At 51.0% G+C, this 69,875-nt stretch overlaps 3 protein-coding genes across 5 annotated transcripts in view; all 3 read right to left on the reverse strand.

The window, feature by feature from the left end:
• Positions 1 to 1,062: 1,062 nt before the first annotated feature.
• NUAK2 (NUAK family kinase 2) lies at positions 1,063 to 18,905 on the reverse strand. The gene is made up of 7 exons (XM_004425121.3): positions 18,563 to 18,905; positions 9,459 to 9,579; positions 6,805 to 6,956; positions 6,594 to 6,659; positions 4,535 to 4,654; positions 3,868 to 4,000; positions 1,063 to 3,212 (listed from the first exon to the last, which is right to left on the reverse strand). Exons 1-7 carry the CDS (start codon positions 18,806 to 18,808, stop codon positions 2,149 to 2,151), a joined length of 1,902 nt encoding a protein of 633 aa, XP_004425178.1. The 5' UTR covers positions 18,809 to 18,905; the 3' UTR covers positions 1,063 to 2,148.
• Positions 18,906 to 32,416: 13,511 nt separating this feature from the next.
• Positions 32,417 to 39,515, reverse strand: KLHDC8A (kelch domain containing 8A). Of its 2 annotated transcripts, none has more exons than XM_004425120.3 (6): positions 39,218 to 39,515; positions 38,286 to 38,880; positions 35,443 to 35,607; positions 34,987 to 35,202; positions 34,272 to 34,373; positions 32,417 to 33,479 (listed from the first exon to the last, which is right to left on the reverse strand). In XM_004425120.3, the coding sequence occupies exons 2-6, from the start codon at positions 38,659 to 38,661 to the stop codon at positions 33,286 to 33,288; spliced, it is 1,053 nt and encodes a 350-aa protein (XP_004425177.1). In that variant the 5' UTR covers positions 38,662 to 38,880; positions 39,218 to 39,515; the 3' UTR covers positions 32,417 to 33,285. The 2 variants fall into 2 exon arrangements, with proteins under 2 accessions (XP_004425177.1, XP_087293270.1); XM_087437144.1 differs by having other exon boundaries at positions 35,116 to 35,202; positions 39,218 to 39,512.
• A 30,056-nt stretch (positions 39,516 to 69,571) lies between these two features.
• The window catches only part of LEMD1 (LEM domain containing 1), a 24,477-nt gene continuing 24,173 nt past the window's right edge, over positions 69,572 to 69,875 (reverse strand). For both annotated transcript variants that reach the window (XM_004425118.3, XM_087418195.1), the window contains one exon: positions 69,572 to 69,875. This exon is cut by the window's right edge and continues 803 nt beyond it. The gene's annotated coding sequence lies outside the window, so the exon portion shown is untranslated.

Below are 69,875 nucleotides of genomic sequence, written 5' to 3' on the forward strand. Positions count from 1 at the left end.
ATAAATGAGCACAGCCAGCCCCACAGCTGAACTTGATGCTTCCTGAGGGGAAAGACCCTCCCGTATATTTTCCGGTGTCTACCCGGAGTCTAGCCAGAGCTCTAGCACTCAGTAGGACCTCAAAGATATCAGGCCGAAATAGCCCAGTTGTGGCCTAAGCCATTTCTTGTCTGCCCTCACATCTTGACCTCACAGTTGCCTCGCCTCCCCGCTTCTTCCCCAAACTCAACGACTTTGCCAGCTCCCCAGATGCAGGGAGGGGGAAGGAAGGCCCAGATGCGCCAGCCCCGCAGGCACCCACGCTGAGGGAGGACAGGTGTGCTGTGGAGTGGGGAGCTGGAGCTGGCCAGGACTGGGGACGTTTGGGGGCCTGTGAACGCCAGGAGAGGGAGGGAGCCTGCTTGAAGCCGGAGCCAGCCAGCTGCCCGCCTGCACTTTGAGCCTGCACTTTGTCCTTATCCTCCCTTTCATCCTAGCCCTCCGACGTGAGTTTCTCAATGGAGCCTGGCTCGCTGGGAATGCTCTGCAGGGGGCTGAGAGGGTTGGCCTACGAGGGGGGCATTCCTAGAATTCTTTACTTCCTCTAGGAGTCAGGCAGTGGGGGCAGAGTGGGGAGCAGCTGCCCGGCACTGGAGGAAAGGCGATTTCTTTCCCGGGAGAGAATAAAGGCGGTGGGGGTGTCTCCAAACAGCAGGGGATGGAGCTGGAGTGGGGAGGAGAGGGTGGGGCGTGGGGGAGGGGTGGGAGGAAAGGAGGTCAGGGTGGGGGCGGGGCTGTGCCATCTGCCAAACCCAGTTTTTCCTTTAGTGCCAAAGGCAGGAAGAGCCTTTGGGACCCTCAGCCCAGGGCTCTCCCACCTGTTTGCTTAACAGCACAGAACTGCTGATGGAGGTACAACGGGGAGCTTTTCAGAGCTAAGAGCTGGGTTTCTGTTCTGTTTTGTTTTTATTAAGCAGGTTCTCTATTTCCCATCCATGACAGCCCAGGGGGCGTGTGTGTGTCAAGAGAAGGCTCAAAGACCTGCGTCCTACCTCCCCAAACAGAACAAAGGTTATCTTCCGATCACCGTTCTGGTTTTTAATGGAATGGTTCTTTCTGGCCACAGAGCAAGGAAGAGGGACCATCAGGCAAACAGAATCAGGGCATGGAGTGAGGGAATCAGAGACCCCCTCCAGACAGTGCAATGGAACATGGATTTAAAAAAGGTCCCCCCTTCCCCACAATCAGTAGGAAATCATTGCAAAAATCTCTCTACACACAAAGTTAAATGTCATAGTGGATTTCCCCAGAACATAGTATTCACATTACTGAAAACAGCAAGATTCACTTTTTAAAAACTCAGAGCTGAAAACATAAAAATAAATAAGGACATTCTAGAGTTCTGAAAGCCCAGAGAAATAGACACATCCATTCTCAGTAGCACGAGCATCTTGGAGGCCGGAGAATTTCAGCGTCTTTGAGGTCCAAGGTGGGGTCCAGTGGAATTTGGGCCCCTTGAGATGAAGCCCAATAGTAGCCTGAGCCTTTTCAAGTCTTTTAGATTCATAGCAGCAACTTCAGGAGGCTTGGGCCAGGTTTGGAGGATGGGAAAGGGGAGAGAACCTTTGAGGAAACAGAGGGTGTGTTCTCTTACTGCTAGGATAAATAAGGAAGGGTACACTCTAGGACACCATTCCCAGGACCCCCCAGGCACATTAGGGGGTGCCACATTCCAGGTTTAGAGCTGGGTGGGGTTGGGAATGTGTATGTGAAGAGTTTCCATCCCCACTTTGGCGGGGAGGCATCATGCACAAAACTTACTCATTGCAATAAAGCAGATGGGCACTGATAGAGTGCTCTTTCCAGATCCCTGGGGACTACCATGTGCACGAGAAACAGGAACCTGGCCTTGGCCATGGGCCTTCCCCTCTACTCTACTCTTTTCCCTTCTACTATCTTCTTGGTTTCACAGGGCTGAAGACATTGAACCCTCAATGCATTTCACTTGCCCGCTTCCCACATCCAGCCCTCCCCAGGGCTCAACTGCAAACCATCTCAGCCTTCGGGGCTGGCATGCTGGTCCTGGGAGGCAGGGGAGAAGGCAGTCTCCCTTCAGGCTGCAGCCAACTGCATCTTAGAGCCTGCCCGGGTGGGCAATGCCCCCAACCCTCAGCTGAGCTTTGAGCAGACCCCCAGTGCCTGTCGGTAGATCTCTGTCACCTCCTGGCAGTCTGTCATGGAAAAGCAGCTATCCCCCAGGGGGTCCTGCCACCAGCGCCTCAGGCCCCTGCTTCCAGGGCCCTCGGAGGGGGGCTCCTCAAGCCCCATGAGGTTGTCCACAGATACACAGCCCCGGAGCTGGGGCTCAGGGAGCCGTTCGGGCAAGTCCAGCTGGTCAAAGGACTCAGAGGACAGGATGCTGTCCTCACTCACAGCCCCCGAGGGGTGGCTGGCTCGGGCCGGGGGGCGAGGTGAGGCCAGTTCATCCCAGGAACCAAAGGTAGTGGGGGCTGTGAGCTCCGAGGCTGTGCGGGAGAACTTGCCGTTGTGTTTGAGGATGCCCTTGCGATGGAGGAGCAGTCCTGAGGCTTGCGGGGGCTTCTGCTCCACGGAGTCTCCACTTACAAACACGTCCCCTGCATCCAAGAGCTCCCCAGACTCACTGGGTTCGGGAGAGGAGTAGTAGCCGGATTCCCGCTGCCGAGACTTCTTGAGGATGCCCTTCTTGGGGAGCTGGGGGGCAGCCTGTCCTGGGCTCATGGGGACTGGGCTGAGCTCAGGGTCCTCCCTTGCCCCCTCTGAGGAGGTCGACGCCTTCTTCTTGAGAATGCCCTTTGGCAGCTTGAGGTTGCCCTTGCCAGAGTGAGGGGAAGTGTCATCAGCCGGGTCCCCCTGGAGAGACTGGGCCATGTCATTCTCTTTGCGGGACTTCTTGAGCGAATGCTGGCGCTCCAGGCTGGGGGTGATGCTCCCACCTCCAGGAGCGTGCTGCCTGAAGAAGCTGCATACCTTGGCCCCGTTCTCCAGGAGGGGGCGGGAGGACCGCCGGAGCCAGTCAGCCATGGAGGCCCGGCCAGAGTCGCTGCCGGGGTGCCCTCCCTCGTGCAGGGCCTCCTGCTCCCCGACACGGGTGGTGTAGCCCCAGTTGACCCACCAGTGACTGGCCACATCCTCCAGGGTGGCCCGGCGGGTGGGGTTCACCATTAACAGCCACCGGATCAGACCACAGGCATCTGGAAGACAAAAAGAAGCTTCAGATTGGCAGCCAAGAAGATGGCACCCCACAGCCCCCCTCACTGACTTATCCCATTCGTGCTAAGACACTGCTCACTCCTGTGTTAGATATGTCTACTCCCACCTAGGGCTCCCCACAGCCTCCAGCTTTCCTGGATTGGCTCTGCCAGTTTCCCCTTCCGTCCCACGACCTCTTAGGCCTACAGCCCCTTCCTTAGCCTTGTTTGTATGTTAGTGTGGGTCCCCCTTCTCTCCACTGAAATGCAGCCCTCTGAGGGTACGGAATGTACTCAAGGGTAAACCCAGGTCCTCACACCCTTCTTCCTGCCCTCTACATCGTATGTGAAAGGACAGAAAGATGTCTAAGGATGAGGACAAAAGCAGTAGGAACCGAGACAACTATAGCATAGAGGATCTAAGTTAGACCTCCGGAAGCACTTTCCAAATATAATAAAGCATGCTTCAGATATCCCTTCCTTCCTTGGAGGTCACAGACATTGGAGGCAGAGACAAGACAGCAGGAGATGGGGTGGAAGGTACCTTTATCTATAGCGGGCTGCCCTCTTCACTTTGTTGCCACTGTTTAACTCCTGCCTCAGGAATTAGAGAGGGACACCCAGGCCCTGGATGAGAATACCCACACCTCTCACTCACCGGAGGGTTTAGGCGGCTCCCGGTAGGCCCCATCGCTAATCTGTTTCACCAGCGTCTTATGGTCCTGCCCGTCAAAGGGCATGGTGCCATGCACCAGGATGTACAGTAGAACACCCAGGGACCAGCTGTCCACCTGAGAGAGAGAGAGAGGATCAGCGAGGATGCCCGTGTGCCACAGACGGGAGGGCTTCCAGCCTCACCTTCAACATTGGAGAAGAAGGGGGTACACATTGGAGAACTCAGAGGCCAGTGCATCTGAGGACCGCCTCCCTCCAGTGCCCAGGGGCAGAGGGGTGATGCTGCAGAAGGGACTGAGGTTCACGTGGAGAGGTGCTGTCAATTGCAGTGGCAAGGTCATCCCTTCTAGGCCAGGAGGGGGTGGTTGTGACAGCGCCTTTCCAGGGAGGTTGGCTGGGTGCCAGGAAAGGTGATGGGAACCAGGAAGGTGAGGGAGCACAGCACTAGACTGGGGGATCACCAAACTTAAGTTCTCCTTCCAGTTTTTCCACTCCTGGCTAGAAACCTGGCAAGTCACTACTTTGGGGAGGGTGGGCTGAGTTTTGTGCTCTGAGAAAGGAAATAACTAGAAAACTAGCCCATGTATCTCACAGGATCTAAAGTCGTAGCAAATGGCTGAGGCAGGGTGGAGCGGAGGGCGGACACTCACCTCTGGGCCCGTGTAGGGTTTCCCGTTGACGATCTCGGGTGAGGCGTAGAGGGGGCTCCCGCAGAACGTCTGCAGGAACTTGCCTTGGTGGTAGAGGTTGGAGAGGCCAAAGTCAGCGATCTGCAGGATTGGGTCACACACAGACAGGGGTCACGCCAAGGCCTGGGTTGTTCTGCAGCTCTCGGCCCGCCTCTCTCCAGACCCCAGGGAAACCCAGGCCCCAGCAAGAGGAAAGGGTGCCCATGACATCTACCCCACACTAGGCACTGCCAACACAGCTCAGGCCCTGGAAGAAAGAGCCCTGCGGAGGTGGTGTCAATGTGGAGTGCCTAGGCAGGGGTATGTGGGAGCTCCAGGGTCCTCACTGTTCCCGGGCCCCTTTGCTCATGCTGTATTCCACTCCAGGGATCGTCTCTCCTGCCTACACATCCTCCCGATCTAGCAGGCCCACCTCCCCTGGGAAGCCTTCCATTGCCCTGAGATCTCCTTCTCCAATGAAGCCCTACAGTTTCCAATGGATGGCTGTAGCCCTGCTCCTCAGTTCTGTCTCCTCATACTGCTATGTTCCCCGTGCTGACCTCCTTCTGCCCCCAGCCCTCCTGCAGCTCCTAGCACAGGTGTGACCCATGGAAGGGACTCAATGGACACTTAGTGACTGAAGGAAGGGTCTACCAGATGGAGGGGAGAGAGTCAACTTCTCATGCCAGTGCCACAACTCTCAGAAGCAAGCCAGCCCATCATGGGTTAACCATGCAAGGCTTGGGCTGCCCTTCCTAGCAAAGGGCTCCTCTCTGCCCACATGTGGGCAGGAACGTGGTGGCAGGAACCCCGGGGTCAGCCCAGTATAGCTGAGAAGCAACAGTGAGGGCAGAACAAAGATCAGGGTGTGGCTACAGCCCAGGAGAAGGAATCTCCCTACAGTATCCCTGAGCAGCTGACACTCAGGGCTCGAGAGGCCCCAGCCTCATCTCTCACTCCCCAGGGAGACCCTGTCCCCAGCTATCCTCAGTCAGAGGCTGAGGCCAATGCCCTGCTGCTCCTGACCTCTTCACCCCCATCAGAGGGTCATGTGTGCCCAGGGTGGGGAGGGGCTGTTTATGAAACTCTGGCTCCTTCGTTTATGGTTTTATTGGCCTCTTAGCAAACAGTTACCAGTTGAAGCCCATAATGAGGCAGATGATTGGTACAGATGGGAAAGTTCGTGCCGTCCAGGTTGTGTGGGTTTATTAGCTCTGGCTTCCCTCCCCCTGGTCAGCATCAAAGCAAGCCCCACCTGCTCCGGGAATTGGCTGGGTAAGGGGAATGAACTCAGTGCCAGGGTGCTTCAGGGCACAGGTCAGGGGCCACTGGAGAAAGGACTATGTCCTAGGTGCAGGAAGATTCCGAGAAGGGTCCAAGTGCAGAGTCAGAGCCTTCCCAGGTACCTGCACGGACCAGCCCTTGCCACCTCCCCCTTCCAGCTCTGAGATCTGAGTCTATCCCATCAACATGAACTTCTCAGACCTAAATTTAACCACTTAGGCGTGGAAATTCAGCAGCTGCAGGAAGCAGGAAACTGCTGCCGAGTGTTTGGTCTGTGAGGAAAGGTGCCACAGGGCGACCTAATTGTAGCAGATTAAAGTGCATGCGTGTGTGTTTCTGTGTGCACACGTGCGTGTGTGTGCATGCAGATGGGGAGATGAACTCAGGCCCTGGCCCTCTCCCTGCCAGGCCCAAGGTTGGGAGCAAAAGCTGACCCTAGATCTAGACTCCTGTCACCCTTGTGACATCAAGAGCACTGGTCGGGGAGTCAGAAGACCTTGGTTCTCACCCAGACTCAGCCGCCCGCTAGCGATGGACCTTCTGCAAGGTCCCCTTCTCTAGAGACCTCAGTTTTCTACCCACTAGAATGGATGACAGCTGAGGGGCCTACCAGTACCAACTTGTAAGTCTGAGCTTAGAGGCTCAACTCCTTCTGGAACCCCTAGGGGCCTAGAGGGCTTAGAGGTACGTAGTTAGGAGAGTGCAGAAAGGCTGGGCATGGGTGCGGGGGCTGCTGGAAACGAGAAGTGGGGCTCACCTTGATATTTCCATTGGCGTCTAAGAGGATGTTCTCCAGCTTGAGATCCCGGTGGACAACCCCGTTCTGAAAGAGGGAGGGAGGAGGTCAGGGGACGGTCACGGGGCAGGGAAGGACAGGAGGACCTAGTCTGGGAAGTGAGGTCATGGAATCTCTCTGGTGCAAACCAGCCCCCGAGCCCCACAGACCACCCTGGCGGAAGGGGGCTCACCTGGTGGCAGTAGTGCACGGCGGAGACGATCTGCCGGAAGAAATGCCGGGCGTCGCGCTCGCTGAGCCGCTGCCGCTCGCTGATGTAGTCATACAGGTCGCCTCGGCTGGCGTACTCCATGACTATCACGATCTTGCTGCTGTTCTCAAACACTGGGACAGAGCAAGGCGGAACGTCAGGCCCTCCAGAGTGCACTCCTCCCGGGGCCCAAACCAGACAGGACCGCCTTCCAGGGATGTCTGCTAACGGGGCAGGAGAAGGGCTGTGAAGCTCTCAACATCTTCCAGTAGCAACAAGTTAAGGCCAAGGGAACTGGCTCCCTCTCCTCTCCTTAGAAGTTCAAGCTTTTGAGGATCTTAAAACTACCCTGCAAAGTCCCCAGAAAGCCGAGACATCACTGGATGAGAATGAAAAGTCAGGCTCTTTGGTTCAGAATCCAGTACTCTCTCACCTGGTGACCTTGGGCAAATCTCTTCTAGATACATCAGTACGAATGCAGGTTTGGAGTTTGAATCCTGGCCCCGTCACTTACTAGCTGGGTGACCGTGGCAAATTATTCAACCATTGTGCCTCATTTTCCTCATTTGAAAAGTGGGATAATAATGGCAACCTCACAGGGCGGAGAAATAGATAAAAGTCAGTGATAGCTTTGGGTCTGGCTGAGCAAGCTGGCATAGGGTCTGATATATAAACAAGCACTCAATAAATGTGCCTACTGTTGTATTTATTATGCGCATCCTCACGCATAAACTTCTTAATAATGCCCATGATAATGCCTGCTTTGAGGATCAGAAGAGGGATAAAATTACATGAAAGTGATTTGTAAGCTATAAAATACCGTGGAGAGCTGCAATATCCATCCCCCTTAACATCTCTGACTTCTTGTCCAGAGCATCCAGGCCAGAGCCTTGTACACAGAAGCAATCAATAAATATTTGGTAATTAATTGACTGGCTGGGCTCCTGGCAGTCGGCCCACCCCAGCTCCTACACATCTCTATGTGTAGGAGGGGCCCTCTTGCCACCTCAGGCCTTGTCCTGGCTCCAGCCCGCTGGAAAGGTAGTGAATGTCTGGTTCACCGAACTCGCCCTTCAGGTGGGTGTGTGTCAGAACATATATGTTCATGACATTGCATCTTTGCATCAAACGGGTCCTAGGAGTTTGGCTTGCTCAGCCAGCCCCAGAGCTATTGCTGTCTAGCCTGTGAAGAGCTGAGGGAGGATGCTTTTCCCATGAGGAGTCCCAGCTCCCAGGCAATTGGCTCCATGGCCAGGAGGATCGTGCTTTTTCCCAGGGGAACATGAATGAGTGGCCCTGATATATGGGGGCCGAGCCTCCTGGGGGTGCCCAGCTGAGATGCAACCCCTGTGGTTCTCAATATCTCTGCAGGGGTGCATACAACCTTGTGCCAGGAAATTGGGGTTGAGAAGCCAGCCAGGGCACGTTCTGGAGAGCAGCTAGGTTAGAAGTCAGTGTTCCCCAGTCTACATCTCCTGAAGCCTGTGGCAGGATGGAGATGGATCTGTGGCAGCCCTGCCAGACACACAGTAACTGTGACACCCCTAGGTCTGCTGAATCTGAAGGTGCAGGAGAAGCCACATCCTGAGCTTCAAAGCTCAGTTTCCAGACCCAGCTGGAGATATGGGTGCGGGGGAGAACTCACACACACACACACACACACACACACACACACACACTCTGCCCAATCACCAGGCTCAGGCTAGCTTGACCAATACTCTGTCATCTGCCCACTCTTCCCCGGGGGAAACATAAAGATACAATTAGCCTTCTCAGCCACTTGCCTGGGCTCCTCGTGGGACAGGCTCAGGCCACGGGGCCATGGCAGTGGCTCTGCCCTTAGTCTTCCCATGAACAGCACCCAAAAGAGGACACTTCTCTTTTACTTCCCACCAGGAATATTCAGAGGGCAAAGCCACAGGCTCCCGTCCCCCCTCCAGCTGCTACTGCTATCCCTCATTTCCTGTCTAATGGACATTATATAAATGCTGAAAGCAGACAGATGTATGTGCGATGGTGCTCCCCCTCTATCCCTTTGTCACCCTCTCTTGCTCACTTTGTTGTGTGGATCACAGTGAATAGGGCAGCTGGAGTGGAAGGCCAGCACTGCTGTCAGAGCAAGAGAAGGCTGAGAGAGACGAGCAGAGGTAGCAGCCAGCCCCATGGCAGGAATGATTCAGAGTACAGGTCAGACCCTAGGAGGCCTGGTTCTTGGGATGTGTGAAGAACAACAGCACGCTCGCACCTGAGACAGGTGCAGGTCTCTGTATGTTGCAGCTTCCCCTGGATTGCTAAGGATCTCATTGGTTTGGGGAGGTAGTGTTCAAGTATGAAAAACCTAACAATAACAACAAAACTGCCTACAATCTGTGGAGTTCCTCCCAGGAGCTGAGAACTCAGTGACATTTAATTTGATCTTTGCAACTACCCTGTGATGTAAGTGGGATTATCCTGTTTTATAAATGAGGAACTGAGGCCCAGGGACTAAATTAAATTAGTTGTCCAAAGTCATACATCTGGGTTTCATATCCAGCTTTTGTCCAACTCTAAACCTTTTTTACCTTTGTGTCATCTGTTCTGACTGCTCCTACACATACACATACACACTCGCAGCTTCAGATGCCCCGCCTCTGTACCTTCATGGATGGCAATGATGTGCGGGTGGTTGAGTGATGACATGATCTCGATCTCCCGCCGAATGTGCATCAGATCTTGCTCATCTTTGATTTTGTCTTTCCGGATCGACTTGATGGCCACCTGAGGACAGAGAATGCAGGAGAGTGAGGAGAAAGTTCTGGCAGATAAAAGCAGTCTTGAAGATACTCTCTGAGTCCTGGCCCTGGTCTGCCTGCAGCTGCCACAAAGGCCACCCTGTGCACCCAGAGAAGCCACTTCATCCTTCACCAGGGTAGGTGGCAGAGAGGCTGGGGAGCGCCTTCTCTAGAGAAGGCTCTCACCTGGGTCAGGTGTAGTCTGTGTAGCAGGAAGGTATATGGGCCAATGACCTTCTTCAGTCTACAGATGAACAAGGAAGGTAACAACCTGCGTTCTAAGGCCGATGCTCTATGATTTACGAAGGAAATTTACCATACTACACCATGAAGACAAGGAGTGGGCCTGTTGCGCTCACCATTGAATGGGGGGCACAGGGCTGGCACACTGCAGACACTGAGTCAAATTTGTTACCGTAGTAAATGGCCCTCACAAAAATCTTTGGAGGTAAGTGCAGAATGTCTCATCATCCCCATCTCCAAGTGAGGAAACTGGTACCCAGAGAGGTTAAATGACCTGCTCAAATTCATACCATCAGTAGCTGCACAAACTGGGGTTCCACTATTGACCATCTGATTTCCAGTCTGGTACTTTCCCCACCACAGCCCTCTAACTTGCTGTAAACAACCAGTCTCTAGCCAAAAGGTGGACACAACCCAATATCCAGCAACAGATGAGTGGATAAACAAAATGTGGTGTATCCATACAATAGAATATTATTCAGCCATAAAAAGGAATGAAGTTCTGGTACATGTCATGATGCAGATGAACCTTGAAGATATTAAGCTAAGTGAAAGAAGTCAGACACAAGGACAAATATTGTATGATTCTACTTATATGAGGTACCTAGAATAGGCAAAAGCATAGGACAGAAGGTAGAACAGAGGTCACCGGGGGTGGGGGGGTGGAGGTGGGGGTGGGGGAATGGGGAATTAGTGTTTAATGGCTACAGAGCTTCTGTTTGGAGTGATGAAAAGGTTTTGGAAATGCATAGTGGTGTTGGCTGTACAACATTGTGAAGGTACTTAATATGTTATTGAATTGTACACTTAAAACGGTAAATTTTTTTTTTAATAATTTTATTTATTTTTTTTCCCCCAAAGCCCCAGTAGATAGTTGTATGTCATAGTTGCACATCCTTCTAGTTGCTGTATGTGGGACGCGGCCTCAGCATGGCCAGAGAAGCGGTGCGTCGGTGTGCGCCCGGGATCCAAACCCGGGCCGCCAGCAGCGGAGTGCGCGCGCTTAACCGCTAAGCCACGGGGTCGGCCCAAAACGGTAAATTTTATGTTATATATATTTTACCACACACACAAAAAAATCACCGAAAAAATTATTAAAAAAACACCAGTCTCTTCAGTTTAGGTAAGGACTGTCCCTCCCCCAACAACAAACAAACAAACAACTAGACAGTTAAACAGAGTCCTTGGGCTTTGCTCTCTTGTAGGTGAAAATACCCTATAAGGACTAACCCCTCTGCTGGTGTGTGGTGGGTTCAGGAAGGGTGGAGTGAGGCAAGAGGAAATGGAGAAAGAACTGCCAAGATGCAGCTTCAGCAAAGCTCTCAGACTGAGGAGCCTGGTCCCTCCCTCTGCTCCATCCCACTGGGCAGTGAGGTGACAGGGAGGGGAGAACGACAGCAGAGCAGGTGGTGGTGTGGAGACACCACCTGGGGAGGCAGAGACCTGGGTTCTCCCTTAGGCTCTGTGGCTGGCCCCATGGGCAAGTCCCAGCCCCTCTAGGAGCCTCAGGTTTCTTTTCTGTGAAACAAACAGGCTGAATAAGATGTCCAAGGTGCTTTCCTGCTCTGATTCTGCGAGATGAGCCGGGCACATGACATGGATGCTGACACAGGAGCTGGGCAGGGGTGGGGCGGGGTGTCACAGGGCTGGTCAGATCCTGATAAGTTCTATCCAAGGACACGAACGGTAAACACAAGACTTCCTCTTCATGGGAGATGGGCAAGTTATGAAAAATCTGAAGGCACAGACTGAGGTAAACAATTCCTCATTCAGTTTCCCAGGAAGGTATGCCTCCCTTCAAGGTTCAAAAGGAGACAGAAAAAAGGAAACCACTGCTCGAGGGGAGGGGCCTCTAATCCACCCTTTCACAGGGCTTTGGAGGCAGACAATGGCTTCCTGCTCTCCGGGACAGGCCTCTGTTCCCCATCGGACAAGAATGCGGAACAGCGTAATCCGCAAGAGGAGCCGCTCACAATGCCCTCGCCCGGTCACCCCGGCAACGGGCCAGGGATGGCGTGCCCTCCGCCCTGCTCCTCCTCTGGAGCTGCATCTGTGAAAGACGGGAGGCCCAGCTCCCGTGCCCTCCCTGAGCAGGGCAGGGAGGACAATGGCAGCAGGAGGGACGGTCACCAGGGAGCCTCCTCTCCAAGATGCTGGAGAGGCCTGCGCTGCAGCTGCAGGGGCAGGGCTGCACCTCAGGCGCTCTCTTCACGGCCCCCACCCCTTCTGCCCCAGACCACCTCAATGAGCTAAGCAGAGAAATCCCTGGCTTAGAATTGGACAGAAGGTGGGGATGTGAAGGAAGGGGCTTGAATCAACTATGAGGATTCAACCTGGATCATCATTCCTGCACATCTCTCTCTTCATGCCCCTTTTCTCTCCCTGAAGGGGAGATTTTATGGATTAGTTCTTTTCTCTCTAACATTCATTATTTTTAAAATCAGACAATAGATAAAGTACTATGAGCTTTTCAGATAAAGGGCCATAAAAGTTATATTAATAGATAGTAAAAAAAAAAAAATCATATGTAAATCACATGTCTAGATAATGAAACAGAAGTATTTGAGAGCTTAAGATGCACACATATGCAACAACTCAGCATATCTCCAATGTCCAATTGTGTACTCACAAATGTATATAATAGTGAGATAAATCATCACAGGCTTAGGGGGCAGAGCCTAAAGAAGACAAGGCCTAAAAGAAATGAGGCTCCAAAAGAAAGAAAGGAGTCTTACTGGTGCCGCATGGGCAGAGGGTACACAAGTCAAACCCCAAGATCCATTTCTTCCACCTCTGGAAGACTATGATTCTAAATCGGAATTGTTAATCCTCAACAAACAGTTCTACCCTCCTGCAAGCCTGTGATCTGGCCTCAGGGGGCTAGGTCAGGGAGCCCCCCAGTTATCTACATTAGGTCCTAGGAGAGGACAGCTTGGCTGGCATTTCCCAGGAAGGAAACAAGTTATGTCACCAGGCCTCCACCAGTCCCCAAGAAGGTGACAGACAAAAACAGTGATGTGTCACCGTCCCGGTAGTGCCGGTCCACTGTTCCACAACCTACCCAGCCCCACGGGACAGGCCCCTAGCTATCTGCTGGCTAGCTGTTAAAGTAAATTAGATATGGCAACAGCTTGGGCCAAGATAGAGCTCCGCATACAGAAAGCATTCAACAGTTGTTTACTGGTGAACACAGATCACAAATAAATACTTATTAGTTAAGTCACCGGGCTGACCCTTGACTGATGGACCAGGGCCCAGATAAGATTTTCTGCCCTTCTTCAGGCATGGGTGGAGAGTCAACCTCGGTACAAGGAGGTTGTATTTTAATTTTAATGTTGTATTTTAATGGTTGTATTTTAATGTTAATTTTGAGGGACCTTCGTTCTCATCTGCAAGAGAGTTGAGCAAGCATCTTTAGAATAAAAATATACTGACTAGAGCCAAGGAAGAGGGCAACAATTGCTGAATGGGTCAACCAGAGGGATGAGGGCCACATGCCTGAGACAATCCTGACTCTTCCCGGTAAAATGTTAATACTGTCTTTTTCACTCTCCAAAGTATCCAAGTTTAGACAATATATTACACGGCCACCCCAACAGAGGGGGCAGGAAACCCAGGCACAATTACATGATAATGTAAATGTGAATACCAGATCAGCAGAGTGGGTGTCAAGAGCACAGGTATCTAATCCTTATTCGCCCCTATCAAGCTATGCAACTCAAGACAAGTCACTTAAATGATCCAGTTAACTGGTTTGGCTAGTTTTAATGTCCTCATCTGAAAAATGAAAGGGCATTTATTCTCCAAGCATCTGCTGAATGCCTACTCTGTACCTGGCGCTACTCTTGGTGTTGGTGATTCAGACAAAAATTGGACAGTCCTTGCTCCAAGGCCCTCAGTTCAGTGGCAGCACAGGCAATGAAGTCCATTCCAGTCTAGTGTGATGGACATGACAGTCGAGGTCCCTGACTGCCCAGGGGCCCCAGGAGCTCTGCAGAGGTCTTTCCTTGCCTGGAGGAGCAGGGAAAACCACCTCTGGGAGAAAACTTTGTTTTAGATCTTGAAGGATGAGTGGGGTTTGCCAAGCCAAGGAAGGTAGGCCAGGGAGGGGCAATAAGGGCTTTCCAGGCAGAGAGAGAGGTTTGAGCAAAGACCAGAAAGAAAGGAACCATTCACAAATTTGCACATTAGGATCTCTAAGCTCCTTGCCAAACTCGAGCATCTCTGCTGAGCTTCTTCAGAAATGGGTCACCTGCCACTATGTCGGGAAGGTGCTAGCCAAGGATTGTTCTAATGGGCTTGTTCAGAGGCCCCATACTATATCTATGTTAACCCACCTGAGCAAAATTCCTAGTGACCCTGGCCCAGGGATTCTCTTGCCCCTGCGGCCCTGCACGTTGGAAAGGCGGCAGGGCTCAGGCCCTACCCCATTTTGCCAATGGCACACACTAAAGTCCACAAAGCTGCAAGGACTCTTCCGAGGATTCCCAACACATCAAGGCAGAGTCAGGATGGAAGAGGGAGGGGTGCCGCCTGGAGAAGCTGCATCTCAGAAGACAAAAGTTCCTCACAGATGCCCTGCCCTGCTTCCCTCTCCCTGCCTCCCATCCCTGGAGAAGGGAATGCCCCACACTCTGCCCTGGGCCAGGCTGTGCAGTAGCACCAGCCATCCCCATCCCACCTACAGATATACAAACATGCCGGAGACCTGGGTGCTAGGGCTCAATTGGTTAAACACTGTCCCCCACCCCAGGAACTCAAATCAGGATTAATCTGGATTCAGGAGAAGATGGCAGAAAGGTCTTAGAAAAAGATCTAGAGGTGCTGGTTCCAGATGCTGGGGGAGAGGATGCAAGCTGGGCATCTCAGGTCATAGTTATCGCCTAGAGTTGGAGCCAAGATCCTTGACTCCTCTCTGGCCTTTCATGGAGCAGCTGCTGCCTGGGAGGTGGGGCAAGGAGCTGGAGGATGACCCATTTAGATAACAGAGGAAAGGCTGGGCTTGGCACAGTAGGGTAATGGGCCCGGGGGGTGGCTCACTATCCCATCAACCTGCCAGAGAACCAGGTAAGGAGCACGAATGGGCTCTGAGGGGAGTCGGAGCCGCCTCCCCTGAGCCCCCTGCGTGCCCACCCCTCCTTGCCACTTTCCAGCCCACTCTGCCAGGTTGTCGGGCAAGGCGCTTCCCTGCCCAGCCCTCTTGTGTGGTTTGGCCAGAGCCCAAGGACACGAGTCGCCTGCAGCCGGAGCCTGCCTCCCTGCTGCTGAGCAGGCAGGTGCAGGAGGAGCTGGGAGGGCAGCCTCATGAAGAGGAGGCCTTTGGCAGCTGGCCAAGCGGGAACCCTTCTCTGGAGCAGGGGCTGAAGGAGAGACGAGGACTACAAACGAAGCAGAGACCAAAGTGGTTTGGCTTAACGAAGCTGAGCACAACCCGTTACCCCTGCTCAGGGCAGGACAGACCCAGGGCCCCCAGGAGAGGGAGGGTAGGGCCTAGTCAAAGCCAGCCTTGCTGGGATAATAACACTGTGTGTGTCAGCTACTGTGCTGAGCACTTTACATATATTATCTTATTTAATCCTATGAGAACCCCACGAGGTAGGAATTATTATAATCCCCACTTTACAGAGGAGGAAACTGAGATACAAAGAGGTCACACAGCTGGTAAGCAATAGAGCCAGGATGTGAACCCTTACAGTCTGACTCTGAGCTAAGCAGCCTTCCTGACAAGGTAAAAACCAGGAATGTAGTGTAGTTCACCCACCCAGGATCTCAACATAGTCAGCGAGTGTGGGTGGGGGTTGGTTCCCAGTGACTCCTCCAACTCTCAGCCCTGCCTGGAGCCCTGGGAAAGGCGGCCAGAGCTGGCTGCTGGAATGACAAAGCACATCGAGGCAAGCCCAGGCTTAGCACAAGGCCAGCTCCCAGTCTAAGACTCAGGATTGGTCACCCAGGGCGAGTACTGGCCCAGCAGGAGCCTATGTTGCAGGAATGCCACTAACCAGCCACAGGACAAGTCATGTCCCCTCTCTGGTCCTCAGTTTCCCCATGTGTCAATGAAGGAATCAGACCATCTCAGTCATTTTCAAACATTTTGGAATCCCACGTAGCAATCCAATATATAAAAGAGACAGAAGCACCCCTGCCCCAGATCAGTATCCACTTGGACGCCTTCATGCTCCTTACGGCACCCCTTGGAGGTAAGACTTCCGTTCAATCATCCCAAAGGCTCTGGTGGACTCCATGCTTCCAGGGACCCCAGCAAGTGTTTTTCTATTTAGAGGGAGGGGTAGTCAGGGGAGCTGGGAGAGTCACAGGAGGAAATGTCATTTGGATACCAGGAATGTAGTCGGAGTCTAGAAGATCCAGAGCAAACATTTGTTTTTCCTTTGATGCCCTCCTGGGGTAGCCATTAGTCCTGCCTACCTGCCCCTTCCTCTGGACAATCCCATCTGGCCCCTGATAATGTCATCTAGGCAGGTTGGGAATGGGAAGTATGCTAGAAAAGTGGGGAGAAAACTGGGATAGGAGTCCCCCAGCAGGCTTTCCTGTGAATCTAGCCCCCATCAACAATCTCAGTTCATTCTGAGGGAGGTCTCAGACCCCTCCCACGCCCCTCTGCCCAACTGAAGATCCTAAGGCACCAGGTGACTTTCTCCTCAGGGAGGGCAGTGAAGAAGTAGGAATGGGGGTGCGGTGGGGAAGAGGACTTCTCTCCAGAATTGAGAAATCATTAGCACAGCAGGCAGCTGCTCTCCAAGGAGGAGGGAGAACCCCGAGCAAGTTCCTACCAGAAGTGCAGGGTAGTCTACGGATAAGGCAGGCTCAGAGCAGGTCCCATCCTACTGATCTCGGCTCCCTGCATGAAACAAGAGGCATGGGGCCAGGAGGTACCTTCTGAATTCTCTCTGTTCTGATGTAATAAGAGCCGGAATCCCCGCCTACAGCCACTGAGGTTTGAAAACTGAATGCTAGTTTATCTCATCCCAGAATCAATGAGATCTCTCTCTCACACACACACACACACACACACGCGCATGCATGCATGCACACCTGCACACACCTGTGCGCAGTGACCCAGAACAAGAATCTGATGGGATCTCTGAATTTCAATCTCAGTTACCCAGTGTCTGGGCCACACCAGTCCCCCAACCCAGTATGTCCCCCAACCCAGTATGTCCCCCAACCCAGTATGTCCCCCAACAAGAGGCACGAGCCACGAGCAGCTATTTTCCAGCTGAACCCCTAACAAAGCCTGGGCCCAGCAGTCTCAAGCCTGGAGCCTCACAGGGCCCTCACACTTTATAGAAAGAGAAAGAAAAGGAAAGCCAGGAAGTACATGATTGCCCAATAGCTGTAACCTGGCAGCGGGCAACTGGGGACTGTGCCAGGCGTTAGCAGGAAAAACATACTCGGTCCTATTGATGGGGCCATAATCCACCCCCTTTCTCCAGCATCCACTCTCCTTCACCAATGAAACGACTTCTTGAATTTCAAACCAGCTACCGGCTGCAAAAGCAAACAATCTGGGGAGGTGACCGCTGCCATAACCGATAGGGCAAACCACGGCCACACACACACACACACACACACACACACACGCCTCTCACAACCAGCACCCACCTGGATTTGGCCAAATGATCCCTAGACCACCTGCCCTAAAAGGCTTGTTAAATACAGATTATTTGGTCCCATCCTGGATTTTCAGAATAAAATCCTCTGGGTGTGGAATCAGAAAATAAGTATTTTAAACAAGCACTGCTGGTGATCCTATGCACGTTAAACGCAAGTTCGAGAACCACTGTTAACTAACTTTTGGCAAACTTGACATCCTTTCAGGGCTGGCCTTTCCAGAGATAAATATCAGTTCTCACTGTGGGTTCTACGTGTCAGGAATAATTTAAATTCACGTTTGTATCTCATTCAAGCCTCATAGCAGCTTGTGAGGGAGGCTGTGTTTTCTTCATTTTTGCAGAAGGGGAAACGGTACAGAGATAAAGTAAATTGCGCCAAGTCACACAGATTACTACTACTGCCACACACACACACCCCACCAAAGTACCAGGACACATTCCGGAAAAGGCCCAAACCCAAAGGTATCTTGGGGCACAGTGAACCTTGCACCAGAGCCTGGTTTCACATTTCCCAGAATAAAAAACCCATCATAATGAAACTTGGACTCAATCTGAGAGCTGGAAAGGACCTAAGTGTCAAACTCGCTGCCACCCCACCCTCAGCAGATCTCCATAGCATGCTGGGCTGTCAGACTATAAGGACTGGGTTGAGGAACAGGGCACCTGTTCATTTACGCAGCCACACACATTTACTCAACTCCTAGGAAGATCAGGCCCCTTCTACTTCCTCTTCCCTTTCCACTCTATGGGATAGTCTGTTCCAAGCAAGATTCAACCCCAGTCCCATCTTCAGGGAGCCTTCTCATCCCAAGACAGGACACTATTCCTTTTCTATGTCCCCCACGCCACTGTCCCTCTCACTTACTTGGCTGTCTGCTGTTGTTGGGGTTCTCAGGTCCACGACCATTGTCCCTACCAGCATGAACCGACAGATCTGCAATGGACACCCCTCCCCCCCCCACACACACACCCTTAGCGTGGTAAAGACTGACTGCTGGCCACTCTACCTAGCAAGGCACTAGCCCACGGCCCACCCCCGTCACTCAGCGCCGCCGCCAAGCCCGGCCGCCCGCGCCGAGAGGAAGCCGCACTCACCAGGCGCCCCGCGCTCTCCCGCGCCTTCTTCACCTTCCCATAGGCGCCCTTGCCCAGGGTCTCCAGAAACTCGTAGCGGTGCCGCAGGTTGTGCTTGTGGTGGTGCCGCTTCACCGCCTGCTTCTTCATCGGGGGCTTGGGCGACTTGATGAGCCCGTCGGCCAGGGGCCGGGCGAGCTCTGACGCCAGGGCGGTGGCTGCCGAGGGGGCCGGGCCGAGGCGCCGGGCGAAAGCCAGCGACTCCATGGCGAGCAGGCAGCGAGCGAGGCGGAGGGGTAATCGGCCGCGGGGACAGCTGGAGGTCGGAGCACAGGGGCCTCACCCTGGCCGGGAACCCACCGCCGCACCGGAGCGCGCGGCAAGGCACCGCGTTCCAAGTTGTTATAAACTCTCCCAGCCGAGGCCTGGCCACGCCCTCCCGCGCCCATTGGCCTCCTCGCTGGCTGCGTGTGACCAGAGCCGCCCGCATTGGCTCGCCCGGGCCTCCGGCCCCGCCTCCTTCCTCCGCTTAACTGGGAAAGGAGTCAATGGAGCCCGCCCACCCGGCCCCCGGGGATAGGCACGAGGAACAGCCGACACCAGCCGAGGCTGCTCCGCGGGTTGGTACTACTAGGGTCCTGAACCTTTGAGGGGTGCTGGAACTGCTCTTGCCTCTGAGGGGTGCTTGGTCCTGGTTGGAGCCACCTGTTGTCCTTCTATTGTGCTGTGTTCTCTATTAGCAAAGGACTATCTGACATAGACAATCTGACAATCTGACTATAGAGGTCACCAAAGTATTTCTCCGTCCTGTATAATTTGCTTCTCTCAAGCCAAAATCAATCAAGTCACTTGACCACTTCTTTAAGGTCATAAGGCGGAAAAGAGGATGGAATGGAATGGAGCAGTCTCCAGCCAAGTGAGACGGCTGGTGGAGAGCTGTCCCAGGGTTCTGAGTTCACCTGTCTTCAGTTAGATCAACCTTAATTGGATCCCAGAAATGCGGTTCTGGAAAGTTCTTACCTCTTCATCAAAGAAGGCTTCTAGGGTTGAGTGGGTCCCTCAAGACGTGGTGAAATTTATGACGTGTCGGAGGGAGGTGGAGAGAGCCAAAGGGAAATATTCATTCATTAAAAAAATATGTCACACAGCTGTCATTTAACTTGTGTCCCTAAATCTGTAAAATAGCTGGCCACCCAAGGTTTTCCTCTCTGTGATTTCAGAGGCAAGAGGACTGGTGGTAGGTCACAAGGTTTGGCTTGGTTTTTTACAGCCTAGAGCGCTAGATCCAGAATCTCCATTCTGAGTGTCATTTAGAGTGAAATGAGAATTTTCATACTCTCTCCTCCTCCCTCTAAATGTGGAGCGCAATGGGGAGAAAGGAACATTTCCCCTTGAGTCTTCATGATGACCCAGTCTTGTGAAGTGGGTATTCTTCTACCGAAGGCCACACAACTGGTAAGAAACTGGCAGAGTTGGAATTCAGACCCCCCAGGAGGATGGTGCCTCCAGCTGCATATTCAGGGCATGCCGAGGACCAAGACGGACTAGATCCCCAGGGACTGAATTTTTCATTTAGTGTCTGCCCTCTTTCCTACTCCCACTGATCCTTTGATCCTTTCTAGTGTGAGTTAGGGGTGGAAAATGGGGCTGGAGAGGACCTGCTTATGCAGGAAATCAACCCCCTTCCCCATATCTGGAGGGCCATAGGAGGTGGCAGCCAGTTTGGCATTCTTCCCTCTATGTGCCTCCCCTCTTGCTCTGGGTTATCTGTGAAAACAGAGTGAGACTCAGGTAACAGTTCCCTTGACCTGCTGTTTCCTTTCTCCCCCGAGATCTGCGTCCATTCCTGGGGGCCCAGCTAGCTGGGCCATCCACATGGGTTAGGGCTCTCAGAGGAAGCATGGGTAATATAAGTGTAAGCACAGTGCCAAGCGTTGGGAGACATGTTTTCACCCTAACACCAAGCAGTCCTGAGGCCTTTTACCAATCACTTATTCATCCTATAAATACTGGTGCCCACTAGGTGCTGGGCCTGTGGATATGAGGAAGGTGAGAAGCTGGACATGGTCTCTGCCCTCAGAGAATTCTCAGTCTAGTGAGAAATGAACAACAAATCCTAGACAGAAGATGTGTCCATGAGGCGGAAGAACAGAGGCCATCAGGGTGTATAACAGGTGGGAGCCCTGGCCCAGACGGGAGGAGGTTGGTCAGGGGCAGCTGCCTACAGACAGGGCCTTTAAGCTCAGACCTGAAGAATGTGAGACAGTGAGCCAGATGAAGCAACATTTCCTCATAAGTAAGATGAAGAATTATATAGATGAGCCTAAGATTCCCTCTCAGGCTGAATCTAGACTCCAATGAGGCCTTCCAGGTATTGCCAACAACTAGTGCACTGCTAGGCACAGAACAGGTCTCAAGAGAGGCTTAGGAACCAGAGGAAGGCATGTGCGATGGAATTCAGAGACTGAAGTGACAGCATCCACAGAGGACTGATTGCCTCCATTACCAGCTGAACTGGCGATGGCAGGAGGGGTAGATCTCCCGCACCTCTGGGACCTTCCCCACCCTCACTTCAGCTTCCTTTGACCAGAACATGAATCCCCATTTAGGGGGCAAGACATGGATGACCAAAGACTTCAGAGAAAAGAAATCTCCCCTGTTCCAGCCAAGATGCAGCCTGGCAGCCCCCGAGGGACTACAGGACAGGGCTTTAGTGACCAGTAGACCTGGCTGCTGTCTGTACACAGCAGACAGGCAAGGGAGGCAGATGAACAGAGCATGTGACTCGGAAATGATCTTAGCTACTGAAACTCAACTCGCAAATTCCTTACAGAGAGACCTGGTCTGTGGCAGAGTGAGAATGCTGGACAGGGAATCTGATTACGTCAGGCGACTGGCTGCCGGCGGATCTTGGGGAATTCCTGGATCACGTGCTCCGATGTGCCCGGGAATCCGAGCTGAGCGGAGCCATCTCAATCCTGCTGGCCCCACCATCCAGTCCTGGGAGGGGGAAGCCTATCCCTGCCCCCTGCCCAATGGCTGACTGCTATCTGAAGGGCTCTGGGGATAACCATTCATTGGGCCAACTAGGTGCCACACTTAGGAACAAGCGTCTGTCCCAGTCCTTACACACTTCACAATCTGTGTGAGTGTCTGTGTGGGTCCAGCCTAGTAAAGGGAGTGTTAATGCAGCTCAGAGTAAGGACTGCTGTGAGGTGTGAAGTGCATGGTGCTGGTGGGAGGGCAGCGAGGGACCCCAAGTCCCTGCTTTGGGGGTGAACTGGGGGTGGGGGGTGAAGCAGGTCTCCTGAAAAAGAAATACATCTAAGATAAGTCTTGAGGGGTGACTAAGAATTAGTTCCCTTCTCTGAGGAAGTTTACAGTTTAGTAAGGAAAATAAGAGAAATATACAAGTTACCATATAATCCAAGGCAGAAAGTAGGAAGGCCCTCAAGATAAGTTCAAAGTGCCAGGTGGGGCTGAAAGGATGGGTCTTATTCTGGCTCAGGGGTTTGAGGGAGGGCCTCACAGGAGGCCACTTGGGCCTTGAAGGGAGGGTGGGATTTGGTACACTGTGACGGAAGGCCTTCAGGGATGGGGTGGGTGGTGGGAGTGAGGGGAGGAGCTGCTGAGAGAGTAGTGGGGCAGGAGAGTAGAGAAGGGCCAGCTGAGCACTCTCGGGATCTGATGAGCAATATGGGGGCTCCCAGGCCCTAGAGCATCTCCTCCCTTGGGATTTATCTCAGCATAGATGCCTAAGCCCCTCTTTTCTTTTCTCTGGGAAAAGGGATGCTGCAGGCTGGGGGGCTCAGCTCATCATCCACTTCCAGCCTGAGACCTCAACTGTTATATTCCCTTTCCCCAGAGCTCTGAGGATGAGTTACAGCCCTCAGTCACTGCCCAGGTGGTGGACAACATGGCCTTGAGGGTGCTGACCTTCCCCTCTCAGGGGCTGATGGAACTGCCTGGATAGGAAACTGCACATTAGACGTGACCCTCCAAGATTGGGGGATGGGAGTCCAAAGAGGGGGATGTAAATTCTGGAAGTCTCTGGCAAATTGGGATGCTTGACTCAATGCTGCCCTCTTTTGAGTGAACTAAGCCTAGCAAGTGTTATGGGATGCCCAAAGCTTGACAAGTGGGGTCTGCGTAGGCAATTGGTTCCTTCAATGAGCCAATCATTCGTTCCTTCATTCATTCATTCAACATGTACTGAGAAACTACAATAACGGGTATAATAATATCTAACGTTTATTGAGCCAGCCCTGGTTCTTAGACATAGTGTCATGTCCACGACAACCTAGCCCTAGTTGGCAGTAACAGAGCTGGGAGGCAAACTCTGTCAGTCCGACCTCACAATTTGAGTCCTTATGGATCGAATTGCCTTGTGGTGCCCAAATGGGCTTTGGAAGTACAAGATGGAACTAGTGAACTGCTTACAACCTAAATTCTAGTGAGCCTTACCAGGAGTTTGGGGAATTTTGTGTTGCACACACTGAAAACAGTCCCCAAGCTCTGGATTACAGTGGGAAATTGAATGTTAGCCACAAGCCAGGCCTGGGAGGGATGTGACCCAAGGAGAAGCTGGCTCTTCTCCAAGCCAGAGAGCTTCCCTGTCTCCTGCCTGGAGCAGCAGGGAGAGCACGCACAGAGGGACAGGAGTCAGGAGTCCTGGGTTCCAGCTTCTCCTTCACGACCAAACCACACTGTGTTCAAGGCCAAGGACTTCCTATCTTGGGGGCCATTTCCCATCTATGAAAAAGGATTGGGACAAATCCACTCTGAGTCCCATTTCGACTCTACTGTAACTTCTCTGCAGTATTTAAGTAGGGACAGATTAGAAATCTCATCACTCTCGTTCTTTCACCCACCTGGTCACTGCTTCCTTCACTACAGAACAGTCAGGGGCCCCTTTCCCTCTCCCACCCCCAGACTGGCATGATGTTTTTGGCTCGTGTCTGGCAGCCAGGGCTCCAGGCTTGGCTCTGCTCTGCCTCTAGTTGATTGTGACTCTCCCTCATCTCTCAGCAACTCTTTGAATAAGAATTACTCTCTCTTATACAGCTAAGACACTTGTTGTGTGCTAGCCCCTGCATGAATGAATTCAATCCTCGCCACAGTTCTGTGAAGTGGTGCTAATATAGATTATCTCCATTGCACAGATGAGGAGACTGAGACAGAGACAGAGAAATTAAATAACTGCCTGTGCAGGGTCACAGAGCTGGCAAGTGGTGGAGCCAGCTTGGAGCCCAGGTGATTTGGCTCCAGAAACAGTCTCTTGGCCATCACACTCTGGCTGAGAAAGAGTTCTTGATTTGCCCAAGTCTCATGTCAACTAAGCTTCTCTATGTCACGGCTTACTCAGCCTGAACTGTGCCTCATGACTGCCTCGTGGGCTTGCTGTGGGCTGGAAGGAGATGTGAGGCTGTCAGATTGATGGTTTCCTAACTGTTGGCTTGGGGTTTCGCTGGGATCTGGTCCTCCCAAGTCCCTGCCCCCAAGTTCTGGCAGAAACCCAAGTGTTTGTGTGAGGGGTACTATGACAGCAAGGGGCTTATCAGATTCCCTAAACTCCAGCTGATATGATCGGAGACAGAGGACAGTTAAGATAAGCTCAGAGCTAGGAAGTGGTCATTGAAACTGCCCAAGGCTGGAGCTCTGGGCCGGGGGAGGGAGGGAGCTGCCTGACTTGGGGGAGAAAAGGAAGGGCCTTGAATTATGCTCAGTGTGGTTTTTAAGGCCAGAACACCGGTATTCTGAGAGTCAGGAGGTAGGGTGGGTGGATATTTGTGTAGATTCAGTCTAGGGCTTCTGGTGTTTTGGGAAGGGTCTCTTTACCTTACTGTAAATGGCAAAACAGAAAGGTCTTTCTGTTTTTCTGCCCCTCACTCCTATGTCCTTTTCTCAGTCTCTGAGGTTGTGCACTTCCACTGCTGTGGGGTTGGGAAGTGGAGGGGGCGACTAGCGTAAAGTTTTTGTGGGATTCATCCCCTGGCACCCAGAGTCGCCAAGCACTTTCCACAACCCGGCTGTGTGGTGGCTGTCAGTCGTCCGAGCTCCCTGATGGACTGAGATGGGGTACGAGTAAACAAAGATAACCCCCCATCTTTACAGGGGTCAACACTTTCACACCCACTCTTTTAGTGGTCCTTCACTGACCCTGTGAAGTCAGGGCCTTGTGTTAGATCCTGGGGTACAGAGGCTGTTGATGCAGATGAAGCAGGGGTCCATGAGCCTCAGAATGACAGTCAGAGGATGGGGCTCCATTCCTAGCTCTGCCCCTTGCTGGCCACCAGGTCTGGGGAAGGAGACTCAGTCTCCCCAGGCCTCAGTTCCTAACTGATCAAATGAGACCCTGAACGTGGAGGCTCTTTATAAACTGTTAACAGTTCCCTAGCAGCCAGGCATTTATGGCAGTGAGCACTGTGGCTCAGGGCTCCATACTTCATACTCCATTTAAATGCTGCGCCCTTGAAGGGGCTGAATGTCTTCTTCCGCCTGGCCCTGCCTCCACAGCTGCCACCCTGCACTCAGGGAGGCCCAAGGAGGACCAGGCAGGCAGGGCATGGGAAGTGTGCCCAGGAGGAAGGAGGGAGGAAGGTCTGCCCAGTGCCCCCTCTCTGCCCCGTGCCTGGCTCCCACTGGCAACCTGAGCCCTTGGCCTCCCAAGCTGATTCTGGAATGTAAACCCCAAGAAAAGCACATTCTTTAGCCAGGTCACCAGCTCCTGGCCCTTGGTAAGAGCAGGTGGGAGCCAGCATTTCTCTTGGCCCTGAGTGACACTGGCACAGTCTGGTGCTGGGGGCTGTTGTCACAGGCCTGTGCTCATAGGCTGGTTGTCACTCATGCTTATGAAAAGCCCCATCCTGACTCCTGTCAGAGCCCCTGGCAAAGGGAGAGGGGACCCAACGCGTGAGCAGGAGGATTTGAAATACTGCTGATTTCCTGGATCTGGTTCTTTGTGCCAGCCACAGGCTGCAGATGGGCTCAGAGGAAGGGTGGCATCGTCAAGGTTACTCTCAAAGCTAGTGCTGTCTCTGGGCTCTTTGATTTCCGACTTCCATTCAGTTCCATCCTTTGCTACCCATTTATTCCCTCCGGCTATTTGTCACACGTTTAGACACCACATGCCCAGCACTCTGTGATGCTCTGGGCCTGCAAGGGTTAACAATCTTGTCATGGTCCTGAGGAGGACCAAACAAGTTTTGTGTGTGGGGTGAGGTGAGGAGGTGGGGGCTCGCATTCACCAGGCACACAGGGAGGGGGCCTTCTGGGTGGAGGGGACAGGGAGGCGGGCAGCAGGGACACGTTGGGGGAACTGCTTGCTCCCAATGGTCTCCTGCAGGGAACACTGGGCAGAGGTAAGGAGGGAGCCTTTGTGAAGGGCCTTCGAGGCCGAGACAGAGGCTGGGAATCCCCTGGAGGGCCCGGGGAGCTGAGGAAGGGTGCTTAAACTCCATAACGCTGGTCAGATTTGTAGATGAGAAAGATTTCTGAGAGCGCAGGGGATCTAGCAGCAATGTGGAGGGTGGGGGAACAGCAGTGGGGAGGCTGTGAAGCTGTCCGCAAGCATGATGATGAGGGTCTGAAGCGAGGCAGTGGCTGTGGCAATAAAGAAGAGAAGCGTGTGGTGAGAAGAGCAAAGAGGAGGTGGTCATTTACCACCCGGCTGAGCCGGCTTCCTGGAGGTGCCGGGAGCGGAGGACTGAGGTGGAGTAAGACGGGGCTGGAAGCGCAGCTCCAATCCAGTCCCTTCTCCCACAGACGGAGACACTGGATATGGAGGGGGAAGCCTGGGAAAGGGATTTCTAAACTACTATTCCCTTATAAATGTTTGTTTTTAAGAATGTGAACTGCTAAACCGATATTAGGACCAAGGCCCATTTTCTGTTGAATGGGAGGCAGGGTGACCGCAAAGTCCTCCTCTCATCCTCCAGATGACGAGCAGGGGGCCACCTTCTGGAGACAATGAATGGAGCCTTAGGGCTCCCTAGCCCTGCTGGCACAGCCACACCCTCCCTTCCAAGGCTGACCAGAGGAGGAACCCGGACAGCCCAGTTAGAGCCCAAGCAGGCCAGAAGTTCACCGGCTGCAGGCCTGGAGCTCCTCACCCGCTCCTGCTCCATGTGCAGCAGTGCGGAGGGTGAGGGGCGTGACGGTGATCCCAGGAGCCTGGGGGAGACACACTTCTCTCTGAATCCCCCAGAAAACCCATCAACTCTCAAGTGTCACCTCAGGCATCAAGTCATCAGACACTTCCTGGCCTCTAGCCCCTCACCCCGCTGACCCTCTGAGTCATCTGCCAACTATTTCCTCTTTGGAGATGGTAGCTGGCTGGGAGGTTTTGCATGAAAAGTCTGGCTAAATGAGGAACAGGGACTGGGGTGCTAGGATCTTCTCCCAGTACATTCCCTTAAGAAGCCATCCACCACTCACTCAGCACACGGTTATCAAGGACAGCTCTGTGCCAGGCATGACCGAGGCGCTGGGTATGTGAGGGTTAGTGAGAGAGGCCCGGCTCCCAGTAACGGAGCTCAGGAGCTCCTGACAACATGCGGAAGCCAGGGGCCTCCTGTGGGGCTGTTTCCTCATCTGTAAAGCAGGCTGATTTCAGTCTTTCCCAGGCTCATAGGGATGTGAGGGTGCACAAGGTCCCTGCAGCCATTGTGGCAAACTGTGGCTCGGGGTCCTGGAGAGAGGGGGCTGCAGTGTGAACTATCCAAAGCCACAGGTGCGCCTGCACTGGTGAGGACCGCAGAACACTGCGGCTACTCGCCTCCCACGTTAAAGGATTCTGAGCCTGGGCACCCGCTCTAAGTGTGTGTGCCAGTGAGTGTGTGTGAGTGTATGAGGCTATCTGCGTGAGTGTCAGGTGTAAGAGGATAAATCTGTGCATGAACAGGTGTGCATATGGGTGTGAGGTGTGTACGTGAATGTGTAAAAGTGTGAGGTGCATGTGTCTGAAGTGTGAGTGTAAGGGTTTAAGGCGTGTGTACGTGTGAGGGATGTTGCAAGAATATGAGGCAAGTGTGAGGCATGAGAGTGAGGTGTGTGAGTTGTGTGAGTGTATGAGCATGAATGATTATGTGAGTGTAAACATGAGTGTGCACAAAAGGTGTGTCTGTGAGAGTGAGGGGTATGTGGGTGTGTGAGATAAGTACGCATGAGTGTGTTGGTGAGGTGTCTGGGTGTGTGTGAGCAAGAGAGAGAGGGAGGCAGAGAGGTGTGTGTGTGTGCGTGTGTGTGTGTAGGGGAGGCCGGCTGGCCTGGAGCATGCTGGGTGGAGTGCAGGAATGGAATACAGCTGCACAGGATCTGCAAGGAGCTGACTCGCTCGTGGCAAGAGGAACATGTTGCCCCCTGGGCTGTGGACAGTAGTTTCTTGGTGCTCTGCTTCATGCCATCAGGAAACACGGGCTCTGGGGGTTCTTTGAGCCAGATACACACCTGCCTGGGCAGCTCACAGACACTGGAATATTTGGGGAAACAGCCCACAGTTTAAATCATTAAAACAAAGGGTCATATCATGAGGGAGAATCCAAACCCCACATGAATTTAACCCAGGACACTCTAGAGACATTTTGCCTTTCAGCCAGCTGGCCCGCCACCCTTTCGCCAAAGATCATCTCTTCCTCCTAGGTCACTTCTTGCACTGTGGGCCCCCAGGGAGGGGCGAGGGCTGAGGCGCGGCCAGAACAATTGCATCACACTTATGTCGACCTTCCCTCAAACCCTTCTTCTTGAGGCATCAACCCATTATTCAAGGTCTGCACAGACTCCAACTTGCCTCCTAATCTCTTTTGACACCACTCCCCACTCCTCCACTTGGCACCCCAAGTCTTCCTTCCCTTGAGGCCCGGTTATAACAGATGGCTCCTCCGGGAAGCCTTCCCAGATTAGCTCAGACCTCAGGGGACTCTCGCTCTTCCCGTCTCACTCATCCCTCCATTACATGGTGTTGTAAGTTGAGTTGTATCCTCCCAAAGAGATGTTGACATCCTAACCCCTGGTACCTGTGAATGTGACTTTTTTTGGAAATAGGGTCTTTGCAGATGTAATTAAGTTAAGACGAGGCCATGCTGGATTAGGATGGCCCTAATCCAATGACTGGTGTCCTTATAAGATGAGAGAGATGTGGACAGAGACACACAGGAGAGAAGGCCATGGGAAGACAGAGGCAGCCATTGGAGTTATGCTGCCACAAGCCCAGGAACACCAAGGACTGCTGGGAGTCACCAGGGGCTAGGAAGAGTCAAGGAAGCTCCCCACCCATCTCCTCGATCTCAGACTCCTAGCCTCCAGAATTGAGATAATCAATTTCTGTTGCTTTAAGCCACCAGTTTGTGGTATTTTGATGCGCAGCCCTAGGAAATGAACACACGTGAAAACTTTTATCTGCCCAACCTGCCTGGGTCCTTTTACGTGCCTGTCTCTTCAGCTCTTGCCTGAGTCCTGCCTTGTGCCATCGTGTCTGCAGCTGTTTAATTCCGACACCAGGCTCCTGCCTACGCAACTGTTTGATCTCCCCAAACTGATACCTCCTGTTCTCCTGTCCTCTGGAGCTGAAGGCCTTGGGCTCGAGGCTTTGGTCTGCTCTGAGCCACTGGGGGCATGGGTGGGCGACTGACCTTTGCTGCTATTCCCCTTGTGGCAGAGTTCAGAGGGGCAGTGGGGGTGTTTTGGACTCCTCCGAGCTGGGTTAGAATTTCCTTCCCATCACTTACTAGCTGTCCCACCTAGGTTAGTTGCAGGGCTCCCAGTTGGTTCTCAGTTTCTTCTTTTATAAGACAGGGGTTGGAAAAGGCCAACTGTATCCCACCTCCCATGCAGGATCTCTACGGGCAGAAAGCCCAACGCAAACGCAAGAGATTAGAAAGAAATTCTGGAGAAAATGAAGCAATGGAGGGGAGGGGTTTGTCTACTCTCTGTGGTCTCAAACACTCCTGGCACTCTGATTGCCCAGCAGATGGCCCTTCCCCCAGAGGAGGCCTGGAAAGCTCCGCCCGCATGGTTATCCGAGGATTCCAACACCAAATGGGCTCCCTCTGACCTTAGACGGTGCCTTCATTTTCCTCAGAAGAGGAACTCGGAATATCCCGTGTTCCAATGGCACAAATCTGATCATGATGCTTCTCCACTGGAAAGCCTTGATTTGCTCCCAATTTCCCACACAGCTAAAGCCCAGACTCCTTAGCAAGGCACGTAAGGCCTTTCCTGATCCACCTGCACGTCCAGCCCCGTCTCCCTAGAATCTCTGCTATGTGCGAGCTGTCCCCCAAACAAGCTAAACCCTTTCCCCCAGGAGGCTTGAGAACACCTCTACCTCTCCTTCAACAACCAAAATAATAAAGCAGCTGCTCACCTAACAGCTGCGCATCATTCACATACAGTAGGTAGCTCTTCACCTCACAGGGAGGCCTTATTTTGCCCATTTTACAAATAAGGGGTCAACAATGTCCCCAAGCTCAGTTAGCACACGACAGTTATGATTTGAACCTATCTCTCTTGCTTCAAAGCCGGGGCTCCTCTTCTGCCTGGCTGGTCTCCCTCTTCTTTCAAAATGCAGTCGAGCTTTATTTTCTGGAAAGCTGCCCTGACACCCTCCATTCGTTTTGGCTCTCTGCAGCCACCGTGGGTGGGCACCTCCAAGCCGCACCAGGAAAGGCTGACACTCGGCTCGTCAGGTGGTAACTGCAGATGTAGCCCCGGCTCCCTCCCAGGACTGCAGCTCCTGGAGGGCAGGCATCCCACACCCAGCCAGGCCAGGCACATGTTGGTGTTCCAAGTGGAACAACGCCTCAGAATAGCCAACAGGATGACAAAAACAGAAGGGAACTCTCCTGGGATATACACTGAGGAACACTCACAGGGCGGCCCTGTGGCATAGTGGTTAAGTTCTGTGTGCTCTGCTCTGCAGGTGTGGATCCCTGGCACCGACTTACACCACTCGTCAGCCATGCTGCAGTGGCGACCCACATACAACTGGCTCAGGGACAGTCTTCCTCAGCAAAAAATAAAACATAATAAAAATAAAAATTGAGGACTATTCTCTGCTCATTTCGTGGTAGGAAGCCTTTGCCAAACTTTCCTTGCTAATCCTCACACTCGTTCCTGGGGAGACAGTCTCCATCCCCCCAGGTTGGACACCTTGAACCCATTACACAGGACAGTGCAGCCGATTTTCCTGACTTCCTCTGTGCTGTTTCCTTTGAGGCAATGCAGTGCAGCGGTCACAAGTTTCACAATCAGACTGGTTCAGGCACGTACTAACTTGTGACCTTGGACAAGTTATATAACCTCTTCAAGCCTTCGTTTTCTCATCTGCAAAATGGGACAATCCTACCTACACCTCCTAGAGTGAACCTGAGGCTTGAAGCAGGTGCTTCACTACCTTGTGTGATGGCATCATCATCGCTCATGTTTCACAGACTGGAAAATGAAACAAGAGAGGGGAGGGACTTCCCAGAGTGGACAGTGACGGCAAAGCCTGTGGGGTGGAGGGGACTGAGGACTGGAGCCAGGCCGCCCGACCCCAGATCCTGAGCTGCCTCCACGGCACCATGAGGTGCAGACCACGTGGTTTGCCACTGACTCCTTATTTCCCCGGCTCCTCAGTGAGGCACCCCCAAGTCTTCCCAGAATGGACCTCCAAGAGGCGAGTCCTCAACAGATAGCAGCTCCAGCTCTGAGTGGCCCTCACAGGTTCCAGTGGCCAATTCCCCATTCTCACAATGGGAAGAACCTTTTAGGGCTGGCTGTACTCTTAAGGTTCCAACCATTTTTAAATGCTTCAGTCCCATCCCCAGATCTAGTACCATTTTATGTGCTCGGAAAGCACCCCCAAGGCTTGGCTTCTTGGGAAGGGTGGAGGGACCCCTGTTTGTAAACACCTTTTTTGAGGAGGGGTCTGGGCAGTGCAGAAAGGCAAGTGGAACGGGGAGACACGACCAGGGCTTCCCCTAATGTGCCGTTCCATCCCTTAGAGGACCCGCAGCTCCTCCAGCCCCTTTTTCTAACAGTTACTTCAGGGGGCTGAACGGAAATAGGGGGTCCAGAAGCAATAGGGAAGACTTCTCTGCAGTCTGCTCACCAGGGGGCACCCGTGGCCAGAGGAAGCCTCAGGTCGGATGGGAAGGAAAGGCTGGGCCAGCAGGTGGCAGTGCCCTCCCAGGGCCCAAGGAAGGGAAAAGTCCAAGCACCCAGAGGAAGAAGAGAGAAAAACGCCTCTCCCTTAAAGACCCAGGTTCCACTTGTCTGTGAAGGTTCAGGGGAGGTATCAGCCTCCTAGGAGGCTCCCCCCACCTTTCAGATCTGGACAGGCCGTCCTTCTCTGTTCCTGCTTCGTGAGAAACAATTATACCATCACCTCGTTAAGGGTCATCTGACTTCCCTATAACCCCTCCAGGGCAGGTATTCTTTTCATCTTTGTCTCCCCACTGCTAGCACAGCTTTTAAAAAGAACTGGGAATCAGAAAGACGTGCTATGTCAGCTAAAAGTGGCAGGTTCTTCACGTTTTTCAATCAGTGAGCAATTCTCTTTCTACTTTGGGCAAGACAGAAATGAGCTTAAGCTGAATGAATTGAGGCTAGCCATGAGGAGTAAGCTGATAAGAAGTCAGTTAATGAATGCCACCTTTTCTTAACATACATGTGGAACCTCAATGCTTAAGAGAAGGAAAATACGCCATTTTACTAGGAGTGAGGTGACTGGCGGGGGAGCGATGGTTTGAGGTGGAACCTCCTCAGAGGGACTGGCCAAGAATAGGTGGTCACTTGGGGCCCTATTTAGCCTGAGAATGTCAGAGGGACTGTTTCACGGGGGCCCCTCTACCCATCTAGACACTCGTCCACCCCACCCTGCACGAGGGTGCCAGAGAAGATAGGAATATAGATTTTAATCATCGTGTTGCTGCTGTTAACCAGAGTGCAATTAATCCATCCTTTGTGGATTGTGATGCCACAGTGTAAATGAGAAGGTTTCACACAGAAACACTCTGGGGCCATTGGTGACAAAAGGGCCAGGCCTCTGGTGGCGAGGGGTGGCAGCAAGAGAAATAGAGTGACGAGAAGACCCTGGGCAGGGAGGCAGCTCCTCCTCCATCATCACATTCCCATCAAGGACCCAGAGAGGTGTGGGTCCTTCCTGGCCAAGGCTGCTGACCTGGACCAGTCCACGTGAACTCGACTTCCATTCCAATTCAGCTGCCTCTAGCTCCAAGGCCAATTCTTGCTGAGTAGATGAGGTCCAGGGCAGGCCCACAGTTGACCGCCAAATGGGGTAGACCAAGGGAGAAGGGAGGGGTTTGGGAAGCCCCCCAACCCCTCTTCATTTTCCCTCCCCAGAGACCTTCAAACTAGCTCAGAGCTGGGTAAAGGACAGCCACAGCAGCTCATCCTCGGGGTCAGAACCGCCCTACCTACCTCCCTCCTCCCCTGGAGATGGGGAGAGAGGGCACTCACAGGAGGGGAGGGAGCAGATACTCCTGTGCCTTTCTCTGCCTGAGCAGTGAGGACTCTCCCAAGGTCAGCTGAGCTCCAACTGGGGCTGGTGGGGTCATCAGGACTTCTCACGGTTTCCTGTGATTGGTAGGATTTGGAGGTGGAGGGAGGTCACTTAGAGCCCCAGGACCTGACCCCAGGAGCTGGCATCCTGGGAAGTAGCCCAAACTGCTTTGATGAGACCATTCCTCTTGTCAAGAGTGGGGCGATCTGGTCCAGGACAAAGGCGCTGGATCTAGGGACAGCTAGGAGTCAGAGACACACAGGGCTTCCACCGCATCGCTCAGACCCTGGTTGACGCCCCCCACGGCCAGGAGGCAGTTCTTGATGATAATGCTGGAGCAGGCACAGCGGGGCGTGGGCATGGTGGGGAGGATCTCCCACTTGTTCTTCCCCGGGTGGAATGCCTCTGCCGTCTCCAGGACAGTGGGCTGGTTCCCTGAAAGTGCCAAGGGAACCAGACCTTACAAAGGAGTCCAGCCACCAACCCACGCCCCGCAGTCGCCCCACCTCCCCCCCACACCCTGGGACCACAAGGAGAAGCCAGGCAACCACAGTTTCCTTGGCTGCAGAACTGCTCCTTCTCCCCACCCTGGGCCAATAGCTTCTGTCAAACAGCCTCTTTGCCCATCCGGGCTGGGAGCTCCTTTCTTACGTGGGTAAGGTGCAGTCTGTCTACACTGAGACCACTCTGGGTGTGTGCAAGCCCTGCTGCCCACACATCTCTCCCCTGTTGATGCTGGGGTCCCACTTTCAAAATGCCACTAACCCTCTGAGAGACTTGAGTAATACAGCAAATCTTGAATTTATTAGAGTAACTTATTTGATCAGATTGCTGTGCTATTCTGTGACAGAGCTGGGTCTCCAGGCAGAAGAGATGGTCAGAGACAGAGGAACAAGGCTGATCCCTGCCACACTTTTGTCTCCAGTTGTTCCTGGACAGGGGCCCAGGGAGCTGCGCTCAGCAAGCCTGTGTTCCATGGTTATCGGCATGTCCCTTATGCTCTCCGGGCCTCAGATTTCACCGTGTAACGGAAGAGAAAGACCACAACTGGGGCCCATACGTGGACATGGGAAGTCCAGGCTGGGAGGAAGGGAGTGTTGTGAAGTCTTTGGAATGAAGTGGTATGCAGGCAGAGTGCAAGGAGCCAGCACCTCTCCTGCTCCTGTGGAATGCCAAGGATCCACCAGCACCAGAACCACAGTACCAGCCTGGAAGCTCCATCCTTACCAAGTCCTCCAGCCACTACGACCCGTCCACTCAGAGAGCCGGCCACAAAGTCTGCCCGTCGCTTCTTGAGGAAGAAGGAGCGTTCCATCTTCAGCCATCCCCCTATAGGCCATGGATGATGGCAGGACACATAGAGAGAATTAGATGCCGATCACCCCGCCACAAACACACAGAGGCCCACACGGCGTTCACCCTCAGCAGCGTCTCCACCCCGTCTACCCCCTGTGCTCAGGGCATACACAACACCTCCTGCTGTTTGAAATGACCCCTCTGTGGCCTCCAGCCTCTCCCATGCTTGCTGCAGCCAAGAAACTATAATCCCCTACAAGGAATCTCCTTGCTCTACCTCTGTTCTCACAGGCTCTATGCTGGAGAGAAGGCTAACGAGAGGCGTGGGCATGGGAGTCAGGATGCTTCTGTTTCTCCACGAGTAAAGAGCAGGAAGAAGCCCTCCCTCACCTGGCCCTGCCCGGATGTTGTAAGAAGAGACAACAGGTGGAAAAGGCTTTGATAAAACAACACACCACCCAAGGGAGCCCTGTGCCGATGAAAGAACTGGACCCCGAGAGTAGCCCTGGACCAAGAGGGGTGCTCAGGCTTCTGAAAGGCTCACCCAGCCAGGTAAGGGGCCCTGGGAGGATGGGTGGGATGGGGGTAAGGTGGTGGGAGTTGGCCAGAAGGGAGGTGGGCAGCCAGGTGCTGGTGCCCAGCTCACCCTGGTCCATGTCAAACACGTCCATTGTCCGGAGGAACTTGGGCTGCCGGTAGAGCCGACCCTGCCGCAGGCCCCCCAGGCTGTACAAGCGGTCATCCAGGGTCACAAAGCTGGAGAAAGCCCGCTTACAGGGAATGGTGGGGAACTTGGTCCAGGAGCGAGTTTCGATGTCAAAGACTTCGAAGGCATTGACCGCATACTTGGACTGTCGTCCCCCTGGAGGCCAGAGCAGGGTGGGGGTTGAGCGGAAGAGTCAGTCCCTGAGGCCAGGGACCGGGTTTCCCCCTTCTGACTGCTACCCAGTCATACAGGAAGCTCCCTGAAGGGTGGGGCAGCATGATCACCCCCCAGTGCCAAGGAGATGCTCAGCACACAGGCACTGCTTCCCACGGGAACTGACCCAAGTTCAAGGGGGCGCAGGAGGGGTAGATGTGAGACAGATTAACCCATCCTTACCCAGCACATAGATCTTGGAACCTCGGAGGAAGGAGGTGGCAGCATATCTCGGGGTGGGCATGGGTGCTAGCGACACCCACATGTCCTTGAGCATGTCATAGTGTTGAAGGTGGTTGTGTGGATGGAGGTCCAGGCCCATCCCGCCTGCTGCGTACACTCGGTAATCTAAGGAGAAAGGCCACACACAACCCTGGGCTCAGCTCACGGACACCGTGGGACAGGCTCCTTCGCACCCATCACCTACCACAGCCAGGCTCTGTTAACTCCTGGAACATGGGCACTGACGCCAGGCCAGGTGCCCAACCACTGCTCTGCAAGAGTGAGCCATTTACATGTCAGTGGGGTTGATGGCACCACTCAAAGTCCCTGCCGTGCTGGAGCCTGGGTTCTGGCCTACATGCCTTAGCCTTCCTTGGTGCGCAGCCCTGGGCTAAGCCTGAGACACTGAGCCTCACATAGAGGGTAGACTGCGGGGGAGTCTCGTGCCCTCCATTCTCCTCCTTCCTGGGCAGCCAGGAAGGGCCTCTCATGCCCTGCAGGAGTGGCCTGTGCCCCAGGCACTCCAAGGCTGGAACTCTCCGGACCTAGCAGGAGCCTTGGGAAGGAGGTCAGCCCTGCTATCACTGGCCCTGTGGGACACTGGACTGCTGCTGGTTCTTTCTTTGTCTGTCACCCCTTGGGGGAATGCCATCCTCCCTCACACCCTGGGAAGCCTGCGGGCGCCAGGAGGCACCCTGCACTAAATGGGATAGGGCTAGGGGTGCACGAAAGTGAGGATCTGGGGAAGAGAAGACTGGCCCCTTTAAGAGCTCTGAGGAGTCCCCTTCGTTCTCTAGTGCTCTTGGCTGCAGGTGGCCTTTCAAGGCTCTTCCCTCTCACACTGCTCAGAGAGGACAGGCAAGGCATCTGCGTTTCTCTGGGCCTCCCCCCAGTACCTCCTGTGGCCTGTCAAGGACATAGCCCCCCACCCCCTCCAGGCCCTCTTTTTCCCAGCGACCCACCCCTACCCAGGATTCTGTCTCCAAGGAGCCAGTCCTCACCACTTCTAGCTCTAAGATGCCTTTATTCCTCAAGGGTATTACAGGCAGGAGTCCTATTTCCTTCTATTTTTCCAACCTTACTGAAAAAAGGAAAAAAATCCCAACCCAACCCTAGCCTCTGGCCAGGAGCTGGGGCCTAATGAGGAATTTACACAAGCTCCGCCTCTCCCATCCCTGTGTCACCTGAAACACCTCCAGCTGGGAACCCTCCCATCCACCCAATCCATACTACCACCCCCGCCCCATTCTTACTCATCCTTTCAGACTCACCTGGGTGTTCCTGAACTGCAAGGCAGGGCCAGCTCAGTGCTTCCCATGCACCTGCACTGGCCAACTTGCCACACCTTACTGAAATAATCTTTGTCTGTTTCTTCTAATAGACTGTTAGGTCCTTGAGAATTTGTTAATCTGTGGCCCCAGCATCTGGTCAATGCCTGACACACAGGCATGTAAATTCTCATTACACTAACTGTGAACCCATTCAATGCCATAGGTAAGAGCACACTGGATCATCACTTACTAGCCGTGTGACCTTGGGCAAGTCAGTTAACCTCTTGGGGTCTCACACTGCTTCTCTCTAAAATGAAGATAACAATAGCACTTATCTCATCAGGATCAGAGAGCCTAATATACATAAAGTAGCTACTGGTAAGGACTCAGTAAATGTTAGTTCTTCATCTTTCTGCACTACTGACTTGAGGCCTGGGGATGGAGGAGTACTCTCTCTCTTTCCCCATGGGCTTCCGTGCCTTCCATCCTTCTCACTGGGAGTTCGTGGAGGGCCCATGAACCAGCCTGCTCTGAGGGATTCTGCCTTCGAGTTTCTCTCTGGTCGCCTTCGGGCTCCTGAAGGCAGGGATCAGATGTGCCTCTTTCCTTCCTCCCTGAGACCTAGAACTGTGCCAGGGACAGAGCAGGTGTTCAAGAAATACTGGTTCCTGATCTAAAGTAGACCCAACAGGCAGCCAGGATGGTTTTCCAAGAGAGATAGGGAAGGTTGCACACCACCAAGCCTGTCTGCTCTGAACTTGGGGTCTCCTAACTCCTGTTGGACCGTTTCTCATAAAACCTTTTGTGTTTTAGCAAAAGAGCTTTCGGAGCCCCGTCTCTGCTCTGGGCTATGCCAGACCCGAAGAGGAAATGAGGAGCTTGGAACAAGTGAAATGAGAACCATAAAACCACGTGGTCAGCATGCTTAGAACTTAGTGAACCTGGGCAAGATGCCACAGGAGCACAACCCTCAGGAACATTCCGGGCTCCACTCATCAGTATCTCTGAGATTAGGAGGCAGAAGGGGAAGTTGAGGATGGGGAGAAGGCCCTGGAATCAGGTCCGAAAGCACTCCCAGTGGGGCCTGGTGATGGTACAAGGAAAGAATGAAGAGTGAACATCTCCAGGACCCCAATTATGCATGTGGAGGTGGTGGCAGCTACAAGGCAAATTTCAGGGGTTGGGGTGTTGTGGGTCACTCTGCTGCATGAAGGGTTCTGCAGAGACATTGCACTGAACCTCCGGCTCTCCCCACGGGCAGGGCCTGCCCAGTTTGGTGGCAGGAGCCTAGTGGAGTGCAGCTCTAGCATCATATGGAATTACTAGACACTTCACTTGCTGAGTCTCCGTTTTCCCATCTGTAAAATAAGGCCAGTGGGTTTCCAGTTTTAGTGTATACTGTAAGGATTAGATGGGATCAGGAATGTGATAGTCGGCCCCCAACTCAGTGTTGGCTCCAACCCCTTTCCCTGTGCGCACCCCCCCCCCCCAGCCCTCTTCTCTCTGCCCACCCTCAGCCCTGGCCCCACTCGCCTTTGGCCGTGACAGAAATGCCCATGGCAGCCTCACGCAGCACACTCCTCTTCTTCCACTTGCCCTCATCGATGCTGTACATTTCCACGACCTTCAGAGGCAGCTGATTGGTGCCCACGCCCCCAATCACCATGATCCGCTTCCCCAGGGCGGTGACGGCCATCCCGGCCCGGGCTGTGGGCAGTGGGGGCAGGGCGGTCCACTGGTCGGCCTCGGGGGAGTAGACCTCAAAGCAGTCCATGGGGACGCCGTTGTCGTCACATCCCCCGATGGCATAGACCTGTCCCCCGGTCTCCAGCAGGGAGCAGTAGACCCGGCGGCTGGGCAGTGGCGCCAGGCGCTTCCACTGGAAGTCCTTGACATTAGACACCTCCATGGCAGCCCCGGGGGTTCCGCCCGCCGCGCGCCCGCGGAGCGCCAGGGCGCCGGGGCAGGTGCGCGCCCGGGGGTCTGCCGGCTACTCCGCGCCCGCTCTCGTCGCCTCCATCTCGCTCCCCTGCGCCGGCTCCCCCCGACCCCTGGCAAGGGCCCTGACGCCGGCCAGCGCTTCACCGTCCCTCAAGACTCAGCGATCCGGTGGCGTCCACGCCTGGCCCTGCAGGAGGAATGGGGCGAGTCAAGGGCAGTCGGGGCCACGCGCCCTCGCCTCCTTGCGCGCGCGGGCGGGCTCCCAGCTCCTCGCCAACTTGAAAGGGAGGACGCGGCGGCCGAGGGCGCCACCCCCCGGCGGCATCACACCCCGCGCCGCTTTGTCCCCCGCCCCTCCCCGCCGGCTGGTCGGGAACCCGCGGACAGCGCGGCGGGCCGGGGCTTTCTGGGGTGCAGGCGCCTGGCTGCTTCCCGGCGAAGCGAGGAATTGCCACCTTTCGGCGCCGACGCCTTCCTCCCTCGCCCCCTCCCCGCACCCTGCCGCCCACGCCCCCGCCACTTACACAGCCAAGCCTGGCCGCGCGGCGGCGAGCGCAGACAGCGCATTCATTCCCCGAGAGCGGGGAGCTCCCGCCCGCCGGCGCGGGGACAGGGGAGAGGGCGCTCTGTCCTTCCCCAGTCCGCACACCGCTGTCAGACTGGCAGATGAGGAAAATAAATGAGCAGCAGGAAGGAGAAGCGAAGCGGCCGCTGGGGAGGAGGCCGGCGAGCCCGCTCCACACACATCCCCACCCGCAGCCGCCACACCTGTGCAGGAATCCGCGTGCGCCCCGCGGCGGGGCACGCCGTGACCTCTTTACATAAGCCCTGGCGGCGCCCGGCCCGCGGGGGACGGGGTGGGGGAGGGCCGGCGGGAGACAAGGGAGACCCCTTGTCTACAGGGTCGGAGAAAGCGGAACCTAGAGCCAAGTACGTACCAGGTGACTGGACCAGACTCCCTCCAGTGTGGGGGTGGGCGGTTTGTGAGTGTTTGTTTTGGATGAGGGGGCGGAGAGGCCAATTACCCAGTTTGTCTACAGTACACTGACCCAGTTCGTGACAGGCTGGCTCAATAGCCGGCTTTGCCTTGGGGGAGGTATTATCAAGTGGTTCAACCTAATAGAAACAAGTTATGCGGGTGTGACACAGGCAGACCTGACACAGGGGCGTGCAAACAGAACGTATACACCCACGTGCACACATATGCATAACTTGCACATCACTCTACCCCACCCGGAAGTAGACATATCCGCGGAGAAACTGACATGCACAGATGAGCAGACGCACAACCAGAGACACCAACATAGAGAAACGCAGAGGCAGTCTCTCCACGCCCCTCCCTTCTTCCCGCGCCTTGGGAAGGGGAATCCAGTGGGCCCTCAGCGCCAGCACACAGGGCTTGCCAGATTAATTCTTTCAAGCTCCTCTCTAATAGCCTCTTCAGGACAGTAGTCCCCAGTGACAAAGCTGCTCATGACACCAGTCGGCCACCTGGTCTGATGGACTGCAAGTCCCGCGGTCCTCCTCCTGCCTGGTTCCCTTGAATACAGCCAAGTCTTGAAACACTTGGGTTTGGGAGTCGGACAGACCTGGGCTTGAATTCTGGCTCTGAAATTAACTACTCTGAGCCTCAGTTTCCTTATATTATTTTGTTACCTTTTTAATTTGAGATAAATTGTAGATTCACATGCAGTTGTAAGAAATAACACTCTTTACCCAGTTTCCCTCCATGGTAACATCTTGCAAAACTTGTAGTCCAGTATGACAACCAGGATGTGGAAATGGATCCATGCAGATACAGAACACTTCCCTCACCACAAGGACTCTTCCGCTGCCCTTTTATACCCACACCTCCTTCTCTCCTGCCCTCTCTCCCCAACCCTTGGCAAGCACTAATCTGTTCTCCATTTCCATAATTTTGTCATTTCAAGAATGTTATATAAATAGAATCGTGCAGTATGTAACTTTTTGGGATTGGCTTCCCCCGGCTCCCACATAATTCCGTGGAGACTCATCCAGGTTGTTGCATGTACCAACAGCTCACTCCTTTTTATTTCTGAGTAGCATTCCATGGTGTGGCTCTATCCTTGTAGATTTTTGTGAGGATTAGATGAGGTAATACTTGTAAAGTGCTCAGTTCAGCTTCTGATACATAGCAAGGGCCTGGTAAGTCGCTGCTAACACCCTGACTATTACAACCACCGTCAACAAACCAGGAGAAAGGCAAACCTAGAACAAGCACAAACATGTTGCCCTCACTTAGAAATGGCGTCCAGCGAGAAACAGAAGGCACAGCGCACAACAGGCCCATCTTCATATCTTGTTTTCTTGGCTTAGAAATTCCAGTCTTTTAGTTTGAATTCTCTGTACTTACAAAGTAAGAACCTCTAGAACCTTCACAGAGGAAGGTTTTTTTTTTTTTGTATTCAATAAGAACTCATAAATTCCAAAAGAATGTGGTCTGAATTAATGAAGTTTCCCAGGAAACACCAAACATTTCTCTTTCCTCCTAGAAATCACAGTCTGTCCAGAGGAATAGGGAACAGACCCTCAGTCCTCAACTTGAACTGTCTTCACAAAATCAGCATGGGGTGTTCAGGAAGATTAAAAGCCATAGATCTTCCTCGAAGGGGCTTGTTGGGGCCCATCTTCAGCCTCTTTTGCCCAGTGAGCCTCCCACCAAGGCAAGGCTTCTTGTGCCCCCACGCACCCCAGCTGGGGAAGCTTGCTGAGCAGGTATAGAGTTCATTACCACTCTATGTTGCGTAACTCGCTGAGCTAAACCAAGCCCTCGCACGTCCTTTTTCTCCTAATCTTAAAACCACCCTGGGAAAGGTCGTCAGGGCAGACGTCAGTCTCCACTTCTCACACTTGAGGAATCTGAGACTTAATGAAATGAAGTGACTGACTTATCATCACGCGCGCCGTTCAGGGTGGGTCTAGTTTGTGAATTCCAAATCCAGTGCTCTTTCACTTTATCATAATTAAATCACAAATGAAAGAACTGTGCATTATGAAGGACATCAAGCTTTTCCATTCTCACCTGGCTTCTGGCTTTTTGTGCAACTACAGTGAAGCAAGGAGGCCAGACCCCCAGAGGGTTCCGGCCACAGCCCTTTCCCCATTGCCACACTATCTGCGCTGGGCAGCATAGCTGGGAAAGGGCTGGAATCCAGCCCCACAGTAGGCCCCCATTCCAGCCTAGTGCTCTTGTCTCACAAGTACTACCTTCTATGAAGACCATGGGTTCTAGGGACTCTGACCCTTGGAAAAGTACTGAGAACAGGATGCTTTCCAGGCCATGCCTAATTGCTTATTCTGGAAGTCCTGGTTTCTCTCCATCTCCCCCTCTCCTTCCCCCGTGGCTCTTCCTCCCAGCCAGGTGACATCCTTTAGTCCTTAAATTGAGTGCGCTTTGAGGAAGCTTGTAACCTAGCAACCGCCACTTAAGATTCCCTGAGTCACCTGTGGTCTCCATGCCTGGGCAGAGTGCACCAAGCTGGGGCCTTATGGATTGCAAAGCAGAGGTGGGGAGTCTGGTGACCCCTTTAATGCCTTACCACCCCATTCTAGTGTGTAGCCACTTTCCCGGTCAGGAAGTTCTTCCTTATGTCAGACCTAAATCCTTCTTGCTCTAAAATCGAGTGTCGGGCCTGGGTTTCTCTTCCTTTTTTTTTTTTGTGAGGAAGATCAGCCCTGAGCTAACATCTGCCAATCCTCCTCTTTCTTTTGCTCCAATCCTCCTCTTTCTTTTGCTGAGGAAGACTGGCCCTGGGCTAACATCCGTGCCTATCTTCCTCTACTTTATATGGGACACCACCACAGCATGGCTTGACAAGCAGTGCGTCTGTGCGCACCCGGGATCCGAACTTGCAAACCCCGGGCCGCCTCAGCGGAGCGCGCACACTTAACCGCTTGCGCCACCAGGCAGCCCTTCTCTTCTCTCTTAAAAAGCGTTTTGACTTTTTGCCCTTCTTACCAGGTGGCCCTGGGGGAGTAGGAAAGAGGGGGAAGGAAAGTTCATGAAAGCCTCTAAAGACAAAGCCTTTGGTACTGTGGAGTCTTCATTATTGTGACATAGATGCATCGACCAAACTTGCTGAAGGGGTGCTCAGACCCAGAGAAAGTCACTTTCTAAGTATTTTTTTAAAAGTTGCATCTTGGGTTTATTAAGGGCTAATTTACATACAATAAAGTGGACAGTTTTACCCAGTATCGGGCGAGTGTATTAGGTATTCAGCAGGGCCCTGCCCTTGCTGGACTCGGAGGTGGGTTGTGGGGGAGCTGAGGGTGTGGGTAGGAGACAGTTCCTTCCCAGTAACCTAGGTGGATTCGCAGTGTGGAGACCATGGAGGGAGTGACTGTGGGTAGGGCTTCAGGGGCCGGTGGAATTCCAAGTGTAGGGCACATTTGGGGGAGGGGAAAGAGGAGTCCTTTAGCTATTAGGGGCTGCGGCTGGCTGTTCCTTCTCCCTCAGAAATGCAGTTTACCCTCCTGTGGGCGGGCACCACCGCTGGCTGGAGGGACACTGGGAGCTCCTGGAGGCTGGGATCACCTTCTGAATGTAGTTGTCTTTCTGGAACGCCCCACAGATCATGGGGTAGTGGGAAGTGTGTGGACTCTGGAATCAGACAGACGGGGCCTGAATCCTGGCTCCGCCAGCCCCTCACCATGTGACCATGAATGAGTCACTTATACCCCTGAATCTCAGTTCTGAGTCTGTGAAAAAGAGAATAAACAAACCTACTTTCTAGAGTGATGGGAGGCCTAGTTCCTGGGCACACAGTAGGTCGTCTGTAAAGGGGAGTCTTCTTTCCTCCCTCGTGATGGCAAGGTTCTGAGCCTCTGACTTCCTGTGTATTCACGCCAGGGCCCAATAGCAGGTGCCAATTCCACAAGGTAGGCCCCTAACCTGGGCCCACACCCTCCTGTACCCAACCATTTCTGGGCCTGTGTCTTGGACAGGATCTCTTTCCTCCCAGCTGACTGAAATCTTCCCCTGCAGCCTAAACGGCATTCTGATCTGGGAACAGCTGGTGCCCTTCCTTTAGGTAATCACCTTTTTATTCCTCACCAGAAACTCGGGTTGTATCCAGGGGGTGGGGAGTGAGCATGACGCACCCAGTTAGGACTGAGGCTGCCAGCAGACCAAGAGAAGAGTGGATTCCTCCCCCTAAATGGAAAAGCCCCGTCAGGGGTTCCTTTGCCCAGTCCCAGCATCAGCCCCGAGGAAGGATTCAGCACTCAAGTGGACTTGATTGGACATTGACACAGGTGTCAGCAGTCATAACCATAGTCTCATCTGTTCACGTGGCACCGCCACCCTTGGAGTGGCAGTCTAGGGTCCCGCAGAATGGCTTCAGACAGTAGGGCTCCCCCTCCTGACCTCACAGCCTTGATCAGAGTTGTGTTAGCCACGGTCCTTCACTATATGCCCTGCTCCCTCCTCCTCCAGAGCATAGCACATGCCTAGAGGGACTTCATGGGTGTCAGTTAAGGAATGAGTCTGTCCACCTATGAGCCTGCCTATTTAGGTTAAATTGGGACATTGGAAAGTGGACCTCAGGTATGGGATAATGGAGTGTGGGGACTGGGTGCTCTTGGTTTTCCAACTCAGGAGCTGCAGGATTTAGGGAAAGAAGAGTTGGGAAGGTGCATACTCCTCTGCTGTTTAATGCATGAGATGATAATGACAGCAAGAAGGGAAACCTCTGAAAGACCTTGGCTACTTCCCTGTGTTTATCAGGGAAATTGTAAGAGAAAATGGGGCTTATAATAAAGACTGAGGATCTGGGTTATAAACAAGGAAGAATTTCCCACCTGGGAGCGTCAGAAAATTAAAACACCAGCGTGAGGTGAGGTGAGAGGCATGGTGTCACCTCCTCTGGGAGATGCTAGAAATAGGAAAGATGCAAGACTGAGAGTCAGGAGACCTCTGGTCCAGCCCACGTTCTGTCCTAACTGGGCTGTGCACCTCTGGGTGAATCAAATCCATTCTGCTGTCTGTAAAATTAGAAGGAAGGAAGAAGAGACAGCAGCTTGAGGTCTCTCCCAGCTGGAATGTTCTTTACTCCTGGGGGACACAGGGTGGGAACCCTAGAGAAAGAATCCTTTAACCATAGTGACAAGCAGCAGGTTCCAGAATGGACAGCCTCACATTCTTGCCTATGGTACAAACCCACAGAGGTCTGGCCCCACTGGCTCTCATAGGCACTGCCAGCTACCCAAGGTCCAGTCACCAGAAGGGACTTTACTGGGGGCCTTCCCCTGGTCCTGTTGTTACCACCGCCCTCATTTTCCGCAGTCAGCCGAGGACAGGGGGGTTCTTGTGACAGCTGCAGCTATTGCTAATGGGCTGGCTCCTTCTAGACCTTGGGCCCCACCTGGAAGCTAATCACGCTTACCGTTGGGTCCTGACTTTTCTGGGGTGCCTGTTGCCTTCCCACAGGCTCCAACACAGGAGGCAGAGGACTCAAGGGCTCGAGTCATCCTGATTCTGGCCCTTCCTCTAAAAGCAAAAATATGGCCATTTGTTCCAGGTCACCAGGCCAGAATCCGGCTGGGCACTGGGGCCACTGGGGGTGCTTATCCTCCACCCTTTCTAATGCAGAGGAAAGCAGAGTCTTCATGGGGGCCTGGTCAGCTCTTCGGAGGAGCAGAGGCTGCAGACTGGAGAAGGCAGCAGACTACTCAAACGTGGCTCTTTAAATGCCCATTAGCAAGTTAATATCGCCATTTCCAGAGCCAGCAGCATCCTCCATTCTTCTTAATTAAAAAGAGCTCCGTGTCCTGGTAGAGCTTGAGAGAGGGCTCTGAGTGCTTTACACACCAGCCCCGCTGCTCCAGCTGGGAAATTGGCAAGGAAAAGTGATTGGCAGATGGACCAGCCTAGGGGACGAGGCGGGGGTGCAGTCTCTCCTGCTGCAGGCTCTGAGTGAGCGTGGTCTGGACCCACAGCCAGATCCACAGAGCTCTGCAGGCCCGGAGGTAAAGGCTCCTGAGAACAAAAGACTAAATAAACAAAAGGCTCTCCTGCCTCCTGCTGGGGTCCCTCTTCCCAGCAAAACTGTCTTATCTGCAGGACGAAAGCTCAGGCTGTGTGGCTGTGGTCACGTCTCCACCCAGGAGAGAAAGGGGCCACTCCCTCGAGATCCCCCATATCTCCAGGTGGATATTGCTCACCCCATAAATAACATTACTGCGCTTCTACTTGATCGTTACCGCTTACTTTAGGAGGAGGATTTCTCACGGCCCGAATCTCCTTCCTTGCCTTCCTGCTAGCACCAAATTTTGTCTGAACCTGATGTCCGGTGGGATCCAAGGCTCTGGGCCCTTTTATGGGGCCAGGAAAGGGATGATGGGGGCCCACAGTTGGACTGGTATGAGAAGACCACCAGCCTGGGGCCTCTAGAGAGCCAGGAAGTGAGAGCAGTCACCCTCAGAGGTCCCAGCCCTCTTCTGCCTCTCCCTTCTCGCCAGGCCTTGGGGTAGCTTCCAACAAAGCAGCCTTGTTCTCCACCCCAGGTTTCTGCTCACCTCCAAGAGCCCACCATCCTCCATGGGGGCCAGAGAGGCAGGTCCAGCTCACCCTCCAGCTGGGAAGAGGGGCCTGTCCACCGCAGTCGGGACCTCTAGGGAGAAACGGAGCGGCTTTCCCTCTGGCACTGTCTCTCCTCACCTCCTCTCCTCCAGCGTCCTCTGGCGCTTCGCATCACACACACGCAGTCACAGGCACACAGGCGTGCACACATACACACCTTTGCACTCAACACACACATGCACACAGTGTGTGGACACACGCCCTTCTCCTCGGAGGTTCTGGAGAAGGGACCAGGCAGAGGCACATTAAAGAGGAGGGCGTGGGACTGCTGAGTAGCCATCACCTGGTGCCCTGCTCTAACCCTCTCCTTCCCGGGAGACCAGCAATCTGCCGCAGCAGCAAGGTTGCCATCTGGTGCGGTGACCTGTGTTCTCTCTGTGCTGGAGACAGAGACAAGAGGAGGAGGCATGATGGGCTGGCTGCAAGTGGGCTGTGTGCGTGTGTTTACAAATAGCTGTAAGAGAGCCCAGGAAAGGGAAGAAAGAGGCCAAGCCTTGGGTGAATCAGAGAGTCTGCCCGTCCTCATCAGCAGGCACTCCCAGGGCGGGCAGGTGTGCTCAGGTGAGGTCTGGGAGCCCCAGACCTTTCCCAGGCAAGAAGAGAGCAGCAAGACCCGAACCCTTGAGGACCCTTCCCTAGCCTGTCCCCAGAAGAATGTGGCTGCCTGCTCAGCGCCAGGAGCTGTCACTCCTTCCCTGGACATCACTAGGCGAGAAGCAGGATGTCACCTCTATTCATGCCCTGACCTAATGGCTGGCACCCCAGCAGGGACCACCACCAGGGACACTGTGTGTCCTTTTGTCCTCCGCAGTCCTGGCCCAGAAGGGCTATTTGCTTCCTTGGATGACATCCCTCCCCTGTGGTCCCATCCTCAGGAGTTATGTTCCCAGAGGTTCTTTAGTACAGACTCCCCCCACATCACAGGTGAAGGCCTCTTGTTAATACCTTAGGGCAGGGATTAGCAAACAATGACTCTCGGGCCAGATCTGCCCACTGCCTGTTTTTGTATGGCCTGTGACCTAAGAACAGTTTTTACATTTTTATTTTTTTTTATTTTTATTTATTTATTTTTTTTAAGATTTTATTTATTTATTTTCCCCCAAAGCCCCAGTAGATAGTTGTGTGTCATAGCTGCACATCCTTCTAGTTGCTGTATGTGGGACGTGGCCTCAGCATGGCCGGAGAAGCAGCGCGTCGGTGCGCGCCCGGGATCCGAACCCGGGTCGCCAGCAGCGGAGCGCGCTCACTTAACCACCAAGCCACGGGGCCGGCCCAGTTTTTACATTTTTAAATGATTGGGGAAGAAAATCCAAAGAAAAATATTTTGTGTCACATGAAAATTACATGAAATTCACATTTCAGTGTCTGTAAATAAAGTTATATTGGAACACAGCCGCACTCATTTGTTTCCGTGTTGTCTGTGGCTGCTTTCCCGCTGCCATGGCAGAGTGGAGTAGTTGCAACAGAGAGCGTGTGGCCCGCAAAGTGTAAAATATTTACTATCTGGCCCTTTACAGAAGTGTTTGTGCCCTGCCCCCAGCTTAGGCTATTTTAAGGGAAAGAGGGATACCACCTTTTTCTTGACAACCTGCTTCTCGTCGCTTACGTTGACATGTTAAGTTGGCACAACAATATCTGGTGACAATGGAAGGAAACTAACATTTGTTGGGCACCTACTGTATACCAGGCACGCTTTCTCTGTTTATTACATAATCATTATAGCACGCTTGAGAGGAACAGGCACTCATGGCTGCTTACACTATGATGGCACGGAGGCTCAGAGACACCAGCAAGCTCGCCTGAAGCTCCACAGCTAGTCAGGAGAGGATTCTGGATTCAAACTCAGGTCTGTCTGATGCCAAAGCCCAGATTCCGCCCAGGCCACGGGATTTTACGAGGACCGCCAGCAGCCCAGGGAGGACTACCCACGTGGCTGCTGGGTGGGGCATCCTCATGAACAGTTGGGGGAACTGAGCCTCAGGCTCCCTGAGCCTCAGAGCCTGGCCTCTGGGTGAGAGGAGTGTGGGCCGCAGGCAGCAAGTCAGCAACACGACAGTGGCAGCTCCCTCCTCCGCCTGCTGCTTGTCTCGCTCTCTGTTTTCATCACTGATTAGCTTTCCTTCGGGAAGATTCAATTTGCATTTAAATGGAAAACCTCCGGAATAGAAATGGCTCTGATATAACGTTAAGGTGCTAATTACAAATTCATTCCTCTTTAAATACTAAGGCACTTCAGTTCATCTCAGGAGTGATGGAAGGCAGTGGGAATGAGTGGTATTTATGCGTAATGGATATTGAGCTGTTTGCTGCAAAGCCCTTTCAACTCTTCACCAGCAGAGGGCAGAGATGAGGTGTTCTCAAGACCCATGTGTTGGGGGGGGGATGTCTTGGGAGCCTAAAATCAATTAAAAATAAACGTCCAACAGCAATAATCCTTGAAAGAAGCCGGAAGATGGCCAGTGGAATGGAAGTGTGCTGGTGTGGGGCACAGGGACACCCTCACGTTGCCAGTTCCCCAAAGGGCTGCGTCAGGGCTGGGGTCCATGCCTGTCTCATTCACTACTCTCTCCCATCACCAAGACTAATGCCTGCATGCAGTGGGGACTCCAGGAGTATTTGTTGAATGAATGAATGAGTCAACCAATCAAGTAATTATGGGAGAGAGCATTCATTCAACTCCTACTATTAGTCAGGCGTTCTACTAGATGATTTTCGTAAGTCTTGTTAAATGATTTATTTCTCTGCATTTCCCCCAGAGCCATGCAGATAATACACTAATTCTCCTTTATCTTGAAGAATAGTACTTTGCGTTTCACATACTAGTTTATAATTTCACATTCCTATGCCATGGTTAATAATTATAGTAAAATTGTGAGGTAAATCAAGTTTTATTGTTCCCATTTCACAGATGAGAAAACCCACCCAGAAGGGGAAGAGATAAGCCTCAGAGCACCCAGTTCAGTTGGAAGCTCAGCCAGGACCCGGACCCTGGTATCGGGGTACCCAGCCTGGGTCTCTTTCAGGTGTTACACTCCCTCTCCTCCCAGGGCTGGGCTCTACTGCAGGATTCACAGTGTCACACCCCAACTTGGCCCTTGTCCTCAAGATGCTGGGAGTCCAAAATGCAGCCCAGCCTCTGGCCAGGTTCGGCGCCGGGGCTCCAGGCAATCTGTTCTGGAGCCAATGCCCAGCAGGCCTCTCGTCCTGCCCCCACGCTGCCCTGCCCGCCCCCCCCCCAGCCTCCCTGCCCTCACACCGTCCTGCCTCCACACTGTGGCTTGGTCCTCCCTGCTTGCTAAGATCCTATTCTTTCTTCAGCCCTCAGCCTCAGTGCCATGTCTCCAGGAGCCTCGCACATCCCTGCAGGCCAGTGTAACCTTCCCCATGTTTCCACAGACCTTTCTCTGTAACTGTGTTAGCACTATGACTGCCTTGCATGAGAATGACCACCACCAATAGTCAGAGCACTGTGCCAAATTCTTTACATATTTTGTATAATTTGAACTTCGTGTGAACTTAAGAGTAAGAGTAATAGTCAACAAGTATATGGTGATCATTGTGTCCTGAACTGATCCAAGTTTTGCGTGTGTGTGTGTGTGTGTGTCATTTAGCCTATAAGGTAGGCAGTGTTATTATCCCCATTTTGCAGGTGAGGAAACCAAGACTTAGAGTCTAAGTAACTTACCCAAGGTCACATAGCCAGAACAGGGTGTGAAGTCCAGCTTGCCTGACCCTAGAGTCGGCATACCCATCTGTGTAGACACTCTGTCTTTCTAACCAGATGGGAAGCATTTTGAAGGCAGGAACCTTGTGTGTCATTCTTGCAACCCCTTCGGAGCCAAGCACAGCAACTTGTACATAGTTGATATTCAATAATTTGAGCTGAATTCAGACCAAAATCCAGAAGTTCTGGATGTTGGCTGTATGTTGGTCGGTCTGTGCCCTAGACAGTGATCTCTGAAGTTAATTATCTGGGTTAAAACCAGCTGGGAAGGAACCTTTAACTTCAAAGCCAGAGAGGCCTAGCTGAGGAAGAAAGGGACTTGGAGACCCTCCCCCTCCCCATCCCATGCCAGCCTGCCTGAGCTGAGCTGCTCTCCTGTCCCCACCACCACTGCCTGCCTCCCAGCAGCCAGCCCGGGGATGCCAGACCACATGCTGTGGAAATAGATTGAAATAAAACTCACCTGACCAAGGAAAAGAGGCCATCAGGTGGCCATCTGCCAAAGACAAAGGAGGGAGGGGCTGGAGAGGTGGGGCAAGGATGGGCTCAGAGGCTCCTTCTAGGAGCAGGCTGGGGGCTGTGTGGGCAGGGTCCCAGGGTCCCGAGGGCTTCCTCTGCGATTGAGAGTCCACTGCTGCTGCCTCTGGCTGATGAACTGGGATACAGCCAGGCCCTGTGCAGAGGGCCCCACCCCGAATGCACAGAAGCTCAGGGGTCCCTGAGCTCCAGGAGGCGTGACCCCCCACCAAGGGGACCTCAGCCTGCTTGCCAGAGCCTGGAGTCTTTGCCTGCCTCTCCCTCCACTGAGCCTCAGCTGAGAAGAGAGGGTGAGGGGGCGGACATGCTCACACACACAGACAATAACTACCATGGAAACTAACCAACAAAAAGAAGATTTAGAGAGCCAGACTCCTCTGCCAGATGGGAGAGAATGGAGGGAAGAGAGAATGGGGCCGTCCTTTGCGATGCTGCCAGGGCACTTATGCAAAGGGCAGATTCCACCTCAGCTCTAATCCAAAAACTGCTGGTTTCCCCCCTCTGGGGTGGTGGGGATGTGGGTAAAAGGCAGAGAGGTGGCTTGGCCTTCTCGTATTCAAGTCCCAAATAGCCACCCCATACCTCTGCCTCTCCAGGCACAGGTGGGCATCAGTGCTCGGGGAGGGTGAGCAGCTCCCTTGGAAATGCTCAGCACTGCTGGCAAAGCTGGACATGTTCTGCCGGCTCAAGCTGGGCCTCACAGGCGATTTGGATCATTTTGCTTGGGGAGATGGCTCGCAGAAGTTTCTTAGATGAAAAGCCCAGTGTTTCAAGGGGTGACAAAACAAGGTTGCATTTTAAGCCCAAGTTCTCCTGTCCATGAGGTCAGAGCAGACCGCCCAGAGCTGCAAGACAGCAGGTGGGGGCTCACGGAGACGTGGCACATGTGGCTTCTCCTTTCCATGAATTTGAGTTCTGTTTGTCTCTCTGGAGTGAAAGGAAATCTAACCACGGGGAAGTTTTTCTATTCTCTGAGGAGAAGGTGCTGCTGGGGTGAGAACGCAAACTGAGCCCGGAAATCCCGCTCCAACGAGTCAGCGGTGTGACCGTGGGCAAGTTTCTCCACCTGTGAAATGGGACGAATGGGGTTGTGGAGAAGAATAAATGAAGTGACGTGTGCAGTACTTACAGCAGCGCCCTGCCTGGCCTATTTGCTATTATTGTTGCTATTGTTATCAGTCTTTCCAGCCCTCTGCTTCCTCAGCTATAAACCTGAGTCAATAACACCAATTTATCTCACGGGGATGAAATGTGAGGATTAATTATGAGATTATACTTGATGGGGTAGTGGTTTTAAGAGTATACATTTGTCAAAAACCATCAAACTGTGGATTTTATTGTATGTAAATTACACCCTGATTTTTATAGGAGTTTATGTAACCAGAACATCTAGAACATAGGAAATATTCATTCCCTTCTTATTCCCTGGCCCTTTCCCCAGGAAGAGAGGGAAGAGAGAGTGAATACTAGACATAAAGGAGGGGGCTTGCATGGGGAGGAGGCATTTGTACGTAGACCATGTTGGTTTTGTAGGTAATGGGCCATCCATGGAGACTCAGATATTCTGGATGTTTCCTGAGACTTGAACATCAATCTCTCAGCTGCAGAGGCAACACTTGGGTAACTGAGTTGCCTTTATTACCCAGCTCCTCGTGTCATAGCCTGGGATTCGAGAGTGAACTGCACTCCAGTGTGCCGCACATGCCGTCCCGGGAGCGGCTGTCACCCAGCCTCTCTGCCACAACTAGCCCTTTGTCTCCCAGGCTGCCCCGAGCTGCACTTTGGCCCCTGCACAGGGTGGCATGGTGACTGTAGGCTGCAGGCTGTCACACCAAATGAAGCGGTGGCCCAGGGAGACAGCTGTCCACCAGAACACCCAAGACTGAACTGTGGGCCACATTGGAAACGTCTGAGAGAGATCGCTACAGCCCAATTAAACAGGAATTGCGTGTGTGTGTATAAAGCGACGAGGAAAGTAGAATATAATTAAGAATCAAGTAAAACTGATCCCTGGAGACAGATTATAAACCACAGGCAAACAGCTTGCCGAAACGATGGCTGCTTGGGTGATGCTAGAGATTAGAGCCATGCTGCCAAGTGGCCCCACACCAAAGGGAAGCTTGCTTGTCCCTGTCTGTCCTATCGAGTGATGCCTAAAAATAAAGAAATTCCATAATCTATAATCAGAGAATAATTTTAAACTCTATTTGTGACTATCCATTCTAAGCAAATATTTGGGGGCACTAGCTCTTCTTCTTTCCTGCTTTGTTCAGGGTTATAAGACCGAGTAAGAGACAAATGCAAAGATGATGGTAGGAGGAAAATGTTCCAAATGTGAAATCCTTTCAAGATTACTTCCCTCATCTCCCCAAAGGTATTCATATTTAGGGATGGGGAAGAGAAAGGAATGAGTTGAGATTGTGACAACTAAGACAGCCATTAAGATGACGGTAGCCCTAAATTACAGTTTCGAATGCAAAATCCTGGTGATGAGAAGGTCTAATATTCAGCCCAGAACCTTTCCAATGATGAAAACGAGTAAGGACTTTTGCCAGTGGTCTGGTATTAGGTGATGAAATAAAGCAAGCATGTTCCAGTTGGAATCGGCAGGCTGGGGCCCAGGTTCAAAAGCAAACAAAGGAAGGCAGCCTGGAGTCAGCCAGGTTCTGGGCTGCAGAGAAGCCACAAAGCTGGGTTTGTCTGCAGGTGTCAGGACTGATCAGCCCAGGGTTTATTTTCAAGGCTCTTCTCTACTCATTCCCCCCACCCCCCAAAAAAACAAGGCCCAAGCTGAAATGTGAAAAGGGACTGGATCTGAAATCCTGCCTAATTTAAGCTCTGCTCACAAAGGAGGCCAGAGAGCACAGGGAGGGGTGGAATCAAGTCAGTAAATGTCAGGCCTGCAGTTGGGCAGAAGCCATTAGCCGGACAGGGCATCCTATTAGAAGCCAGTGAATGAAAGCAGTAAAAGACGGGGCTGACATCAGAGGCACTGCGGGGAGGGACAGCCTAAGTGGGCAGGAAGGAGCGCGAGGCGGCAGTCCACAGAGGATTACCATAAAATGTGCAAATGGCAGGAGCACATGCCTTCCAAATGATAGACACCCTTCCTACATGCCCACACGATTCCTTTGTCCTCCCCCAAATCCTGTCTCAGGGAGCCTAGCCATCTCATGGGCTATTTTGGAAAAGATTTCCCCCTTCTGCCTGAACCCAGAGACAAAATGGGCAGCTCTCAGCCACTCTGGGATTAGTAGAACAGACAAAGGAGGGGAGTAAATCCCTTGGCAAATAGTGCCCAGGAGATTTCATTTTTCTGCTTTTCAGTATGAACCTACTCAAACAGATGCTGAAATACATCTGTCTGCCTGTGCACGCAAGAAAAGAGAACTCTGTTCACATGGAGACGTTTTTATTTAACACTATAGTAATTATTTTATTTTGTAACCAGTGGTTGCCAATGCTGTTTTTACTTTTCTTTTTAATAAACTCTTATTTCCTTGTCCAGAGAAGAAAAAGATTAACATTTCTCCTTTTTCTTCTATACTGGAAGATTTCAGACTAAGTCTCTTAAAAGCCACATATGCTAGTGATGCCCACGTGCCACTGACTGCAGGGTTTGGGGGGGAAATCCACTCTGAAAATGAAAACGGAAAGTAGCTCTGATTTAGGACAATCGAGTCTCGTTTTTCCATTGAACAAATCCCTAACTGGCACTGCCTGTGTGCAAAGCCTGAGGCAGCACAGGAGACATAGTCTGCCTGCTCAGGCAGCTTCCAGGCTCCCAGAGGATAGGACACAGCACACAGCTCCAGAGCGGGGGGAAGCATGTGTGAAGTGGCACGTGATCCGTCTGCTCTTTGCACCTCAGCAGTGGAGACAAAGAAGAAATCGTACCTCTCTGAGGATGCCAGAGAAGGCCCTGTGAGAGGCGGTCTTTGAGCCAGGGCTTCAAAGGGGTGTCAGATTTTGGCAAAGTAGAGTGGAGGGCATTTGAACAGAGACAAGGTAGATCCATGTTTGCAGACAGACTGACTATAGGGTTGCCAGATAAAATATAGGATGCTCAGTTAAATTTGAATATTTAGGATATACTTATACTAAAATATTATTTGTCATTTATCTGAAATTCAGATTTAACGGGGCATCCTTTTTATTTACTAAATCTGGTAACTCTATGATAGGAGCAAATGACCAGTCTCATACACGGCGTCCCTGCAATACTCCAGGTACTTAAATGTGTTCTCTGTACCCTAACACAGCTACCTCTGCACAACGAGTGTGGCTGCCCATTGCACAGGGGAGGAAACTAAGGCTTACAGGATTCAAGCAACCTGTGACTCTAGTCAAGCAGTTAACAAGGTGCAGTGATGGGACTTCACCCTCGGCCTGGCCAACTGCAAAGATGCCTCGTGAATACTGAAATCTCAGGTGTGAGGAAGCCCGGGAGAGCCAGTGACAGCCGTTGCTTGAATGCCAGGCTAAGGAGCTGGGCTTCTCTGAAGGCGATGAGGAGCCCTTGAAGGTCTTTGAGCAAGGGAGTAAAATGATCAGAGCAGTGTTTGGGATATGAATCTGGCAGCAGACTGTAGAAGGGGTTGGTCCAGGCGAGGAGTTCAGAGACAGGAGACCACGCAGCCTTCCTTTTACAACGATTGTGGAGCACCTCCTGGGTGCGAGGCACTGTGCTGGGCACCAAGGGCGTGATGGTGAAAAGGAAGGCATAGTCTCTGTCTTAGCGAAGTGTATCGCTGAATAACTTAACAAGCACCTGACTTCAATAAAGGGTGATGATTTTATTCCAGAGGAACTTGGCCTACTTGGAAAATGATCAAAATAGCCTAGGGTGAGGAGATAAAGACCTAAATTAGGGTCGTGAAAAAGGAATGGTACAGGGCTTTCGGAAACCAAGATTTTAAAATATATTCAGGACATGATCAAGTGCTTTAATTCTTAATTATAAGGATAGTTGGAGCGGGAGAAACACTGATCATTAAAATCCAGAGAGAACTTCAAATTCCAGTTACTCAGGTGTCTCCCCGCCTCTCCCCCATGGGTTGTGCATGTCTTTGTGTCTATTCACACACAAAACAGTAAAGCACAGCTGCTAAGAGCGAAAGTTTCCAAGACAGAGATGTAAGAGCTAAAACTAGAAAACTCTTAGAAGAAAACTTAGGCATAAATCTTCGTGACACTGGATTAGGCAATGGTTTCTCTCTTTTTTCAGCTTTATTGAGATACAATTGACATATAACACATGTAAGTTTAAGGTATACAAGTGATGATTTGATACATGTATATATTGTGAAATGATTATCACAATAAGGTTACTTAAGACCTCCTTCACCTCACATAATTACCATTTTTTTGTGCAGTGATAACGTTTAAGATCTATCTCTTAGCAACTTTCAAGAATATAATACATTATTGTTAACTATAGTCAGGCAATGGTTTGATATATGACACCGAAAGCAGAAGGAACAAAAGAAAAAATCTTTTGTATCAGTACTTCATTTCTCTTTTTTTGCGCCTAATAATATTCCATTGTATGGATATGACACATTTTTTATCCACTCATCAGTTGATAGGGTTTCTTGTTGGGGTGATGAAAAGGTTCTAAAGTTGATTGTGGTGAGGATTGCATAATTCTGTTTGGTAAAAAGCCGTTGAATTATATACCTTAAATGGTTGAATTGTGTGGTATGTTAATTATATCTTAATAAAGCTGTTTTTTTTAAAAGAGCAAAAACTTCAGCATCCTATAGATACGAGTTTTTATCCCAGTTCTCCACTTGATCTTGAATAAATCAACTTTCTGCATTTCAATTCTCTCATCTGTAAAATCAGGATTATTATATTAACTATTTCACAGGGTTATTGAGAGAATTAAATGAAATAATGCATGTAAAATAGCACAGTTCCAGGCATATAATAAACTTTAATTAATGCTACTTATGCCACTAAGTTTGGATGAGTACCAACTTTTGTGTGTGACCACAGACCATGCTTAATTCTAGCACCTTAACTTATACAAAAGTATCCTCTGAAAACTTCCTAGGACTGTGAATACATTTAAGGAAGTTACAACTGTGCAATTCCATACAGCATTTCAAAATTAGGAAATATACCTCTCAATTGTTGAAACACAACCCTCAGATTTAAAAAACAAAACCAGAAGACAACCACAGTTAAACTAATTTTGGTTGAAGTTTTCACAGCAAACTTAGCAGGGGGTATTTACATTAACTTCACATTCTTTGAGTGGAATTCTATGAAGATATCTTTGGTAGGTATGTGATTGACTAAAAGAGAGTATAACCAGGACAGCAAGGAATAGTTCTACCACAATTTCTGTAGCCTCCACATATGTTTATTTTCCCGTCATTTAAATGTGAACTGTGAAAATTAAATACTTGTATTTACACATACAAATTATGCCATAAAAGCATAATTGCTTTCATGAACATACAAAAAGACTTGTTAACTAGTTTGGAAAATAATGTAAAAAAGTATATAGCAAAAGAAGAAATCATCTAGAGTAGCAACTTCAATGGTTTAAATTTCTTCTAATTCTCCTGTCCACCTTAAATGGGAGAGGCTTACAAGTACAGAGAAGACAACCAACCAGAGGGGGTCTCCATCTGGGTAAGGAAGCCCTGCCTGCATCAATATCTACTACTCTTGAACACCTGCTGTGTACAAAGTGGTTTCCATACATTATCTACTGCACAAAACCCATGCAGGGGAGATATTTTAACTCCCGTTTTGTAGATGAGAAAATGGAAGCCCGTAGTTAGTTTCCCAGGATCACGGAGGTCGTAGGTGGCAGCACCAGAGCCTGAGCCCCTGCGAGTGTTTCCACATAGAAGGTTCTCCTTCTACATCATCACTGGGGCCTCGCTAACTCGCGGCCTGGTTCTCCAGTGAAGACGAATCTGAAAGTCACACGCTCTCCTCTTCTCTGAGCTCCATCATTTGAAATCTTTTACCCTTCTCTACAGTGGTCTTCACATAAGGCAATTCATTTCCAACCTTAGCTGCTCCCATGCCCGTGTCCCTCCCCCAGAGATTCTGATGTAATCGGTCTGGGGTACAGCCTGGGGCCAGAGAGCACTTAAAAGGTCTCCAGGTGATTCTAACGGGCAGCCAGGTTGAGGACCACTGGAAAAGGGAAATCCGTGTGGTAATTATTCTGAGCCTGCAGTCCAAACTTGCATCATGAAGGACTCAGAGGAGACTCCCCATCTCCACTTAGCTTTGGCCAGATCAGATTTGCCCAGAAGCTGCTGGGCCATTAAGATAAAGAAGAAAAATACTCCTTACTAGGAAAGGCAGTCCAGCAAAGACTCTTGCATTGTAGGCTCCTATTAGACAGATAAGAAGACCAAACCCGGGCCCCAAGCCAGCAGTCCCGGGGTCAGGCAGTTGTTTAACCAGTTTAATTGTTGTGTGAACAAAATGTCCACGGTGCCAGTTTGTGGAATTTGACCTCAGAGAGACCAGCTCTCGTCCCACTCCTGCCTGGTGGCCTGAACAGTGGAAACGACTGACGAAGCAGCCTAGTTCACTCTCATCTGGCTTCTGTCTGACCCTCTGAGAGCAGAGGCCACTCGGTCCAAGACCAGGCTGGGAGATTCTGTGTCATTTCGAGGGAACAGACTGAGAAAGACGTCAAAGGAGGATGCCAGGAGGGTGACTAAGAGCTACAGGAGACAGACCACGTGGCTTCTCCATTGGGTTCTCTATTGCTTGCAAAAACCATAATATTAAGACACTCTGCCCGTCACAGGGATTGTGCTGAAGAAAAGCAGAATTTTACCATTCTGAATTTTAGTCCTCATATTAACATTAATTGAAAGATAGCATTCACCCTCCCCTTCCCCTGTTCAGTATCCACATACATATTAAGACCGATTTTAATCTCACATCATTTACCCAGAAGCCTCAACCATCCAGAACAGAAATTTAGGGACTTGTCTTATGTAGCAGAGGTTTAGGCCCTCATTTTGAGCCTCTTTACTTAAATTTTATTTTCAGTCTTTGTTAAAACTAGCATTTACCGGATCCCTCCCATCTGCGAGCACTGGACCGGGCGTTAGAGATTGATGGAGATTAAGACATGGCCCTGTGGCTCCAGGATTCACAATCCAGTTGAAAGCTTCACATCTACAACCTACCATGTGAGGAGTCAGACAGGCCAAGAGATTTACTAATAATAATAATCAACAACCCAAGAAATTTTGTGAAGTCTGGTTAGAGAGTTGCTCCAACCTACACCAGATTAGTCAGAAAATTCAATGCAGGGAAGAATTGCTTGAGATGGTCGACAGTCTGAAAGCAGAGGAAAAACAAACCAAACCAAGAATTCAGAAAGCACAGCTGTCTGGGTCACGCAGCGAGGGGCAAGCTGGCTCACAGGCCTCTGCGGGTGTCCGCCGTTAATATGGTGGTAAAATGCCGGTAATAACAACAGCTATGGCTTGTTGCAGGCGCGGCACCATACGCGTCAGTACACATTATTCCATTTAGTCCTCACGACGACCCTGAGGCAGAGATGACCTCCCAGCCGGAGGCAAGGACCTGCAGCTCGGCAGGGCCAAGCAGCCTGAGGGACCCTGAACTGTTAGGTGCCGGTCAGGATTGGAACCCAGGTCCACGTCTCCTTCCACTCCATCTACAACGTGATGCTCATGGTGATAAAGTCAAGACACGCAGAGCTGGCAGGGAGATTATCTCATTCAATATCCTCATTTTACTGAGGAGGAAACGGAAGGGGAAGTCATTCCAAAATATGCAAATTATATTTAGGAGTCTTTGCTTAAAAAGGCAAAGAAGGGTATAATATTTCAGGAAGATTTCTGCCAAATATCGTCCCCCCAACACTGTTGCAGATGGGGTTCCTTAGGAGCGGGGCTGAGACGGGCACATGGGCATGCGGCGTATTGCAGAAGTGCTCTTGAGAAAGACCTGTCAGGTTCTAAAGCAGGATGAGGGGAAGAAGCTGCCCGGAGCACCCCTGAGTAAAGTCTAGCCCTGGCCTGATTCACGGTGGATGGGCAGGTGGGTGGGGTCCTCTAGAATGTAAACAACATTGCAGAGTTGTCCTCTTCCCCACTCTGATGCTGAGGGGCTGCCCTTTTGCTTTTCCATATCAGTTAGTCTTTGGCTGTGTGCTGCCCAGGGTGGGCATAACTGACCAGGAGAAGCGGCCCCAAACAACTGTGGGCAACTCTGAGGAGGAGAGGGGTACCCACAAGCCTTGAGCAGCCAACCCACAGCAGGGTGAGTACACTGGGCCAGGGGTGGGATCTGGCAGAGCACCGAAACAGCATCCACTCACACACTCAGGACAAGTTATAACCCTCTGTTCATGTCTGTGCTTCCTCCTCTAGGTTGTGTGCTTCCGTGTCATCATTTCCCAGCTCCTAGCACAGGCCCTGGTATGTAGTAGGCCCTCTATAAATTTCAGCAGAATGATACACAGTTAGGAGGGAAATGGCCACCACTCTCAAAGAGGCAAACTGTAGTTATCTGGAAAAAAATGCCAGCTGAATGAGGCATTACTGGACATAAGGCCACACTGGACCACAGGAGTGGGCAAGCAGAGACTCACTGAATACAGGGCCACAACCTCCATCGCCAGCGGGGTTTGCTGAGAGTGCAGATCTGTTCCTCTAAGCGATACTTCCACTTCCCCACTTTGAGAGAGCATATCGCATCAAAAAGAAGCTTCTGATGGCTTCTCACAAGCAGGAGACATCTGTGCTGTCACTGAGAATTAATTGTAGAAAGCCTAGCCTGAGTACCCAAGTTTCTCCTTTTTGCTACCAGATTTGGTATAAGCAAGAAGCAGGCTGGCAGTTGACTAGTGATGTGTTCCCCACACCTCTCCAAATGGCCTACTTTTGCAAGCAACGTCCCACCTTTAAATGAAGCTGCTAGCAAATGCAGAAAGCTGCCGATGCTCCTGTGCCAAGCTGCAGTACTGGGCCTATAAGTGAAATATAGCACAGGCGAACTCTGGAATCTGCAGGGCTGTTAATTCTCCGATCAAATAAAATCCCTTCACCCTGGGATCTCGTGTGCTGGGATATATTTTCCATACTTGTCAAAAATCCAGAAACCTGCACAGTACTGTCTGGCTTCTGAGTATGGTGATGAGAATGGACACCAGATACAGCGAGCAAGTCAACTGGTTTTAAAACAGAAATGAAGAGATGAAAGGCAGCAGGTGTGATGAGAGAGCTAAAGACTATTTCACTAGGTCTCCTTTAAGAAAACCAAAAAAAAACAATGAAAATTTGTGGAATTCTTGGGGTGAAAGTGAGTTTGGGCTGGAAAATGCACACGGGTACCCAGATGTCTGATGGGCTCTGCTAGAACCAGCACAGTGTGGATGCCAGCGTACCTGTCTTTACAGGTGGAGTACAGCCTGCCTGTTCTGGCATGTTCTGGTTGGGTTTCCATGGGCACACAATGTGGGAAGTTGAGGGGCTTATCCAGGTACAGCTTGTCTTGGCTACAACCTGTCATCGAGGGAGAAGTGTGGGGTGGGATGTGGGAAAGGATGAAGAAAAGGAAACCAGATGATCCAGATCAGCCATCTATACCGAGGAGCAAACGAGAGGCCTGCAAGCAGGATCTGACCTGGAGATGGATTTTGTCTGTTTTTTAAATTTTGAATTAGTTGCCAACTTGAAGAATTCAGAGATTTCACCTAAATATCCGGAAGTTTCACTTCTCTTGAAAGATCTACCCCCATTCATGCATGGCAAGTCTTGGCCCCGCTGGCACAAGGTGTGCTCTGCAAGTCCCTGAGCTCACTCTCCGTTTATACAACTTGCCTGGCCCTGGTGGGTGTGTGGGTTTGAGACCCCTGATACTGTGAGCAAATGTTGTGGATAATTGCTTTGTTTATGTTTTCTTTTTTTAAATTGTGGTAAAATATTCATAACATAAAATTTACCATTTTAACCATTTTTAGTATACAGTTCAGTGATACCAAGCACAGCCACACTGCTATGCAGCCCTCACCACCAACCATCTCCAGAACTTTCATCTTCCAAAACTGAAACCCTATCCCCGTTAAACAACAACTCTCCAATCCCCCCTTTCCCCAGCCCCTGGCACCCACCATTCTACTTTCTGTCTCTATGAATTTGACGACTCTAGGAACCTCATATAAGTGGAATCATACGGTATTTGCCCTTTTGTGACTGGCTTATTTCACTGAGCACATGTCTTCAAAGTTCACCATCTCTTAATTTCTGACTTAGATTTCTGGTGCTCATTTTACAGATGAGGAAACAGGGGCCCCAGGTGAGCCCTACCTTCCCACAAGTAGCTGGGGGCAGAGTTGGGATTGAAACGTGGATCCCCCTGAGTCTCTGCTCAGGACCCCTTCCCCCATGTCGCTCTTCTTAGACCAGGTATCAACTCCCCAGTACTATAAGTAGGAAAGACAGTTCTTCATAGCAGCAGAGCCATCCTGACTCATGCAGGTGGAGAGCTTGCCCTTCTCCTTGTTTGCCCATTTGACTGATTGCCCAACATTAGTCCTGTGAAAGGGAAAAGAAAGAGCTGTCCTCTAATCAGACCAGTAATGGAGACTAATGACCCATTCTCCTCCTAAGGGCCAAAAAACACTAGTTGCAAGTGAAAAAAAAAGACAAACTCATCCTGTCCCCTCAACATAGTTTTAGCTACTCCTTGAACTCCAAAGAGGATTTTAACAATGGCTCTCTAGGAATGGTAGTTGTCACACCAGCCTCTCATTGCCAGGAAATGAGGAGGGATGTCCTCGTTCACGTCTGCAGTGCACCTAGAATAGCCCCTTCTGGCTCTCCAGAGACTGAGTCATCAGGCGGGGTGTGTTTAGGTTACACCTACACACGAGAACATTCGCAGGAGCCATCACTTTTCAGTGAATGTGGTCCTGTAACGCGGGAGAGCTCCTTGTAACAATGCTGATTAGTGAGTAGCTGCAACACCTCCGCATAGTTTTTTCTGCTCTCCACTCACCTGCTTTGCCAGAAGCAACCAGAAGGAAGCGTGAACAGGCTGTGTATGGAGGCAGCAGGGAAGCCTCTTAACAGGTTCATTTCTTCTTGAGCAAGCTTCTTACAAGTTAGCGTGGCTTAACACGAGCTAATTGGCTTCCCTTTCATTTTCTGCCATCCAAGTTTCTATGGGGAATCTTCCTCAGAATGGAATGCTAAGTTGGGTAGGCACTTTCTTATTTTAGTCTTGAGATAATTTCTTGCTTCAAGAAAGAGTAAAGTTTTACTTTATTTCAAAGATCAGCCCCTTCATGTTGCTCTAATCAACAAGACTTTTCTTGACTGGGAGGTAGGGGTGGGGTTTGGGGAGAGAAAGAAGGGGAAAAAAAAGCAGGAAAAGACCACCTCCCAAACACCAGTAATCCTTTTTCTTGCATGTAAGAATTATTAGCAACTACTATAGAGATGAGTAATGTGGTCTAGCACTTCTTTATTTGTGACTGTGCCAATGGAAAGAACTTGGTACTTAACCAATTATTTTTAAGAGGTGGTAGCACAATGTTTCTTTGAATGTCGAAAAACAGAAATAGAACCTTTAAGAATTTCTTCCATCTGCCAGCCTGAAAGTTGGCTGGGGAGAGATTTAAACAGCACGTGTGTGATAGCATAGCCCTCGTTGCCCATATGTAGAACACAAGCCTGTGAAATCCAGCTCCCTGTATGACACGCAATTAGCTGAATTCTGTTCGCCAACCAGCGTTCCATTTAACTGTTTGGCAATGGGAGGGAGGACCCCTTTCTGAGCTGCAGGTCTTTACCCCGAGGCAAACAGTGACATTTACAGGAAGGAGCACACTCCATGCCCTGAGAACGACAGCCTGCCAAGAGGATAAACTCTGCACAATGAGGTTGATTGGGAACGCATTTCAACAGCGGTTTGCTCATTTTAGGAACTTCTCACAGGGGTAAATAGGAGGCAAAATATGGGATTTTGGTTTTGTGGTTTCAAATGTCTATTTGGGTTGGAAACAGCTTGAAAGGAAGTGGGCTGATTCTGCACAGAGTGCAGGCTTCACTTTGAGAAGAGATCCAGAGACGACTAAGATACAGTCCCCACCCCAAGGAGCTCCAAGATTTGTAGGAGAGGCAGAGGAGCAGTTAGAACTGGAAAAATAAAACACCCTGATGGCTGGGAGCTTGCTCTTGACAGGAGGAGAATAAATCTCTGTACGGTTCCCTTCCTATCCTAAGACCAGCGGGAGAGGGAGCCCTGCCCGGGAACTTGATTTGGCCCAAGGTCAGGAAAATCTCAATGTCATGGCTTCGCGGGATCGTGTGTAGCTGGAGGTGGAGGGGCTGGGCAGAGGACTGCTGTTGGGAACGGCACCGAAGTGGGCCCAGTTTCTTGTATACCAAGACCCCAGGTCTGCTCTAGAAGCAGAAGAAACAGAAAAGAGTTAAACAGACTACGCACACTGGGATAGTCACTCACATTGGGAGCAGGGAAATCAGGGCATACTATGTTGTTTTGGGGTGAGGGAGATGTTTCTCTTCCTCATTGTGGGGTCAGGCAGCATCATGTGTGAGACCAGTACTGTGTCTGAATCACGGCGTGTCCGTGGGAGGAGTAGGCCTGCATCCTGTCCGGGAGTCAAGGGTGGAGAGTCACTCTGAAGGATTACGTACGGAGTCCGTAGGAGAGGAGGACAGCACTTGAGACAGGGAAGCAAGGCCAGCAACTGCCACGCCCTGACGAGGGAGCCCTTTGATGGGGTAGGCTTTTCTTTTTCCTAGGGTGCTGGGAATGACTTGTTTAGCATCCAGTGGTGAGGGTCTTTCCTCCTCACATTTTCGTTTCCTTGTTACGTCTCAAGTTTTGGAAAAGCCTGTTACACACTTGTGTTATTGTATGGTGGGGACCTGAGCGATGGGAGAAGTGGCTCCTGCCGCAGCCATCTGCTGAGGTCCGCTTGGTTGTGCAGCTTCAGATCGACGGAGGACAGTGGTCCTGGGGTGACAGTCAGCTCCACTCCCTGTGCACACTTTCTCCAGATTACCAGGGGAAGGTGAGCCTTCAAGAGAGGGTCACGAGATACTTGGGTCACATCACATCACAGCACAGGGCAAGTGCACTCGTAGAGCTCTCTTGGCAGACGGGTTTTAACTGTTCCCCTTCACTCTGCACCCTATTTGAAGGGAGCGCTTGCAGCAACTCCTCCTCCTCTCTCTGGGAGTCCCGTGAAGGCGCCTCATGTCTGCTCACCAGCCCAGTTGTCGCAGCCACCTATCGCCTCTTCCTGTTTCTCCCCGGCTGCCCTTGCTCCTGTAGCATTGCTACCTCTGCTGTCCTTGTCAAGGGTGCACACATCGAGTGCCTGCCCAAGTGTGCTGCCTCCCATGAATGCTGGGCTGCCCACTCCTGTAGCTGCCAGGGCCCAACATACTGAGAAGTGACCTGCGCTCCCAGTGTCCCTCGGGGGTTTCAGCGAAAGGCTCCTTTGGTTTGATGCCTCTTTTGAAGCCCTCTCTCCCTAGCTCTCAGGGGGAAGCCATGGAAGCCATGGAAACCGACACGGAAGACAATCAGGGAGGCAGAGATTGATGGTTCTCAGAAGAGTTCCTCTTCTCAGATGTTAGCCTCAGGATTAAAGTTCAAACTTCTTCATCTGGTCCCCAAGACACTCCATGATCTGAATCCTGCCTTCCTTCCCAGCATCCTCTCTCACCGCCCTCTTCACGCCCAGACTTGCCATGCTCTCTCTCACGTACCAGCCTCTGTAAACACTGTGCCCTCGGCCTGGAAGACATTTCCTTTAGCCTCACCCACTTTTCTCCTCCTTTCAACTGAATCCTACTCATCCTGCTGGGTTCAGCTATGACACCACTTTCTCTGGGAAGCTACCCATGTCCACTCCCACTCCCAGTGTCGGAGAAGGTGCCGTCCTGTGTGCTCCCAGGGCACCCCGTCTTACCATCAAAAAGATACCACTGAACACTGTGATGTCTGTTGACTTCTCATCTCACCCGCCAGACTCTAAGTGCCCTGAGAGCAGGGACTGTATCTTATACTGATTTTATTTGTCAATCTATTGAGAGTACACAGGAGGTGCTACATAAATTACTGAATGAATGAATAGTGAAACATTTCCGGGGATCAAACTTGTATGCCTTGAGTCTCTACCTTTATGACAAGTTTTTTCCAAAGAGGGAACTAGTCCCCAGTGCACATAGACTCCTGATTGACCTACCCTACTGGTCCTCTGCCCTGACTCTTAGGGTCAGCCTGGCTTCGGCTTGACCTAAGACTCCTGCATAAACATCTGATGGGGGTGGACCACAGCAGTGCCTCTCAATCTTTAATACCCACAGGAATCCTGGGATCTGGTTGAAATGCGGATTCCAGCTTGGTAGGTCAGGGCAGGGCCTGAAATGCACTGCTGCGGCTCGGGGACTCACACCTTGCGTGGTAAGGCAGAACTAGCTGTCTTGTGCAGTCTCAAAACTGACTCCAGGATCCTGATTTATAAGAACCAATTGGCAAAAATTGAAGGTACTGAGGAAGCCTTTCTAGGAGAGGTTTATTTATTTTTTTATAATGCTTGATCTATTAAGAACAGAATTGTTCTTTTTTAAGAACATGTGACCATCACTGTAGGTTGCTTCCTCCTATTCTTATACCTAATCCTCTTCTCCCTTCTTTATCCAATACAGAGGCTGCTAAGCTCAAACGCTAACTCTCCCAGCCTCCCTTACTGTTCTGGATGAAATACGTAGCACAGAGCTGGCGATGAGATGTTGTTAGCCCTTAAGTTCTGCCTTAAATGTCCTTGCAATAGCCTGAGCTGCAACACTAATTTCAGCAGTTCAAAGATAGCAGGCTAATATCTCTGTGATTCTCTCAGCCTTCCTCTTATGCTTTTTACCTCATGGTCACAGAATAGCTGCTGCTGCCCAGTAAGTTCAAGCAACTCTTAATATCACCGATTGTCTAGTCAGTTTCAAATTTTCTTGATCATAATTTTCTTACACAGTTGGTTTATTTAAATCAGAATCATATTACTTTTGGTTATTTTTAACAATATTATATGCCTTAAGCTCCAAATTTCTTTTTTTTTTTAATTTTTATTTAGTTTTTCCCCCAAAGCCCCAGTAGATAGTTGTATGTCATAGCTGCACATCCTTCTTAGTTGCTGTATGTGGGACATGGCCTCAGCATGGCCAGAGAAGCGGTGCATCGGTGCGCGCCCGGGATCTGAACCCTGAGCCGCCAGCAGCGGAGCGCGCGCACTTAACCGCTAAGCCACGGGGCCGGCCCTCCAAATTTCTTTTTATGAGATAAAAATAAATCCCTATTTGTTTACACTAACCTTACTGGAGTTTTATGTTCCTTGCAGCCAAACTGTAATACAGGATATTATTTAATTTTTAAAAATTAAAATTTATTTTCTCTCATTAGCAAATTAACACACCCTGCTTATAGAAATCTTAAAAAATATAGAAAAGTAGAAATAAGGAAAAGAAAATCAGTCACATCACTCAAGTGCTGTTAACATTTTGACATATTTTCTTCCAGTGTTGTTTGTACAGTTGTGATAATATAGTAGTAACAAATTTGTGTCCTTTTTTGTTTACCATTAAAAAACAGCATTTTACTAACAACCAACCAGCAGAAAGAGAAATCATGAATACAATCCCATTTATAATTGCAGCCAAAAGAGTAAAATACCTAGGAATAAATTAAACCAAGGAGGTGAAAGACCTATACACTAAAAACTATAAGACATTATTGAAAGAAATTGAAGACGACACAAGGAAATGGGAGGATATTCTGTGCTCATAGATTGGAGGAATAAACATAGTTAAAATGTCCATATTACCTAAAGCAATCTACAGATTCAATGCAATCCCAGTCAGAATCCCAACATTCTTCACGGAAATAGAACAAAGAATCCTAAAATTTATATGGAACAACAAAAGACCCCAAATAGCCAGGGCAATCCTGAGAAAAAAGAACAAAGTTGGAGGTATCATACCCCTGAATTCAAAATATACTACAAAGCTATAGTAATCAAAACAGCATGGTACTGGCACAAAAACAGACACACAGATCAATGGAACAGAATCGAGAGCTCAGAAACAAAACCACACATTTATGGACAGCTAATTTTCTACAAAGGAGCCAAGAACATACAATGGAGAAAAGGGAGTCTCTTCAACAAGTGGTATTGGGAAAACTGGACAGCCACATACAAAAGAATGAAAGTGGACCATTATCTTACACCATACACAAAATTAACTCAAAATGGATTAAAGACTTGAATGTAAGACCTGAAACCATAAAACTCCTAGAAGAAAACATAGGCAGTACACTCTTTGACATCAGTCTTAGCAGTATCTTTTTGAATACCATGTCTCCTCGGGCAAGGGAAACAAAAGAAAAAATAAACAAATGGGACTACATCAAACTAAAAAGCTTATGTACGGCCAAGGAAACCATCAATAAAATGAAAAGACAACCTAACAATTGGGAGAAGATATTTGCAAACCATATATCTGATAAGGGGTTAATATCCAAAATACATAAAGAACTCACACAACTCAACAACAAAAAAACTAACAACTTGATCAAAAAATGGACAGAGGATCTGAACAGACATTTTTCCAAAGAACATATACAGATGGCCAACAGGCACATGAAAAGATGTTCAACATCACTAATTATTAGGGAAATGCATATCAAACCTACAATCAGGGCCTGCCCCGCGGCGTAGGGGTTAAGTGCGCAAGCTCTGCTGCTGGCGGCCCGGGTTCAGATCCCTGGTGTGCACCCACGCACCACTTGTCAGACCGTGCTGGAGTGGCATCCCGCAGAAAGTGGAGGAAGATGGGCAGGGATGGTAGCTCAGGGCCAGTCTTCCTCAGCAAAAAGAGGAGGATTGGCAGATGTTAGCTCAGGGCTGATCTTCCTCACACACACACAAAAAAACCCTACAATGAGATACCACCTCACACCCATCAGAATTGCAATTATTAAAAAGACAAGAAACAATCGGTGTTGGAGAGGATGTGGAGAAAAGGTAACCCTCATACACTGCTGGTGGGAATGCAAACTGGTGCAGCCACTGTGGAAAACAGTATGGAGATTTCTCAAAAAATCAAAAATAGAAATACCTAATGATCCAGCTAGTCCACTTGTGGATATTTATCCAAAGCACATGAAAACACTAACTCAAAAAGATATATGCCCCCTTATGTTCATTGCAGCATTATTCACAATAGCCCAAACTTGGAAGTAACCTAAGTGCCCATCAACAGATGAATGAATAAAGATGTGGTACACACACACACACACACACACACACATACACACACACACAAAATGGAATACTACTCAGCCATAAAAAAGATGAAATTGTCCCATTTGCAACAACATGGGTGGACCTTGAAGGTATTATGCTAAGCAAAATAAGTCAGATGGAAAAAGACAATTACCGTATGATTTCATTCATATGTGGAAGACAAACAAACACATAGATACAGAGAACAGATTGGTGGTTACCAGAAGGGAACGGGTGGGGGAAGGGCAAAAGGGGCAAAGGGGCACATGTGCAGGGTGACAGATGGAAACTAGACTTTTGGTGGTGAACACAATGCAGTCTACACAGAAGCCAAAATATAATTTTACATAATGTTATAAACCAATAGGACCTCAATAAAATAAAAAGTAAAATAAAAATTAAAAAAATTAAAATAAAAAAGGCATTTTTTATTTAAAAAGGGTGATGAAAATATTCTAAAATTGATTGCGGTGATGGATGTACAACTCTGTGAATATACTAAAAATCACTGAATTGTACACTTTAAGTGAATTGTATTGCATGTAAATTATATCCCAATAAAGCTGTTATAAAACATTTTTTAAAAAATGTTTTGTTATGATAAACTCGTTGATATTTTTAATTATTGCATAATCATCTATCAAGAGGCCATACTTTAATTTATTAAACTATTTCCCTATCATTGGATATTTGGGTTGGTTCTACATTTTTGGCTACCATAAAAATTGCTACAGTCAACTTCTTGGTACTGAAGACTTCTCTCTGTCTAGAATTAGCTCCTCTCGGAAGCGGAAATGTTGTGCCAAAGTGTAACATTGCTTATGTTTATGGAGGGCTTACTACCAGTCAGGTGTGGACCACACTAAGTACTTCACATGCATTATTTCTTCAAATGCTTCATCACCCGAAGAGGTCTATTCTATCCCTATTTTCAGAAGTTGAAACTGAAGCTCAGAGAAGACAAGCAACTCACCCAAGGTCACA

The sequence above is a fragment of the Ceratotherium simum genome, chromosome 2 (genome assembly GCF_057802395.1).
Source record: "Ceratotherium simum simum isolate JZ-2026a chromosome 2, ASM5780239v1, whole genome shotgun sequence".
Classification (NCBI taxonomy): domain Eukaryota; kingdom Metazoa; phylum Chordata; class Mammalia; order Perissodactyla; family Rhinocerotidae; genus Ceratotherium; species Ceratotherium simum.

What these genes read in the sequence shown, in the direction of transcription:
- NUAK2 (XM_004425121.3), bottom strand. Translation starts at nt 18,808, where the DNA reads ATGGAGTCGCTGGCTTTCGCCCGGCGCCTCGGCCCGGCCCCCTCGGCA. An exon ending in CATCATTGCCATCCATGAAG is followed by an intron (nt 6,957 to 9,458) that starts GTACAGAGGCGG and finishes GCTCTGTCCCAG; the next exon opens with TGTTTGAGAACAGCAGCAAG. An exon ending in AACCCTACACGGGCCCAGAG is followed by an intron (nt 4,001 to 4,534) that starts GTGAGTGTCCGC and finishes TCTCTCTCTCAG; the next exon opens with GTGGACAGCTGGTCCCTGGG.
- KLHDC8A (XM_004425120.3), bottom strand. Translation starts at nt 38,661, where the DNA reads ATGGAGGTGTCTAATGTCAAGGACTTCCAGTGGAAGCGCCTGGCGCCA. An exon ending in TTCCAAGATCTATGTGCTGG is followed by an intron (nt 35,203 to 35,442) that starts GTAAGGATGGGT and finishes TCTGGCCTCCAG; the next exon opens with GGGGACGACAGTCCAAGTAT. An exon ending in CGTGTTTGACATGGACCAGG is followed by an intron (nt 34,374 to 34,986) that starts GTGAGCTGGGCA and finishes CATGGCCTATAG; the next exon opens with GGGGATGGCTGAAGATGGAA.